We start from the raw sequence: 72,089 nt of genomic DNA, 5'->3' as shown, positions 1-72,089 counted from the left end.
TGTATATTACCCATTTTATTCAATTGATCAAAGACATAAATATATTTACATTATCTATGTTTTATACTTAATTTTCATACTTAATTTTAATAAATCACAATAGCATTAGGGTTAAGACATCAAACACATGTGAGCTGATTTAGGAATCTTGATTTTGGTTCTAGGGAGATAATTTGTACTGTCATACCTGCTTGAAGCAGAGCTGCCTGCAGCACTTGCCCATTTGTTTGAGTCTGTAGCTTTTACTGCTCTTTCCTTTAAACAATTTGCAGCTGCTCAGCACAAAGCATTGTGCTCTAATATGAACAAGAGGCTCTTCCAGCCTTTCTTAACCTCTTCTTGGATGCACACTGCCAACAAGGATAAAATTTTCACTGAAGATGATTGAAGAAAAACTTAATAATCACTGTAGGTTTTAAAATACTCAATAGTCACTTCATTCTCATGCAACAACACAGCTACTGGTAAAAATCCAATAAAAAGCTACTCAATAGAAATGTAGAAAATTAAATCCAAAGACACCAATTTACTGTCTAATTCCCAAGTCACTCACAAGCAGTTTTTAAAAACTGCTAGTTAAAAACATAAAATGATGGAATTTTGCCTTTTCTCCATTTTTCTCTCTCCCTGGTCACAGCCAGCTGATGGTCACACAAGACATCCTGTGAGCTTGTCCTGACCATGTATCAGATGGCCTCAGCTGAAGGTAGGGTGAAGTGGTGGAGAGTCTCCAGCACACTTGGCAGCCCAGCTTGGAGATTGCTGTTTGCAAGAGGAGTTAATGTGCCAGCTTTTGCAGATCTGTACTTGCAGGATAAGACCTAGACCTGTGAGGAAGCACCCTACCATCCGGCTCCTGGCTGGCACCCAGACACTGAGTAATCCTCCAGTGGGGGAGGCATTCCAGCTGAAGGGAGCCATCTCTCATTCCTCAAGCCCCCAGCAAAAACCCCAAATGAGCCTCTGTTTCTATAGGAAGAATTAGGGGCTCACCAGGCACATGGCGCTCCCAAGATCTGTTCTTCGGAGGATTTTGAGGAGCACTAGTATCACATATGCTTAGGTAGAATGGGAGAAGTTCCTCTCATGTGAAAGAGCTAGGATTGCAGATTTCCTGGCTACTCTCAGCTTTTTGGACCCTTAGCTGATTTCCAGCCCTAGCTGGATGTAAAAGGCATGTACCCATTCCTCCTTGGCACCAGGGTGACAGGACAGAAGTGTAGACAGCTATGCTAAGTTCAAGAAGCTGGGAAACCCAGGTTTCTGGTGCTCACCAGCAATGTCATCTTGGTGATCTGTGGGCAAGGATCTGGGCAGGCTCAGCAGTGGTCATGGTGCCAGGTCACACATAGCCAAGCCCAACACCCACAAGGCACATGGGGCAAACCTTAGGGCTCTGAGCTCCAAAGATGAGCAAGCAGTTCGGCCGTGCCAGCACTCATCCTTATGCCTGCAAGCAAAACTCTTTTCTGACATATTCTTTATTCCACTGCCAGTCCTTTGAATCACCATGTCCTTTCTCTGCTTCCCCCTCACTTGTACTCACATCTAGCTTGGTTATGTATTTTAAAGGTTGAAAAAAGCACAAAGTTTTCTGCCTACTGATGTTTTGGGACACTTCTGCCTTTGCCATCTTCATTGGACAAGGCACACAGTGCAGCAGGAATAAAAATGTGATTTTTTTCCTTGATCTTTATGCTAATAATTTCATACTAAACAGGAGAAATAATTTCAACATACCAGGAAAGCAATTAAAAGAAAAGAGCAAACTTGACATGTAATAAATAATTTAACAACTCACCCTAGCACAGCTTGTAGTGTGTTTGAGTCACGTTATGGATGTACACTCATCAGTTTTTGTGGTGCTTTGCATAAATTTCATTAGTATGAACAAAGTGATATTAAAACACACACATAGACACAATTTTCTGGCTTTTCAGTTCATTATGAAATACTTTACCTCTGGGCAGATGACTAATATGCTATTAAATCTCTATATCCTTGAGTTGTGTCATAGCCAAAAGAGGGTGCAGTCACTCATAATCTTTACTAAATGAGCTGAATACACCCACTCAGGGAAAATGCTGTTGTATGACTTTAACGTTTCCTGCAGCAGCATTAACATGCTTTTAGGTCATTCAGCTCCATGTTGTGGAGCTACAATAATAAATCCACGGTGAAAACTGGGGGAAATTCTCTACCTGTTCAGAGTAGTTTGGAAGGCATTACCCAGAAGGTTTAAATTCCTGCTTAGCAGAAGGAAAACTTTGCCCCATGTTGTATTGCGAAACTATAGAGTTTATGTATCTGAGGATACAGTGAACTCTAGCAAACTATTTGAGTGGGGCAATATAATTCTGAAGAAAGTTTTTGTTTCACCTGTTTTGTGAAACAGGTTCATTTAAAATTGTAATCTTCTTATGGATTAATCTTTAGCAGAATAGACATTAAATTTGAATTGTTTCTTATTGACTTTATTATTGATTCTGTCTAGAACTAGACATGAATTCCTGTTTTTTGCTTTTACACTGAGGAAGGAAAACACACAACCACTATAAATCATAAATAGGAAATCCAAACGGCTTATATATAAAAAAAAAATATGTCACAAAACCTCTTGTGAATATAATTTAGGACAGAACCAGCCTGTTTTCAAGGTGGAATAGAAAACACTTTACCAGCCATTAAAATGTCTCTATAAATATTAGCTGAATTAAGCTAGTAATTTCAACTGGAAAGGAGTTTCCTCTGGTAACTTGCAATGAAGAAATTTCCTTGTCACTGTAACTTTTTAGAAGTTACCCTTAGTCTACCCTTGGAGCTAGCCCTATTGAATGTTGCCTGAATGATTCAAAGGCATTTAGAAGAACAACACAAATCTATTTGCTCATAAGGAGATTTGGGATATGTTCTGGTAGTAGCTGGCAGTGACCATACTGGAAATTAATTCACCTTATGAACAAACCTGATTCAGTGTCTCGTTATGAATAAAGAATCATCTGGTTTGCTTGTATTTAGGGATATATTTTTGCTTGAGTAAGAAAATTATTTTTAAGGTAAAAAAGAGGTATTCAGAAAGCTATTTGTAATCTCTGTCATTTTTTTCTTTCCAAGCTTGCACTTTTTAAAATTAATTTGGAATATTTTAGACTTTTTATTTTGTAATTAAAACATTAATTGTTCTCTCATGGGGTCATATTCTAGAGATAATGTTGTAAATTCTAGGAATTCTATTAAATCCTATTTATACTAGGAACTCCAGTAATATAATATGCAAACTCTAGTGATTCTAAGAAATATCTATTGCAGCAAAAGAACAATATGAATGTTAAATTTTAACTCTTTTCAAGAAAGAAAAAGCAAAATTATTTTAATAACTTCATCAGTAAAAACTCTTTCCTTTACCCCTACTTATTAGTACATTGGATTACAGTAGAAGGACCTGAAATGATGAAATAAAGGAACATGAACATGAACAGCATCAACAAAGGAACAAATATCAGGACGATAATGAATCAAGGACCTTGTTAAAAATTGCTCTTCAAGATGCACATTTATGGTGAATGCCTTTATGACTTTTATCCTTAGACTTACGGTGATATGTAATAAAGCCTTAATTTTCTGTGCAGCAACATTTCTCATCTCATTTCTTGGACAAAAATTGCCTCAGGTTGATCTTTAAAGAACTTTTTAAAGTGTCTAAATGCTTAATGGGGAAGATAAAGAAATATGACTGTGACTAGAATTCTGAGAAAAAGATTAGATTGCTAAAACTATTCTACTAATGAAACGCAAAACCACCATCTTTGTCTCATTATGATTGTCACAACAGTAAAAGTTAATACCACGTAACTATTTTAGTTTATTCTTCTGTTTTTCTAGAACTTGCAACTTCATTCAAAACAGATGCAATCAAAAACAAAACAAAAGCAAAGCAAACAAAAAAAACTCAAAACAAAACAAAACCCCCTAAAAAATCACCCCAAACACTATGTGAATCAAAATGAAGTAAATATTACAAACCCTTTTTTGTGAAAATCACTTGGTCTTAAGGGTTGTTAGTAAATGTAAATGATTAAAAATTAGAGTCATATGAGTAACTGTTATTTCATAATGCCAGGTTAAAGACAAAGACAAGAGAGCAATTGTACAGTTGTACAGTTCTTATTAAAGTAGCAAACCAGCAACTCATAAGCACATTAGAAAAAAATATGAATAATTTAGATGTCAAGCTGACACATACTGGACTAGCATCCCTACCTCTTCAAATTCATAAGTCTATACAGGTCTTACAGTATGATTCAGATCTCATAATTTAATGAAACAAACTTAATCAGAGGCATTCATTAAATAACAATTCTGATAAAGAGATAATTAAGAATGACGAATTGAAGACTTACTTTCATTTTCTCTATCATTCTATGAAAAGTTCTACAAAGGTGTAATTTGCTAATTAAATTGTGTGATCCAAATCAATGTTTCAGGCACGTAATTGCATGGTGTTTTGCTCTTCTTGAAGAAATCATGGAAATTTCCATGAGGATTGAGGATGTATCTCCTTTTTATTACTTTTTTCAAACTATCTTCTCATTTAAGAGGTTGATAGCGTCTTTTACTGTAGTGTCTTAAAAAGGAATGAACTAAAAGCAGGAAAGACTTAGAATTTGGAGTATATAGAGATTGGATGTGCTTAAAATTGTCTATTTGCGAGATCCTTTCAGGAGTAAGCTGGTCTTTAGTTTAAGTACCGCAAAGTACTTAACTGCACTCTCATTTTTGTCCCTGTTCATGGAAGGACAAAAACACATATTCCACATGAAGGGTGTATTTCTGCAATTTTGCACAACTACTTAAATTTTAGTTTCTTTTCCTTTCCTCCTTTCTTTTATGTGCCAAATAATGTCTTTAAAATTAGTGAAGACTCCATTTAGGTGTTTTTGCTGCTTCTTCCTGATGCAGATAATATCTGCAACTATGTAAAGAATGAAATATTATTTTGTATTACATGCTGCTGTGAATGGAAGTGACTACTGTCTATCTTTGAGAAGCTCTATCATCAAAAGGTTAGATGATAACTTGATTTGTTAAAAAATAAATAATGTATTTAAAATCTTTTCATAGATGGATAGAATTTATCCTTCAAAACTGCAAATAAGGCTGACTGTAGTGCATCATTCTTAATGATAAGGGAAATTACAAACTAGAAGTCATCCATTCTGGTAAAAAATCCCACCATCCTATTTTTATAATATTTTAAGGGTATACTTAAAATTTCTGCTTTATTCAAGAAGGTTTTCTAGTTTACTCAACAACAGACCTAGATTTCTTGCTTGAAGTATATAAGTTTCCTGTGGTCAATTCACTGCTTTTTTTGTTTGTCTGTTTTGCTTTGGGTTTTTCCATGTTTCTAGCACTACTGTTATTACAGAAATCTGACAGGTCTGATGTGACATGTCTTTATGACGCCACTGAGAAACTAATAAGAAGAGGGGGGAAAAATCAATTGGACTCTCATTTAACTAAAGTTGTATCATTATTACAGATTTTTTTTACTAATTTCCCAAAACCATTTTTCTAGCTTCTGGTTCCTACCATCCTGTTTCCCCGTTGACAAATGGAAAATCTAAGAACAAGTGGCACAGAGACTGCAGTTTCTGTACTTTCCCAGAAACTTTCTCTTTGTTTTAGTGCCTTGTATTAATACTTACTTCTTCTGATTTGTGATTGACTACTTGCACACTCTATTATTTTGAGAAATTGCTTAGGTAGCCGCAGTTTGAGATTAGCACATCCTTAGAAATGTGACTAGCAATTCAGTTGTAGTTATTTAGCTTCCAGTTGGTAGCAGTGTGTTAACCGTTTCCTAGCAGCGGGACTTCAATTCCATGTGAGGAGGGTCCTATGGATTTTCCAGTTTTCAGAAAAGTTTTCCAGAGACAATACTCTCATGGGCTGCAGATACTCAACGTGGACAGATATTCAGCCTTGCAGCAGTTTGGGTGCCAGGCTGATTTTCACATGCTGCCCCATAACTCAGAGACGTTTAGCACCTACACATCATAACTTTGCTCAGCCCGTGTTATTGGAGAGTAGTTAAAACCACCATTTTCATACCTGTGTTTTTGTGTACTGTGGCTACTCTTCTCTGACTGCTCTAACATGTCTTGGTGGCATCAGTAACCCCCTGAAAGCTGGGAATAATGGGATAACGATGCCTGGATATGCCTCTCCTCCATGCCTACTCTACTGGCAGTCTACACAAGTGGTTGTCAAGCTGAATTAAGCATACCCATAGACTAGAAACCCATGAAACTGGAATATCTTCCAGCTGACATTCTGACTGCTTTACAGCTTTGCATTCTCTTTATGCTTCTTAGCTAGATGTAAAGACATAGACAAAAACTCACTGACTTCATATCTCAATGTCTCCATTACTTTTACGAAGGTGACACGAAGACACAAAAACATATTACCATAATGGAAAATACCAAGAACTTTGAGTCATGACAGAATGGTAAGTATACATGGCCTCTGCATGGGATAAACCACTTAAGTATCCATTTGTAAAATTTTCTTATCTAAAACTGTTTAAGCATGGTCCTATGCCATGAAAAAAATCTATCCCAACTACCTCTGAAATTTCTGGGGTTAATATGAGAGTAGCAAGATTTACAATATCAAACCATCTGCTGTTTTGTACGAACAGTGATAAACTCCTAAGTACTACTGGAGCACAACCTTTTTTAGACATGACCTGACCAGGCTTGTTCTTCTATTGTAGCTCAAGATTAAAGCATTTGTTGCAACATTTTTTAAAGTAATCCTCTCTCTGGCTGACTCATAACAGCTGTTAAATAACTAGATATTAGCTTAAGATGAACTGAACCTATAAATTTAAAAGTTAAATGCACAGCATATGCACTTTATGCATAGCAAAATGCTTCTGTCATCATTTGAATGCTTCATGCTGATGTCACTATCTCCATTTGATTGAACTGATCTAACACTATAGTTGACAAAAGATTATACCAGTGGTGATTATGTATTTCTGATGCATTATGGAGGAGGAAAGACACCACATAGGAGCGAGAGGCACCATGTGGTGGGAGATGGAAAAGTTAACATGTTTTTGAAATGTCCAAAAGATTGTTCAGAGTTTGTTGCTTAGTGTTTCATGGCAACACATGCAAAAAGTACACATGCATTGTTTTTCCATATTTTCTTTACTCCCTTTGCCAGTTATCTGGTAGTCTCTCTTTTCCCCCACAGGGCTGTCCATGAAATCATAGCTTTGTTATGAATAAAATGGCGGTATATCCACCTTTTGTTTTCCCTGCCCTCTTAGGGGTTGGGATTTGTCAGAAACTTCTTAACAGTAATACTGCCTGGTGCGCCTGCAGCAGCTCACTCTTTCTCGACCATAATGCCTTGGAAGTGTTGACTTTTTCTGACACGTAGAGAAGTAAAATGACTCATATAGGGCAGATTCAGTCTTTTTATTCATAGCCCCCTCCTAACTTACATCACAAGGAAACCTCATACTTTTTTTTCATCAATGAAGAGAGAACATGCATATAGAGGCTCTTATTAAAACAAAATGATGTAAAAATTCAACCAGATGAGAAAAAAGCTTTTATTTTGTCTTGTTGACAAAAGTAACTTGCTTCCTTTTCACATATTCTCTTGGTTTAATTTGCACTGGTCCTAAGGTCTCCTTTAACCTTTGCAGTAATATTTTAAAAGACAATCTAGCGTTGGAATTAAATTTAGGAGGTGAGAGGAGTTTTTTCTATGTGCACAGGTTTCATGAAGACTGAAGTAAAATGACAATTTTAAAGATCACAGGCACATTCCTGAAACCTTTTAAAAAGACACTCAACTTTAAGCCCGCGTAAAGTGCCTTAGGACTTGAAGGTTAATGATTTGAGTAATGTGTTGTCTCAGTGCAGACCTGAATTCATGAGATAATAATTTATACCCAGAAGACAAAATACTCAGTTTTGTTCTTCCCACAGTAAACAAGAGAGCACCAGTATTTGTGGGCATCAGTGCCTTCAGGACCTGTAATTTCCTTCTCTTTTGTGCTACATTTGTATTGTTGGGAAGTCTAAGAGTGCTTAATTACACTGTACTCTGTGCAAACATGGAGTAAAATAACAGTTTTTTGAGACCTGATAGACCACAATAAGGCAGTGACACAGATGTCATGACACCAACGTGAGCCAGCTGATAGTAAATCTCACTTGTAATTTGTTGTTCTCCTCAGAGTGTAAGGGACAACCAGAGAGAAATTCCAAAGATGTTCACCTGAAAATGAGGTAGACGAAATTCTGGCACTGTGAATGACTCTGCAGTATTAATTACCTTATCGATAAGAGAGAAGTAGAGACTGGTATGTGAAAAACCTTGACAGTGACAAGAAGTCACCTATATTTGGTAAGAAAGACAGGGAAAGAAAGAAGTGGTGTGGTATTACAAAGACTGAAGTCATCTAAGCTGAAATATGAGAACATATTATTTTGCAGCACCAAAGCAGGAATGGAAAGGGCTGGTCTAAACTCCTGCTTGCAAGTCATAGATAATAATGTTGTGATGAATGTGGGGGATTTTAAGAGTTGAAGAAATCAAATGTGTTGTTTGGAATAGCCACATCCCTGAGAAAGAGAAAACAGACAATGAGACAATCAATTCAATATTACAGATCGAGTGTCTGTGGGGCAGGTAAGCATAAAGAAAGGAAAGTAGGGAAAGTCTGACAAAACAGAGGCTCAAAATCTCCTGAAGAGATGTGAGAGAGACAGGACAAGACTTTTTTTTTGCAAAAAAAATTGGCCTAGAATAGTCTGTGGTTGCCTTGTTACTCTCGTGTAGCCATATCTTTTTGTAACCTTGAGGATTAAATAGAAGTATCTCATATAACATTAAAAAAATTTACAAACTTCTATCAGGTCAAGTGAATTTATAATCCTCTATCAGCTAATCAGACATAGTAAGTTTTTTACTCATTTGAAGAGTGTATGAAGTAACCCAATACAAGAACCCGGTGATGACACGTGTCAAGTGCTCAGTGATATTTTAGCCAGGGGAAAATTAACCTGAATGTTACTGGAAGCAAAACCACTTAACAGAAGACATGGTCAAAATGGTAGTGCGGGTGGAGAATTACATTCTCTCTAGGTCACAGGAGACCATGCCTCCACAGCAATGGATAGCCTCACAGGGGCATGGCAGTTCTCTGACCTCTCCTTCCACAGCCTCTCATTTTAGCATGCAGGCGCTGCTTCTGTATACATAGCCTGGTTTCCCTTGGGAAACTGAACTGAAACCATACTGTTTCAACTGTAACAATGGTGGTAGTTCCTCTCTTTTCCCATTCCTTAATAACCTATTATGAAATCTGAGTCAATGCAGCAAAGTTCAGAGATGTGTTTCACACAGGCAGAGGAAGGAGGCTGACATTGAGGCTGTAGAGAGGGGCACCAGCTATCACTCATAATTGTGAACAAAATGCTCAAGAGACCTCCTGGCCATGCACTGTCCTCTGCCCAAGATGAGAGCAGGGCTTCCATCAGAACTGGGGGTTTCCCCTCCTGGAAGAGGATGTGATGTGATGGGAAGGGGCAAAGGGAGTGTAGCACATTGCACGACATAAAACTGGCTTTTATTAGCTATGCTGCTCACAGGGCAACTGCTCCACAGCTGCAGTTTTATAGCTCAGGGTGAGGATCTCCAGGGGCTCTGCTTCAGGGCTATGAACAGCTCAGTGTCCATCTGAGGGGTCTTCAGTTAGCTGTCAGAAAAAAATAAATAACCACACAGTATCCAGCACTCCTGGAAGAGGAAGAACAGTTTTCTTACAGATTTAAGTCTTCCCATCTTTCACCCTCTCCCTTTGCACACCTTTATGTTCTGTCAAGTGTTCCCTCTTAAACAGATATACATCTTTGTCCCAGACTTAATTCCTGTCATCAGCTTTGCTTTCTCTGCAATCATCAAGCTGTTGAATTCACTAGTAAAATATATAAAAAAATTTTGCAGTCATACACGCACCAGCTTGGCTTACAAACAATGGTTGGAAAGTGGAAATTTTCAGCTCATTAGTGCCTCCCATTTTTGCTCTATGTAGCAGCTGTGCTCATGTCATGGTCGCTTGTGGCTTTGGAAGATAGAGTATTTTTAGATTATTGGCACCAGAAACACAGGAGAGACTGGCTCAGAAGTCTTAGCCAAGCTCCATGCTGATTACAACTCCTTTGGTTCAGAAAGTGGTGTTTGCTTCTGGCTCCTGCTCTCTCCTCCACCCTCCAGCAGGAGAATTCAGCTTTTTACCTCAGACAAAAAGCCATGGGGAAACTGATACAACTTTTTTTTTTTTTCATTTAAACATAATTATTGATCAAATTCACACATATTTTCAAGGTCAGCCCTGTGTCAATTGTCCCTCCTCAGAGCCATGCCCCCTTCACACTCACTAAACTGCATCTTGTACCTGTTTTTTAATAGACACAAACCAATACACAGCTGGGGGTGAGAAAGGCAAACAAAGAGAGGCAGAAGCAATGTGAGTCCACTCATGAACTTGTAGTAGTTGTTCTTCAGAACGGAAAATCTAATACTTCTCTTTCTTCTTCAAGAAGAACTTTCTCTCAAGAGAGCCCGTAAACACTGGCAGGCAAAAAGGCAGGGAAGGAGTAAGTCACAAGCTGGAGAAGTCAGATGATATCAGTAGAGATTTTAGAAGACAGTAAAACACAGCACACACTGCACACCTGTAGCATGTGCAGTTTCCAGAAGGGCGTCTAGCCCTTTCTCTCAGATAAAATAGTGTTAAGAAGGTTCAGCATTAGAGGACAAGAAAAGGAAAGCAATACACTTCGATTCCTGGCTCATGCCCCAGGCTATGCCATAGGTGAGGCATGGGTTACTGGGGAACACGTGGTTTACAGGAAAAAATACCTGAAGGCGTGTGTTGTGGTTTAATAGTGGCCAAACACCAGGTACCCATGAAAGCCATTTACTCACCCTCTTCTGCTACAGTTGTACAGAGGAAGGGGGGAAAAATAACAAAGGGCTCATGAATTGCAATAAGTACTGTGAGAAAAACACTCATAAGGGCAAAAAAAAGGTTTAAATTTAAAGGTATAAGGTAAATATATTATTAACAGAGTCAGATGAGAATAATAAGGAGTAAAAGAGGCCTTTAAAACACCTTTTTTCCCCCCCAGCCCCTCCTTCCTTCCCACCAACAGTGCAGGAAGACAGGGCATGGGGGGTTTGGTCAGTTCATTATTCAAAATCTTTTTCCTTTGCTCAGGGAGAGGAGTCTTTCATCTGCTATGCCGTGGGGTCCCTCCCACAGGGTTGGGACCAAACAGTATTGCCAAAACTGTTGTGCCATGAGTCACTTGTCCACCAGATTCAGTCTTTTAAGGATACGCTTCTCTAGTTTGGAAGCAAGGGCCCTGTCTCTATCTCTGGAAGCAGGGGTCCTTCTCTCTCTATTCTGGTCTCCCACTAGATCACAGCTTTCTTGAGCATCCACATGCTCCAGCATGAGAACTTTTCCCATGGGCTGCGAATGGATCTCCACATGAACTTCATGTATTCATGTATTACAGCACCTTCTCCCCCTCTTTTTTTTTTTTTTTCCACTGACCTTGGTGCCACCATGTTTTCTCTCACATGTCTTAACTTCCTTCTCTTCTCTGACCAGAAGAAAAACTGCTGCTCGTAGGTACCATTGCCAACAAGTTTCACCAATTCAAAGATTCCTGCAGAATCCCACAGAGCCAAGAGGTCCATCTCGTCTAGGCTCCACCCTGGGGAGTTGCCTGCCACCTCTGCACTATCGGCCACGTGTCCCTGCTACCTGCGTGCAGTGGCAGCCACAGCGGCACTGGCACTATGTAACGCCTCTCTTCATGCAGGGTGCCAGGAAGGAGAAGCCACCACCACTACCCCTGCCCTTCTGCCTGTGGCACGGTTGGCCAGGAGCAGCTAGGCAGGCCAGGCCTGCCATGGGCTGTGCCAAGATGATGGCAGCCACCGTGGCGCATCGCCACAGGCTGTGCCAGGATGGTGCTGGCAGCAGCACCTTGCCATCCCTGTAAAAAACTACCCTTGCACTGCTTTGATTTTCTTCTTAAATATGTCAAAACAGAGGCATTACCAACCTCTCTAATTGGGTCAGAAGTGCGTCCATCTTCAGAGCCATCAGACATTGGCTCTGTCGGACATGGTGGAAGCTTCCAGCAGCTTCTCACTTCTGTGGCCCTCCCTGGCTACTAAAAAACCAGGCTGTGCCAAGTCAAGACAATGTGACATGTATGATATTGCAAACCAACAGATCATGACATGATGTTTGAACACATGTGTACAAAGATAATCCCCCAGTTGCAGATGATTATTTTGGTCTGTATGCATTGACACAAACACATGCGCTGATGCATGCTTACATGTGGCCATCAGGTACTCTTACAAGGGCCATGGGGCAAACTTCCCAAGCAAACCAAGGTGTATATTTTGGGGTCTGCTGCAGTTATACCTACTCTACTTATATATAGTCATCATGCTATTAATTCGCTCCAACACAGCCCAAATGCTCCCTCTGAAATGGAAACACAGGTATCTCCAGGGTTAGTAGGGTAGAGAATTTTGGTTTATTCCACTTACTACATCTGATCTAGCTGATAATCTCTACTAGTGGTGCTTTTAATTTATGATATACAATTGTGTTAATGGCTACAAAAATAAAGATCACAAGAATTCAGATATAAATTGAACAAAACACTTGGCAAATGTGAAGTCATTTTATGTGATGTATGTTTTGTGAAGAGTAGACTGTCTAATAGCTTGAACGCTGAAGAGAGAAACTCAGTATCAACAACTCATGTTCTCTGACACTATGGAGAGGCTACTTAACTGTTAATAGCACAACTTATATATCCAGGAGAATTGCAAATGAACATTTTCTAGGTCAAGGCTTTTACATATTTGTCATGACATGAACTTTCACACACACTCAAAACTGTCAGGAAATTTTGTTCCCCATTTTTTGTCATTGAAGAGGAGAGAGCATCCCCAAGCACTAACTTGTTTCTTGTCTGTGAAAGGCAGAGAATGTGGGGTTTGTCATATTTTCAGCACTTTACTGCTCCGTTATTATGATTAAGCCAAAATTTCATGCCAAGGGTCAGAGATTTGGTTGTGGAACAACTCAAACTTTGGCCTTACCCCATGAAACAATCTGTGGTTAGCTTTCCTCATCCCTTCTCTCTGATCTGTGACAGTACTAAAATAGAAATTTCATCCACATGTCTTTGGGTTTTATTGTCTCTCAGACAACAGGAAACTCATTGAAGACCACCTTGTTCCTAGACTCAGAACTGTACATTTGTATAAAAAAGTATCAGTTTGCTATGCAGTGAACTGTGCTACAAGACAAATGTATTTGCCTCCAAACTGCTATGCCAGAAAATAGCTGGGCTAAGAGTCATTTAGTCAAACTGCTGGGACTGTTGAAAGTTCTGCTTGACAAGGAGAAAATTTTCCATGTTATTGTAAATATTTATTGTCTTTGTTCATCAAGTCCTTCTTTATAGACTACAGAAAATAACACACCAGTCCAGAGAAGAAGCATTTGAATATTGTGTTCATATGAGTATTTTAAATTCCTCCATCAGAACAGGTTACTTTAGTTACTTACAATTAGTTGCTAAATTTAGCATGCCACAAAACAGAACAGTAGAACCATCACTAGTAATCACAGCACACCTTCAATTTTTTTTTTTTTTGCTTCATAATTAATTTTTTTAAATTTAATTTGATTAGTTTACATCTCCATTTTTAGACCATCTGGAGCATTTTAGAGATGTGGACCTCACTACAAACTGTTTGCCTATTCTAGCATGTTGAATGTCAATCTATGTGCTGGCACAGTATTAGAGGTATAATTGACAGGTGCCTCTAGGGGTGGGTGGTGGGAGCACAGGCAGAAATTTTTACAGAACTCATGCAGAGGTAGCAAGATGAGCTCTGGAGGTGGGGAGGCATGAACACGCAGAGGTATTGCCCAGAAAAGGAAAAAAGAGTTATTAATATGCCAGGTCTAGATAATGATGTTTAATAGCATGTGCAATGTAATAGTTTATGCAACTGTAATATATGAATATAATGCAAGCATGACAACAGTGTCTATAGTTATGGTGTAGCACTGTTCTATTCTAAGATAACTAAGAGATTACTTTGATGATGGCAGTGGGTATCTACAACAGCCTTTGCAGAATGCAGTCATGGAAGATTTAGCAGCACCCCGCTATACTTATGATTGCTGTACCCAAATCCCTGGATTTTTTGATGCTAAAAGGTCTGCAAGGTCCTGTTTTTGTTTCTGAGCATCCCTGTTGATGGCTTAAGGCCTCAGGATGTTGCATATTGCCAGGATAATCTGCTAAAGTGCACAGCCACCACAGCAGCTGATGCTCACGACGTGGTGGTAACAATGCTGGCCCTCTTCTGCTGACCCCACCCTTATCATCCTTGGTTTTTCTATTTAACTGCTTAGACAACATGACCTATGGCTCTCTGGCCTTCATTTACTCCATTTTCTGGATGGATTCAACATTACTGAGTCACTTGCTGAGCTGATCCAAAAGTGACAAATCATAACATCTTCCTATTACCATATCTTCATCCTGCAGCTCTTCCCCAGGGGAGACCATTCCCTGAAACCACTCAGAGGTCAGAGGTAATCTCTGCTTTCTTAGCTCTACACAGCCTAACCATGCCATTTTTACACTTTTTGTCCTAAGTTCTACAAATCATGTTAAATAAGCAAGAGAATAAATTTCTTCATGACAATATCAGCAGTTTGATCGTTGTCTTACAAATACATTGGTAAGGACAGTAGAACATAAAAAAAATTACTGTGATAAAGACAGAACAAAATATCACAGCTTTGGAGAAACAAAGCATGTAATTTAAGCAAACAGAAGTCATGCAAAACACAACAGGATGCCAGCTTAGCTTTGCAAGGCTGACAAAGCTGAAGTTATGCAAAGCAACGATATTGCACTTACTCAAAATGAGAGTTGAGGAACAGCCACCTAAAAATGACACTGAACATTGAAGACAATCCCCAAGTAACCAAATAAGGATTTCCAATAAGGGGTGCAACTATGTAAAACAAAGTAACACACATACATCAAGTAAGCAGGGATAGCCAACGAGTATGTCATCAATGTGTATGATAAAAAACACAGTTTTGAGCATTTACCCAATGCTCAGGGCACTCAGTTAGAGGAAGGATTCTCTGAGTGACCAGCACACTGCAATAAAGAATGCTGCTTTCTAATCCTCAAAACTGTGTTAGAAAGTTTTTATCTGGCCGATTTCTGAATCTATGTTGAGGGTTTATGGTTAGGCTGGGACAATGATACATTAGTATATTAGTTTTTCACCACGGACAATTCTAAACCTGTTTCTTATGTTAACATAAGTGAAGTTACATTAAGTTTTTATTGTATGTCAGTTGTACTCTCCCCTGCTATGAACACAGACCCCTGTAGACATTGTGTTTTCTCTTCCATATTTATATAAAGATTTTTGCTTTCTTTGATTCTTCCTGATATCATTTGCAATTTACAAAGTATGTCACCTTATGAGGTATGTGACATAGCATGGACCATTTAAAGTGGGCCAAGTTTTTGGGGTTTTTTTGACCAAATATTGATAGCAAATCTGATCCTATCTAAGTGTTGCAGAGTTGGGGCTGAGCAGGGCAAAATACCTACAACAGAGTGTAAAACTCATCAGGCTGGTTTTGCTAGGAGAGGAGATGGTTATTATTGAAGGTTCTGAGAAGGAGGACTCAGGATGCAGGACCCCCATCCCCATCACTCCTTAGGGCACAACTGATTGAGTTCACTGGTGCTTTTCATGTCACCCAACCAGAACCCAATGAGGCCAAGAGCACTTCAGGCCTGATTTCACCTGCTTTTAGGTTGTGTTTTGAAAGCACATAATGATCTTTTCTAACAAAAAAACCCCACTCTTATTTGAATGGAAAATATCTTCCATATGATCTCACTAGGAGACAATACTTCAGCAATGGTTTCCCTGTATATGACCTTTCAGCACTCACATATTCATTTTCTTGTTCTTCCAAGGCTCTGGGAATGAGTAACATTCCAACCTGTAATCAGTAATGATCCCTCTGTGAAGCTAAATACAATTTCTAGAAGAGCAGCTGCATATCTACTGCCTAGTAAAATATATGCCATATATTATATCTAATACATTACATTATATAATACAATCTAATGTATTACATTGTATCATACAATATATTGTACTTATTACAATATGTTGTATCATATATTGTATTGTACAATATATTGCACTTAATAGAATACATTGTATCTTTTTCCAGGTGTGTTTATAAAAACATTTGGAGTTTTTCTTGCTAGTGTTTCTAACAAAATTGTAAAACAAAGAACAGTACATTTTCCCCAAACCCTTTTTTTCCCCATCCCATTTCTGCAGAAATTGAATGTTTGGTCCAGGTAGAACCTGTAATTTAGCTGTTCCATGGCTCCCATCAACTTTGAGTCACATTCCCAGAGGGCACTACAGCTTTCATGATTGACTCCCGCTACTGCCTAGCTGTCTTTTGAGAAATGTTATGTCTCCTAGCCCATATCACAAAAAAACTCTTTTTTCCCTGGGAAGGTGACTCTAAAACATAAAATTGGTGAAAAAGGTAAGGTATCTTAACATGCAGCAGAGTGGAAAGTTAGGCCCATCCCAAAATATATCCTTGATTAGATTTTAAACTACACATATGCTTCAAACATTTGTTAGCTTAATAAGGTACATTTGATAGAAGTAGCCATTTTTTCAGTATGACAATTTTGAGCTTTTTTTTCTGCTTCTCAGTTACAGAGTATTGTGGCCTTAATGTGTTTTAATTACACTTGTGTAGAAATATCTCCCTACAATGATAATTTCTTCTTCGGAACGCTGGTATTTGCATATTGTTGAGTACATTCATTAATGTATGTATGTGCCCAATTTTCAGAGAAGACATTAGCAGATCATTAATCATTTGCTGCATTTACTGCTAGTTTGGTTGAATTTATGCCAGCCTTACCAGAATGAGCTGTCACACAGCATTAGTCACTTTTTTTGCATTATGTTGGTAACAGAGGAAGTAGAACTTCTGGGAACTATCCAAAGCTCTACTAGTAGTGGTGGTAGGCTTACCTATCTTTCAAACACCTCCAGGGATGGTGACTCAACCACTTTCTCTGTTCTAGCGTGTTCAAGTGCCTGACCACCCCTAAGCAGAGAGATTTTTCCTAATATCTGATCTAAACATCCCCAGGTAAAACCTGAGGCCATTTCTTCTCATCCTGTCACTTGTTACTTGGGAGAAGAGACCAACCCTCATCTCCCTACAGCCTCCTTTCATGTAGTTGTAGAGAGATATAAACTGTCCCCTGAGCCTCTTTTTCTCCAGGCTAAACAACTTCAGTTTCCTCGGCTGTTCCTTATAACCCTTGAGCTCTAGACCCTTCAGTGCACTGGCTCTTAAATCTGAATTTACTAGGTTTTTTTTTTTTTAATTATATCCAGTACTTTATAATTTACAAGACTCAATAACCTAAATAACTAAGCTGTCAATAAACTGGATAAAGTCAGCATTATCCAACTACTGATCCTCTTTTACCAGTTTGTAAATAGGTCTCCACCAAGAATTTCAACCCTTAATCATTGAAGTCTTGCTAACAAATCTTGGTAGTAATGACCATATATCCGTGTCATGTAGGAAGACTTCCAGATCCTCCACATTTTCTTCAGCTTTATGCATTAATATGGAGGTAGCACGTATTAATTGAACATTTTGCTTGTAATAGCCTTACCATTCAATTATGATGATATTCTTCCTTCACAGTTCTCAAGTCCCATCAATGAGATGAAATATTTTCTGCCTGGAAAAGTCATTCCAGATTTGTATACAAAAGTAATCAGAGTATCAACTGGTAATTATGAAGTGAATGTTTTAAGTAAATTTATTGTGTTTGCAATGTCTGGTTTTGGTAGTGGGGGGGCTACAGAGATATTTCCTATGAGAAGCTGCTGGAAGTTTCTTCCATGTGCCTGGAAAATCCCTGGTGGCTCCAAAGATGGACATGCTGCTGGCCAAGGCTGGGCCAATTAGAAATTATGGTAACGCCTCTGTGATAACACACTTAAGAAGAATTGAAAACCAAAAGGGGGTGCAGAGTTGGAATTTTGACTAGAGAAGAGCAGAGAGAGAGCATGTGAGAAGAACAACTCTGCAGCCACCAAGGTCAGTGAAGAAGAAGGGGTAGGAGGGGCTCCAGGCACTGCAGCCGAGATTCCCCTGCAGCCTGTGGTGCAGCCCATGGTGAAGCAGCTGTGCCCCTGCAGCCCATGGGGATTCACAGGGATGCAGAGATCCACCTGCACTCCATGGAGGTGCCCATGCTGGAGCAGGTGGATGCCTGGAGGAGGCTGTGACCCTGTGGGAGACCTGTGGAGAGAGGGACCCTGTCCCCAGTCTGGAGCAGCCTGTCTTTGGAGGACTGCACCCCGTGGAAGAGTGACCCACACCACAGCAGTTTGAGGGGGACTGGTGCCCCTAGGATGGACTCATGTTACAGCAGTTCACAGGGAGTTGTTGTTCCTGAGATTGAGCCATGTTGGAGAAGCTGATGGAAAACTGTCTCCTATGGGAGAGTCCCCACTGTGCAGCAGGGGAACAACTCCTCTTCCTGAGCAGTGGGAGAAGTTTCAGATGATGAACCAACCAAAATCAAAATATTTGAGTCAATTTCCTTTTATGGAACAATTTTCCTTAAAAATTTTCCTTAAATAGTTTTCCTTAAGAATTGTTTTTCTTCTCATGCACAAAGTGACATTACACACATTTATGAATAATAATAACATCTTACATTTTACAATCTTTTATCAGGAAATACTAATTAATCAACCAAACAGCAACTACTCATTCTGTTTTGCATTATTATGATATTGGCATGCAGCTAACAGCTAATTGGAGAGATGGGCAGAATATTTAAATATCAAATACATTTCTTCAGCCTAGTCAGAAAAGTTGCTCTGCAACAGAAAACATTTTCCAGGCTGAAATTATTGCCAGGTAAATTTGTTGAAAATTTGTCAGGCAGCAAGCAGTTTATTTGGAATCGGTATGATCAAATACCTACACAATGTTAACACAGAATCATGAAGTCACAGAAACTATACAAATTAAAATTTATTCCAGTGCATAATTTCTTGGAAAAAGCTTGTTGTACAAATGTATTTGCCACAATACTGGAAATAGAGTAAGGCATTGTGCATCAAATCGTTATCAGAAAATCTGGGGTTTTTCCTATTTTCTTTGGAGTTTACTTTATTGTTGTTGTTATTGTTGCTGTTTTTTTCTAGAAATCTCAAAATAAATGTGGAAGAATTCATGAGGCAAACTGGAAATATAAATTGAGATGAGCAAAACAGAAGACTAAAATAAAGGAAAATGGGAAGGATGGTTTAATTGTGGCAATGTTTGATAGTCATCATAGCATGGTGATGCTATGTTGATGGTTGGACTTAATGATCTCAAAGATCTTTTTGAATCCTAATGATTATATGATTCTGTATGATAGGAATATATGATCTGAGCTTTACAATGAAAGTGAAGGGGAAAAGTACAAAAAGTAATGAAATGTGCTAATAGAAAATAAAAAAGTAGTGGGGTAAATCTGTACTCCTACTGCCCAAGGATACATTTTTCCTCCTTTTAGCTTGTGGGTTAAATCAATAAGAAAATGTTTTCAAGACTTTCCATTTTATTTTATGTTGTCCAGTCATTACATCCTGGAGACATGAAAAATATTATCACTGTTCAGAAAGGGTACCAGTTGCTCCTTTGGCCAGAATATAACCAACTAAAAGAAACCTGAAGAGGGGTTTTCAGTAATTTTTTTTCTTTAACAATAACATGACAGTGCTTTAGCCTTCTCCTTTGGAAGAAGATGTTGGAAAGAATTGTTTATTAACTGTCTCTCCCTATTCTACCCAGCCACATGTTTTCATAGATCTCAGAGGAACCAGTATCTTTGAGACTTCTGTTCCTCTTGGATTGTAATGGCATTGGACAGTAATGTAAAAAGTCAATAGAAGGAGGTGAGAAAGATGAGTGCAGATAAACAGAGAGGCATAATGGTCAAATATGTCCAGTTGTCTCCAGGAAAATCCCCTAAAATAACTATGTGGAGCAATACATTTTTTTTCTATCCCCATATGCCTCTTTGCTCTACTTTGTAGAGAAATGTAGAGGCCAAAAACTATTGAATAGCTACATTTGTCTGTAAGGATCACAAGACTCCTCTCTCTGTACAAAGTGCAAAGATCCTTTCACATTAATGAGCACATGCTCTGTTTCCGTATGTCTTGTCATCTTCCTTTATGGTCCAGGACATCAGAGCACATGCTATGCAGAGCATGAACTCATAGCAAGAATACTTTGCTTCCTTTTCAATTTCTTAATGGCTTAGAGAGATAACTAAACAGAAGTTTCCCCTAACAAACATATCAGCTGAAAAATAAATCAGATAATTAGCTCAAAGTAGGTCATCATATTTGCTGTGTATTCTAGTTTGTTACTTGTTTTGCTTCCCTTCCATAGCCAATACCTTTTGTCTCATAAAACAAACTATTCTTATTTGGCTAACGTCACTCAAAAGTCTGACTCAGCTATTAATAATACTAAAGATAAAAGAGCACTTACTGCTGGCTTTCAGATGGGTTTTAAGTTATTCTGCTCCCACTGAGTCAGGAGCTCTTTGCCAAGAGCTTTTGAAATCTTCCACTTCTGCCATTTGAACTTGTGCCTTTTTCACAATAGTAAGGAGCACATTCAGACCCTCAGTATGTACACCCACACACCATGTCCTGCCTGCTCACACATCAATTTACATTTACTTTGTTATTCTGCCAACCTTTCTTAATTCTACCAGTCATCCTTCCTTTCTGCAATTCAAATGAGTCATGGAATCCTTAGACCTGTTGTAGTATAAGAAGTTTTCCTACATTCTTGTTGAAAATGGCTTCCTGAGAGCCTCACTACAAGCAGTGACTTTAAGTACTTTCTAAATAAGGTCTTGAGAATTATTTCTGTAAATGTGTCTTCATTTAGCAGCTGAAGTACCCTAGCTCCATATCATGCATCCCCAAACAGTATTTTTGTGTTTTAGCTCCTCCCTTAATTGATAAAATGTGGTGTATCCTGTTTCAGGCCTGGGAGAAATGCTCTTCAACGACGTGGTCTCTTAGACTGTAAAGCTCTGTATTTGGTCAGGCTGAGATAGAGTTAATTTTGCCACAGCAGTCCTCCCAGTGCTGTGCTTTGCGTTAGTAGCTGGAAAGGTGTTGATAACACAGCAGTGCCTTGGCTGCTGCTGAGCAGTGCTGGCGCAGCACCAGACTCCCTTTTTACCATTACGCTGGGATGAGCAAGACCTTGGGAGGGGACAGAGCCAGGATGGCTGACCCAAACTAGCCGAAAGAATATATCATATCATATTATGTCTGGTCAGGAATACAGCAATACATGCTAAAGGAAAGGTGGAAGAAATGGTGGCAGGGGGGAGATGTCATTTTTTGTTACGGTGTTTATCTTCCAGAGCAATTTCACATAGAGAAGCCTCACTTCCCAAGAGGTGGCTAGACATTACCCACTGATGGGAAGTAGAGAATAAATCTATTATTTTCCTCTGCTTCCACATGTAGCCATTGTTTTTACTTTATTAAACTGCCTTATTCTTGACCCATGTGATTTTTCCATCTTACTTTTTCCCCTTCTTCAGTCCTCCTGAGGAAGGAAGTAACAAAGTAGCTGGTAAGCGCCTAGCATCCAGCCAGAGTCAACCCACTGCAAACTCTTAATTTTGTACAAATTCTAATCACAGGCCTTCTGTAAGCATACCTAAAGGGGTCTGCAACATGTTTCTGCATTGTTTGCTTCTAGACCTCTGCTTTTTCCTCATGACAGAACTAAACACACAAATCTTCTTTACAGCTGCCGAGCTGTACACAGGTAACAGCTTTTCAGTTTGCCAAAGCTTGTTAAACTCAAAATGCTCATTCATTACAGTAACAAGACACATCAATCACTACAGCATAACTCTGCCCCTCTACACCTAAAGATTTCTATTAATTGCTTAGAAAGGCAAGTAGATCTTGTTAAATAAATCTACTCCTATTAAATGAGAAAATAGGAAAAATAAGACATTTTTAGAAGCATGGTGGTGATTCCACAGAGCTCAGAAACCTGTTAAACAATTTATCATGGGTGTTTTTAGGCTCCTGTTTCATTCAAGCAGATCAGCTCTGGAGATAATCAGTCTTCTGCTGTTTCCCTTCTGCTTTCCAGAGTTGTTTGAGAATTCTCTGAAGTAATTGAAATTTAAATCTGTCTTATGCATTGTCCCAGGGACAGTTAGAGAAGGTTTGGCAAAGCTCTCTTAAGAAGGGAGGGGTGTAGATGGTTGAGCTGACTGGGGAGGGGAGGGCAGGGAGTGTAATGAGTGCACAGCAGCATCAGGGTGTATCCTTAATTTAAAATTAGTTCAAAACTAGGATTTGGATGACTACTACTTGTCATTGCTTAAGGAAGCTTGTAGTCTGTAACTTTGGCTCAGTGGAAGAAGTATGGGATTAGGAAAGATGAGACATGGGATTCTGTTTCCACATTTTCATTGCTCAAGTATCTTCAATTCCTCCTGTCTCTCCTCCCTGCCTATTTGGATCACCATAAACAGTAAACTCTTTGAAGCAGAGACCATCTCAACACATTCTGTGCAATTACAAATCACTTAACACTTTTGCTCATCTACACAAAAGACTTTTCCTTTCAAAGATATACTGTGGCTACAGCACAGCATTCTTTCAGAAGAGAAGCCTCCTGCACATCAATATTCTTGTCAATCCTGTTCATCTTATTTAACAGCTTAAAAAAAACAGAAAAGGATGTTGATCCCAAGAACGCTGATTTTTACCTTTATAGTTCCCCTAGTACCTCTAGTACCTATAGACAAAATTTCAGCTGCTGAAAACTACTTCTGTCACATGAGCATCTCATAGATGTTAAATGCACTCAGTGCAGGCAGCTGAGTGCGCAAGCTGCAGTTCAGGCTGCAGACTGAGCTCTGCCAGGACACGAGCCTCAGCCCAAGCACAATGCAAAAGGCTGTGAACTGCTGACCCTTTGCACATCAGAGAGCACGGGGACCTGTGGCCTGGCCGAATGACGGGACACTGAGACACAGCAGAGCCGAGGGCTCCAGATGAAAAGGGAGTCTTTAGCATGCTTAGACTGTGAAGGTATAAAAGCCCAGGAGTTCCTTTGTTCAGGGTCCCTCCTCAGAGGCACCAGCTCGAGTTGTCATCTTGTTATTTAGTTATCGCACTGAGATTAAACTATTTGAAGGATCTTGACGTGTGAGACTTTTTTATAGGAAACTTGGGGTTGAACTGGTGAGGAATCCTGGTCTGAGTGTGAGTGGGGTGCTCTAGCTGCAAAGGGGCTTCAGTCCCAGCTCAGGTGGTGCAAATGTTAACTGACAGAGTGGCTCCTGGGTGGTTAGACAGGGAAGCTTCCTTAACATGGAGATTCCCTGTTACAATCAAAGAGTTTTCTCCTTGTGCCCTGAAACTGGATGAAACTCAGATGCCTGGGCAGTGATATCTCAGGATGCACCTTGATGATTGACTGAGAACCAGAGAATTCTCCTGAAAACTGATCTTGGGAAATTCTTTCCCTTCTCTTCGCAGATGTGCAGACCATGGCAGAACTACTTGGTGTGATACTACAGCTCTCCTGCTCAGGTTTGCCAAATGACTCACACTGTAACAGGGACAGCATGAAAGCTACTCCTGCAGCTCTCTCCATTAACTGATCACCTATTTAGAGACATGAGCACCAGCTGAGATCTTCAGTATTTTGACACACTGACTTCTTTTTTTTATCAACCCTTTAGTCCAAAGTTAATTCATAAGTAGTTTTACCATCTAATTTGGGTGTTGTTAGGAGATATGTTTTTAAAATATTGTATATTTCTAAACTACAATAAGATGAATGCCATAGACAATAGATACCAGCAGACATCAACTCATTACTCAAAGCATTACCCCTTTACTCAGCTAGAAAGTATATGTTCTCTGTTCAGGGGGTTTATGTTACTCCTCTTATGGCACTATATCAACTTAGATCAACTAAAATATTAGGTATAAAATTTTAAATACCTCTTTAGCTTCCCTCCAAATATTTTACAATAGTTAGTGAATTAAATTGTATTTTAAGCTGACACCTTCTTATCTCAAGCTTCCTTTATTATTTTGGAAGATGGCAATATAAAGGTGTTAAAAAAGCCTTTTTTTTTCCATTTAACATGCACAGAACTAATATTTAACTGCTATTTAAAGCTGAATGATGAGCTAGAAGGTGGCATACACCACAGTTTAGCCAACATTGGTACACAGGCTACTTTAGCAAAGAAGCCACCCACACAATGAAAAGGAACTATTCTGCTCCTACAGGTAAATCACGTTGCTGAAGGACAATCTGCACCTGCAATGGACGCACATGTAAGAGTGTTGTGGGGTTTATTTGGTACAGAACTACCACATGTTGACTAGAAGCACTGGCAAACCTCAGAACAAAGTGTTAAATGCGCAGAACATACCTCCACAAAGGACCTGCTGGACTCTAACCACAGGGAAATGGTACTGCAAGCCCACTAAATGGAAGCAGGCAGAGGCATGAAAAAGATGAAGATCTGGTCCCATCCAGAGCACAGCTGTGTGGGATGGTCATGTAATAACTGAAGGATACATTAGGTCAGCAGTGAGTACCTGCATGCCCATGGCCAGGAGGAGGCAAGGAAGCAGCCACTGAGTCACTGTGCCTCCTGGGCCAGTCCCAAGGGAAGCAGTTTACAATTTCCAGGACCTAACTTTTAGTCATCAAGACCATTCAGAAGTGATGCCTGAGCAGAATCAAGGAAGGCACTTGAAGTCAAGATGTAGTCAAAGAGGGCTTATGGGAAAACAAAATCCAGATGGGGTTTGAATAACCATACTTCAGCATAAACCAATGAAATACTTAGGCCACTCTTTTTCACTCTTCTCCTTTTAATACCTGTGTGGTGGGAGCTAAACTGATATGTATGTTAGAAAAAATGCTGGAAGTAGAAGCATCTGGTAGAGGAGCAAGTTCCAGCCGAGCCACATGGGAAGGCAGCTTTTACTGTAGCTACCTACATTTGTTTTATAAGCACTTCTATGGACAGGTGATATGGTTGCACTCATGTACTTCATGAACAAAAACTAATTAACTGGTATGTGGACCAAAACAGAGACACTCATTCACATCTTAACACCAGCAGACCAATGCAGCTATTAATTAAAATAATGCTCATATTCTGTAACCATTTCCCACATGATCTGAGATTCCCTTTTCTCTGTAGCATCACTGAAGATAATGAGACTTTGAGTCCTTACATTACAATCAGGAAGAAAAGTATGACCGCATAATTGCAGTTTGGGTTTTATTTTCTGAACTAGCTTATGTCAGTAATGTCAAAAGTCATGTTTCTGACTCCACTATCTTATCTTGCAGATTTGACATACCTGAGCTCACAGTGTGTGTTTCTTTGCATGGACGCTTTCAGAATTATTATATCAGTAAATGACCTGTAAGATGAAAAATTCTCTTTTGTAAATGCCAGAGTTGCTCTGTCTGTGGACTTTGCAATCTTCATTGAATTAAGGTTATTCAGTGCACAAGAAGCATATCTCAGCTTTGAAGATGATGAGGTCATCTTCTTCATGGTTCCTCCTTGTGAAAAAAATCATGCTAGAGAAGGAATTTTCTGATGTTTGTTTTGCTAAAATGGTCCCTTCAAGATACTTCCACTTGTTTCAAATTAGGGAGAACCCAACTGCTTCTTTTACAAATGGATGGACCAACGTAAAGTGTTACAATCTCACAGCAGAGTCAGTGTAAAGACAGATGTTTTCAGCTCCTGCTAAAGGTCTTTTGAACTTCCTCAGTTAGCCTTTTGCTGGCATGCTTTTGAGGGTTCACAGAACCCTCTGCTCCACAAGACATCTGTAGAAACAATAAACTAGCAGTTTAGGTAGTGGATCACAATAAAGTGTTGGAAACTTTTTTCCTGAACCTGACTCAGATGCTTACATACAGTAGTCCTTAAGCTTATTTATGCTTTAAAAGTTATTTTTCCTAACACCAAACACAGAATTTTTTTTAAGTCAGTTGAAATAATAAATCATTATTCTGGGGACAAGGGCCAGAAAATTGTTTCCAGTATACCAGAGCAAAGATGAAAGCAACATGGAATGTGAAAGAGAAAGACAGTTTCACAGTAAGAGCAAGTGGGAAATATGGGCTTCCTTTTTGGGTCAAATTTTGTCTGACAAAGAATATTCTTCTTTTAATGCATGCAGTATTCCATGACTACTGAAAACATTCTGTGAACTTTTAGGGCAGAAACCACTAAGTCTACAAGCAGTACAGCATAGTGGGAACTCTTGACAGTGAGATTGGCATGAATGAATGGAGAAGGTAAACTGGACTTGACTGAAGCTTGATTTTCCCTTCTCTCATGCAAATACTGTTTCTTTGAAGTAACATTAGCAAAAGCAATTCAAAGCTCAGCTATGTGTACACAGCACTGTTATTTCTTTACAGACACTTTTGTTGTAATAAAAAAAGTAAGACCTTTTACCATGATACAGAGCTTTTGGTCTTCAGAGCATTCTCACAGATACATTCTAGCTAATCTGAGCACCCCTTAACACAGTTAAGGTTGATTACCATCAGGATTCTGACTTCAGGAGGGACAGGGTTTAAATTACCTATTTTCATCTAAAGGTTCTTTTGTATTTTTTGAATGGTGTAATGTGTAAATTATTTTTACACATTATTTTAACTTCAGCTAAGGAAACACTGCCCATGAGACAAAGCCAACAGAAATACTGAGAAATAAAAGCAGAGAGATTCCAAGTAATTGTGCATTTATTTTATTTTTGAAAAAATGAAACATCATTTAACTGTTCCTTTTCATTCAGATAAATGGATTTACAGTTCATCATTTAGAATATGAAGTACAAAGTGGAATCTCTGGGAAAATACAAAGCTATCACTTTATTTTAAGTTTTTTTTTCTGTAATACCACAAATGGAATTGTGAACTGAAATTGCAACCTTTCTAGTAATCCTGTAACAAGTGTCTTTTTAATAGTTTATGTTCATTGTTTTCCTGAACATTTTGGTTTCGTTGGGATGGTGTTCAGTTACCCGCTTCCAGTTTCAAATGGCTGCTGCAGAAAGCTGACTACTCACAATGATAAGGGTAGTGTTAAAGATTTCTAGATTAGGGTTTCCTGATGAACAGTCACTGAACTGGATTCCACCTCTCAATCCTATAACAGTATTCTAATTTTAAGCTATTCAAAACTGAGATATCAAAAGCATATGGTGTACAGAAATGAAAGCATTTAAAATGTTCATTTCACAAAGCACTGTTTCTTACCTGTGACTGATCAGTTAAATAATTTTGAAGGCTTAAATACATGTATGTCTTAATCTAGGTTATAAGATAAGTAATGGGAACTCACTAATTGTTGATAAACACCTCACTTGAAGAAGTGCAAAATTTCATATTGATACAGGTTTTCCTTCTAGTGAATTGCTAAACTGGAATTCACATGGTATTAAATGTGAAAAGGTACTTCAGGAGTGCAGTGTTTTAGCTCCTTTTCTAACTCTGATTCCAAGCTGTCCATCCATTGTCTGGACTGTGCCAAAACAGTTGCTCAGACCAGCCATCTTCAGAAACTCCATCTAATGAAGCTTCTTTTGAGCTTCCAGCTCAACATTTCTCCAAATACCTTTGTCATTAACAATCCATCATGAGCAGCCTTTTCGTCTTGCTGCTCAGTGTTCAGATTTAATGTGGATATATGGAGACCATTATGCAGAGCAATACTCCTACAAAAGACACAAAGCATCAGAGAATCCACAGGTATGAAGTTGAGCATTTTAAAGAGGAGTAAGAACCAACTTTAAACTTCCAGTCCCTGAGAATGCAAATAGTGAATACTTTCATACTATTTAAGCAACACAAACTCTCATACGCAAATAGCAAATATATTGCACATAATTTTGGTCAAAAATGAATACTGCAACACAACTGACACAGCTTTTTATAAGCAATTCAGCAGCAGAGAATTGTAGGATTAAACAGAAAGAATTGCAAGAACAATTAGTTAAAAGATTCTGTACACTAAAAGCAGAATATGTGCCTTCAACAGAACAAGAAACACGTGGTAATTTTCACTCATATTGTGGTATTATGGTTACACACTGAAGACATAAAAGAAGTTAGCTACAACTTCACCTGAAAATTGTAACTTCAACTGAAGAAGTTAACATGTAGCATCACTCATGTCCTTTTTCTCTCTTTATATCACGATTTTCCAAAGTAAATTTGTTATCAGTATGCTCTACATTTTGACCTGCAGTAAGAAAGTTTCAGTCTTTGTAACAAACATCCCATCAGCGCACAAAGATCCCTGGCACTCAGGGAACAAAAAACAAAGTGTTTAAAAGTGTTTAAAGCTGCACAGAGAGCACATTCCAGCTGAAGCATGAGTTCAGCTCTGCTACTGCCTTAAATTATTGGGAATATCTGTTTCTTTCGTTCTACAAGGAACTCCCTCAAGATCTTAGCAGTTAAAATGTAGGACATATGTCTGGTGACAAATCTGAGCCTGCATTTTCTAACAGATGTGTGACAGTTTTGTAACGGGCAGGTAGCACTAAATGGCATGTGAGAATAGCATGCCTGGATGGATAAGGTGTCTCCAGTCAATAAAGTTGCTTTAAAGAAAACATATCAAACACTTTTATGAGCAAGTACTTCCAATTAACAAGATAGTGGCTGTTTTTGAAAGCTATACATTTTATAAAAATATATAGATTTGTAATACCTATAGAAATAAAATGCATAAATATATGAAAACTATTGATGTGTCTCAAAATATAGGATTATGGTACAGTAAAACAAATGTTCCTCCTAAATGTACAGACTGGCGGCAACAAGAAAAATACCACAGCTAGGAAATTTTTAATTATTAATACACAATAAAAGTGCTTATCTTTTTCTATCACTTGAAGCTCTATTTAGCTTGAAGAACTAAACGTGTGTAAACTTTCTATGTATGTGTACACTTTCTATGTATGTGTACTTCAAAAATAACTTTTTTTTTTCAAAATGTGCTCTAGTTTGTTCTCAGACATCTTTTCAGATATTGAAAAGACAATATCCAAATTCCTTGTTAAGAAATCCTTGAGAAGACAATATCCAATATCCTCAATTCAGAGCACATTAAAACTCTAAATCAATTAGATTTTTTAATTTAAAACAAACCTAATTTACTTAGTCAAAAATATTCTAAATTAGGAATTTTCATGTTGGTTAGAGCTAGAATTTAGGTCTCATTTTGCCATTTCTGGCAGTCCAAGGCTAATTGGCACTTTTTGGCTTCATGTTAAGTTTTTTAGGATGCTTCAGGGATTTTGTGGTGCAGTTTAGCTCCACCTCTGCTGACAAATTCAAGGATTTGAACTGTGGAGGGGGGAAGTCAAATAAACCGCTGTGTTTCCAGGAATATTGAAAGGTGGTCTGACTGAAATACAGACCCCCCGACAACTATGTTTTCAGAGACGCCGAGGCAGGGCTCGGCAATCTGAGCACACTAAGTAAGCACTTTTAAGTCAACAAACTATTTTCATCACATCACCCGCAGCACCACCCCGGCTCCACGCAGCAGAGGCTCCCATAGCCGCCGCGGGGCGTGCAGGTCGGAAGGACTAAGAAGCCAGCAAGACGGGCCCGCGGCCCGCGGCCCGCCAGGGCTCCCGCTGCCCTCACGGCGCGGCGCTCCCCGCTCCGCGCCGCCCGCGGGCCGCGGCGCGGGCGGCTGCTGCCCCCTGGCGGCCGGAGCGCCCTCCCTCGGCGGGCCGAGCGCGGCCCCCGCGGCACCGCCCCGCCCTCCCGCCAGCATGGCCGCCGCCGCCGCCGCCTCGGTGCCTGTGAAGGTAAGCGCGCTTCCGCCAGTGGCGCCTCAGGCGGGCGGTGGTGGCGTCCGCCGCCGCCCGCGAACCCTCCCTGCCGCCGTCTCGCGGCGGCTGCGGGAGCGGGATGGCGGGGGCCGTGCCGCTGCCCTCTCGGCGCTGCCTTCTTTGCTTGCTTGCTTCCTTCCTACCTCCTTCCCTCCCTCCTGCCCGCTGCGTCTTTCCCCGCTTCCTGCCGCCTTCCCACCCTCCTGCTTGCGCCGCCTGTCGGGAGCGGGCTCGGGAGCGCGGCGGTACCGCTGCTGGGGGCGGCGCCCGCCCGAGCGCTCCCGAGCCCAGGCCCGTGCAGGGGCGACCGCGGCCGACACGGAAGAGACAACGTTTAATTTTTTTTTTTTTTTTTTTTTTTCCCCCCGGGAGAAATCTCCTTTTTCCGAGTATCTGACCGTGTGCGCTGTGTTGGATTTGTCAGTGAGAGGGATCGTGGCGGGTCTGTAGCTGTGGGCTCTGTTTTTAAACGTGCATGGAACTCTAAGCTTTGGCAGAAGTAAGGAGTGCAACACTTCCTCTCTTTAGACTCATTTCCTGCGTGTTTGAAGAGCTGCTTAGAGCGCTGATAGCACCAGGGGCGAACAGGCTCAGGCTGAAATTTGAGTTTTCACAAACTGTGCATTATTTTTCTGCCATGAAGTAGAAAAATCCCAGTCCTTTTGGGTGTAGAAAATAGTTAGAACCTGTCTTCAGTGGACAGGTTTATTCTCTTAAGTGTAACTTATACGCAGCTCGAAGTTTATCTCCTTTTAAGCAAAATTATTCATAATGCCATCCTCATCCTTTTCTCAGTATCCCCAAAACAGAAGAGAGGAATACAGAACGGTTTGTTGGTGGTTCGTTGTCAAAAGGCCCACAGGTGATCGTGCCATGTACTAGTAATTAAGACTTGTTCATGATGAACAAATGTAGGCTGTTACTGCACTGATACCTCTATGCCTTTGGTTTAAACCTTGGAGAAGTTCACCAAACACCACATGAAGGCATACACTTCAGTGTGATTTTTACTTGGACTTTGACAGGGAAATGAGTTTTATTTTTGTAGTTACTGGTGTGATAACTTTTTGTTAGGTTTCACTTCTGTTGCTCTTCATCCCACTGAGATTCACTCTTTTGTAATGCCGTTTTACTTGAGATTTAATTCCAGATAACCTTTGATGCAGGCTCCGCTAAATTTTGCAAGTTATATCCTTTGTGTCCCTTTGTAGGATGCAAAGTCTGGAATGGAGAATACAGTCTTACATATTTCCATTCTTGAAGTCATTCCTAGGTGTGAGGTCAGTTCTCTGGCTTTTGAGGAAAGGCGAAACTTGTTCTTCCTTGGTCACATCCTCTCTGCCTTCCCATATGTTCAGCTCCTGGGCTGGTAGCTGGGAATAGAAGTCAGTGCCCCTGACGGGGGTGTTGTGGTTTAGACATGATGCTCTCCCATTTACTGTTCCCACTGAAACCATTCCAAACCACACATCTCCCCATCCCCTGCAGCAGAATGAGAGGAGAGTTGGAGGCACAAAAGGTGAAGATCATGGGTTGAGATAAGAACAATTTACTGGAAACAACAATGAGATAAGAAAACAAACAGTAAAAACAACTATGTAAACGAAAGAGATGAGCAGTTTATATGCAACTGCTCACCACTGTGCAGAGCCTAAAAATACCCAATTGTCATGCTACCCTGACCTGGGGCCCCTTCCCCTGTTTTTGGAAAATGATACAGAGTCATGTAAAATAACCTCCAGGTTCTAGTCAAGGCCCTCCCAGACTACTGCAAAAATGAATCCTGTCCTGGCCAGAGCCAGGACATAGGGTATGCCTCCCACTGAGCCTAGAGCATTTGCATTCATTTTGATAATTCACTAGAAGGTTTGGAAAGCAGAATTTAGTATAGAATCAGATTTTTCTGTCTAGTTCCCAAATACAAATAGTATTTCTGGAGATCATGTAAACTGGAGGAAAAATAATTGTCAAGTAGAATTAATTTTAGGATTAGAGCTGCCAGCTCCAAAATGACCTTACATGATTAGAGAAGCAGTTACTTCAAAAATCTCTGCTGCCTAACTTTCCTTCCACTGACGTAGCTCTCCGGTGAATTATAAGTGAGCCCAGTATTTCTCTAGCCAGAGTTGCCTCAGGTGGCCTGAGGGTTGTCCAGACTGCCACTGTGGTAAGCTTGCAGTGGGTAAGAAAGCAGAACAAACTCAACATAGTCTAGGTCTTCTGTGCTTTGGGTTCTGCACCATGGGAGCTGTGAATATTTTGCAGGCTCATTGCAGTCTGCAGTTTCTGACAGCATGGCTAGTGGTGTAAAAGCTTATTCAGGAACTGAACAGTGCAGACAAAGTACATATTGATGCTTCTGCAGCCCCTGGGTTGTGGAGCCTGAGAACAAATTTGAGAGCAACCACACCAGGCTTATGCTGCCACAGGCCAGGCATGCTGCTTTCTGTACAGGAACAGTCTGTTACTGTGATGGATCTCTGTGTTTATAATAACCTTAAAGCACTGCAGTTCTAAAGTAACTTTTATGTTGTGCATCTGTAGCTGCTCTCTCCAGCATTGCATATTTTTCCTCACTCCCAGCAACTTTCACTTTGCTAGATGTAAAAGTTCAGTTCCCTTTTGAATACTGAGTCATAGGACACTAGTAAAACAAGTGTTATACCCAGCTAAAACCAATAAAGTGGCTGAAGGAACCTTTTTTTTCCCCCTAGATTGAAAAAAATTAAAAAGGCACCATTTTGGTCCTGTCCTCTGGCAATGTAGCAATCATCAGTGTTTACTGAATATATTCATGAACAGTGTTAAAGATAGTCTTTTCTTGGTTTTGAGTTTTGTGGTTGTTTCTGTTGCATACCTTTCACAATTCTTAAGGCAATTTGTTATTCATCCTAAAATGTGTAGTAGCTTCCAGGATTTTCATGAGCAATCCAAGTTAGAACCTTTGTGATAGCTAAGCAACACGAGTAACGCGGGAGCAGACCCATCAATATTACTGCAAACAATGGTCTAGGTCTTCCCTAAAGCTTGTGTGTGTATCCAGGGTCGGAGCATGTGGGTTAGCACTGCTGTTTTCCTTTGCACTTCTTCTCGTGCTCCACAGGGGGGTAGCAGAAGGAAGTAGGAGGCCGGTTAAAACCATCTCATGTATCAGCGTTTATACCACAGGCTGTGGAAAGCTTTGTCAGAGAGGTGTTTATATGTAACCAAGACCACGGAGCCTCTGCTTGTTGAAAAGTGCTTAATGAGCCAGTTAATACAGTGGTTGAACGGATGGGGTCTCTAGGAATGTGAAAATAAGAAAAAGCTGGAGTAAGAGGCAGCTCTCTGTGTGTTGTGGAAGGAGGGTGTGGTATGTTCAAGTCTGGAGGTTTTACTTGAGAAGTTTTCAGTCTTTGTGGTAATAAGTTACGTCAGAAAGGTAAATCAAGGCAAATCAGTCATGATATGTATTCAACTTGAAAGTGATACGAACTTTGCAACAACTGATCACATTGAAGACAAAAAAGAAGCACTCATTTTCTCTATGTGTGATAAATGGTGACACCACTTTTAAGTACCATTACTGAGCTTTCAGTTGTGAAAAGCTTGACAATAACAATTCCATCTGAAGAGTTACAAGTGTTCTGAACTCAAGAAAAATCTTGACTTGATTAAAAATCTAATTATCCCTACAGAGACAAAAACCAAGTTACTTTTCAATGGTGAACTAGAAACAAGAAAAATCAGATGCATTTTTCTTAGCTGGAATATGCAATCATAGGCAAATCAAAACACAACAGGGATTTTAGTTGGGAAACCTCTTAGATTTTGTTGCATCAGCACAAAAGACTAAATTTTTCCCACAAACTTTTCTTTCTTTTGGAGGTATAATACCTTATAGAAATGCCTGTGTCATGGTTACAGCTATAGTAAAGTTAATTTCCCCTCAATAGCTGTTCCAGTGGTGTGTTTTGGATTCAGAATGAGAATGGTGTTGATAACACACTGATGTTTTGGGTTTTGCTGAGTCATATTTATCCTAAATCAAGGACTTCTTTTTTCCCTGTCTCATGCTATGCCAGGGAGGGAGTGGGGGGGATATGCAAAACTGGGAGGGAGCATAGCTGGGACAGGTGACCTAAACTGTTTGAAAGGATATTCCACACCATGGAATGTCATGCCCATTATATAAACAGAGGGAGTTACCCAGAGAGTGGCCATTCTGCATTTGGGAATGGGGTCTGGCATTAGTCAGTGGGTGCACAAGAATTGTATTGGGCATCACTAGTTTTTCCCTTTTTTATTATTATTACTATAATTTACCCTTATTATAATGTTTTACTTTATTTTCAGTTATTAAGCTTTTCTTATACCAACATACAAGTTTTACTTGGATTCCACTCCCCATTCCACCAGAATGTAGGAGGAAAGCAGTGGAGTTTGAGCAAGTGGCTTAACTTCCAGCTGGGCTTAAAACCATGGCAGCCTGATATTCAGTATGGTGGTTATATGTGAGACTTTTTGTCTATATAAACAAAAAGCCTTTGTTTTAATGGGCTTTCTACATCTATTTCTCACTCATTGCAGGCATTCCCAAATAGTCTTAACTTTTATACTGGATATAAATATTTACTGGCACATCTTTTTTTTTTTTTTATTTGGTATCTTAAAGAGGAGAATCATGGGGTAAGAAATTGGCAAGCTAAATGCAGTTGTTTAAAATCAGGTATTTGAAGTTTGCATTCTGGAAGAGTGTGGTGGGCATATTATGCTTTGTTGATCTGTTGTCTACTCTCATCTTGAGAAGAAGATACATTTTGTAGCTGCCTGGTTAGTTTTTTAAGCATGCTGTTAAATGTGAATTGCAAGAAGACTAATATGTACTTTCTGTATAAGATTGGAATTATAGGTGGAACTGGCCTGGATGATCCGGATATCTTAGAAGGAAGAACAGAAAAGTATGTTGACACTCCTTATGGCAAGGTCTGTATAACCTTTTTATTTATTACTGAAAGTTTTTTCCAATTCTCAAGATGTTTGTATGCTTTAAGAATTTTCAGACTGGTAAATGAATGTATAAAGCAGGTGCTGGCACAACTGTTTTTAGTTGCTATGTATTGTGGGATTCTTACGTTGTAAAAACAAAGTATTACTGCAAAGATGATGTGCAAAGGAGACTATACCTTTACTCATTTGTAGATTGGATGAATTTAGAAACTCACTGCTGAATTTACAATCAAGGGATAAACCCTCTCTTTCAAATTTGTACTGGTGCGTGAACTGTATTATCTGTCACCTTTCTGAATTGCAGAAAACTCTCCTTTGAGGTATATGAGAAACCATTTTCTCTGTAACTAATGAATTGTGTTTTACATGACAATGTAAGATCATGCTTATAGCCATAATTTGAAAATTATTTTAAAATTAAGCTCTGAAACTGTGTTTGTGAGACTGGTACACCTGAACAATTCTCCTTTACATTGCTTCTATCCTTTTCCTTAGTAGAAGGGAGTGCTGGCTAGGGGTGTTGCTCTATACACAGCACTGGGTGCGTTTTGAAGGATAATTCCTAGCACAAAGCGTTTATAGTACAAACAGACAAGACAAAGGATGAAGGAGGTTTATAGGCAGGAAGTCAAGGGGGAGTGATGTTCTAGTTGTCACACGAAACTCATAAAAGGATTGGTTCTTAGGTAATCATGTCGTAGGACATGGGGAGTCTAGATGCTTTATAATTTCCATTGAAATTATATTTTACGCAGTCTACCAGTGTATGCTGGTGTGCATACAAAAAAATCTGGTAACAAGTGCTATTTTGTGGCTGGAAGCTTGCCAGAAAACCCAGTGGTATGGTGTGTGATTGAAATGGTTTAAAATGGAGTGTAAAGAGCAAGAAGAGGTTGTATCCACACCATTAGGAAGGGGAAGTATATTAAAGGAAGTGAAAACATAATCAGAAGAATGCATTTGACTTTGCCATCCTCTTTCAGAATTAGTTAACAAATTGTAATAGAATGAAGGGAACTTACCTCCTCTGTTTTCTATACTCTGGTTTCCAAAAGCAGCAATCTTTGGTCTGAAGGAGAATCCACTGGCTAAACCAAACCAGTCGCCATTGCATTCCCTGTTTCTTGGGAATCACGGATATTCATCACAGCATGGATGTGTTTGGAGACTGCTGACAAAGCAGAAGTAATACTATGCTTGTTGCAGATATCAACTGAAGCTTTCCTGTCTAGGACAGATGGAACACTTCTCCCTCACAGGGTTCTGTTCAGATCAGAGTTAAGGGCACAGTGGCAGCACAGCATTTGAAGGTCTGTTCTGTTACAGCATTGAGGTGCCACAGGATGTGGGGAATGCAAATTCTGCAGTGCAGTAAGTGGCCTACATTAGGGTCCAGTATTCCTGGGAAGAGTAGGAATATTTTAGGATGGCTCCTGCACAAAGGAGTGGAATAATCTTCATCAGCCATGCACCTTTGGTCAGAATAGAAGGCTTTTTTACTATTTTTTTAACTAGTAAGTAGCTTATCTAGTGGGGTTTTTATTCTGTTTTCTTTACAGAATGCACATATATAGCAGAAAATTAATATTGGTGCCTATTGTGGATAGTGACAGACCTTGATCAATGGACTGCCTGTGTCTGAGCCTGCATGTTACACATTTAGCATAGACTGAACTTAAAAAAAAAGAGCTCATGAATATTTTTTCTTTGTGTGAGGGGGATGACAATAGAACTGAGATACCATGGTATGAATCCAAGCCTGAATTAGAGATAATGACCTGAGTTCAACTGGGACTGTTAAGCTGACCTTAATGGAGTCAGTCAGTCAAAGAGGACAGCACAGCCAAACAGGAAGCTTTTATCCTTTTACCTGTAATGGCCTGTCTTCCTTCTTTCTCTCTGCAGATCTGAACTTCTGATAATCAGGCCATGGACCTGATGGTTGTTTTATGTAGATTACCTCCTCTATAGAATCACATTAACTTCAGCGACTGAATGCAGTTTCCAGTTCAGCAGCTGATGGATTAGCCTTAGTGTAAGATGTGCAGAGCTTAGTCCACAAGTTGCAGTTGCATAAAGTACTATGGATTTTGATTGAAGCAGAAAAAAGACTCAAGTTCAATTAGTATTATTAGGTGGATCAATATTCACTTACTTTGCTGCTGAGACTGTTTAGTATTCAGGAAGGAGGTGTTACACAACCTACCACTCATTTTAGAGCTACATAGTTGAGAGGAACAGCTATTGCTGAATGCAGGAGGGCAGTTCTATTTTTATTTAAGTGTGCCTGGAAAAGTTTAGAAGTTTATGGTTTTTTACTATTTTTTCCTAAAGGTATGTTTTGTTCTTGATTGTTACTGGAAAAAACCAAAATGGGACTTTTCTGCCATAAAGATACTTTTTCATAGAGCTGTGAAATCAGTAAAGAGATAATCTGCCTGAAATGTTAAGAAGTGAAGGGCTTAATTTAAATAAATTTTGGAACTTTGTGGTCTTTGATTTCCTGAGAGAAACAGAGATTAAACATCAACCTATTTAGTTCAAGCTAAACTAGGAAGAATGAGAATGAAGGAATGAAGGAAGGAAAATTGCAAGGCATAGTTACTAGAATGATGTCCATTTGCTTCTGTCAGGTAAAAATGCGAAGCATACAATTCCACTTCGCTTAAATCTTTAATTCTTAAGTTTCTAGGCAAGGAGACTTCTGCCAAAAGGTGTTTGAAAAGCTTTCTGGAGTAGATGTTCCTTGGGACCATTGACACTTGACAGCAGCAAAATAAATTTTTCTCTAATGAAAAATGCTTTTTCTTTTCTTTTAAAAGATGAATAATAGCTTTCATTTTCTTCATACGGAGTCCTTTAATTGCCTTCTGCTTTGGCATTGTTGAATAGTAAGAATCATTTAACTACAAAATTTTGCATAGGGAATGTGGGAAAAATGAAAAGTTTGAAGGAAACTATTACGACAGTTTTTTGCTGTTCTCTATGTTGGCATTGGTCCTCTATGATCTATCAAGTTATATTAGTAATAGTGAAAATGCAGAACAATAGTTTTTTAAAAAAACTGAGTAAGCTTACAGCTCTTAATATTCCAGCTGTCTTTTCTCCTTGTCTTCCACCATTTTCAGTACATCAAAAATTTGGTATTCTATGGGAAATGCCCCAAAACCTTGGGGCAGATATGGAAAATATTAGTCTCCTACAGGATAATAGATGCTGTTCCAAGCAATTTTATCTTCATCGTTGAATTTTGAAGCTCCTAAAAAGCTTTGTTCAGAATATATTTTCAGTTAGATTCTCTTCCTTTCTGTATGATGGATCTTGATTCTGAATCACCTTCCTAGGTGGGCAAGAGATCTTCCCACTTTAGAAAATTATTCTAGGGGCTCCGTGTTTTTTTCAGGTCATAAATATATCAGGCAAACAAAGCAGGGGGCAATTCCACCTTTCATTTGGGCGTATTTTGATTGCATCAGGAAAACCTGACCGCGTAACATAATACTTAAGCTCATCTTCTACCTCCCCAAAACAATGTACATTGTTTGGTTCCTAAACTAGCTCACAGGTTGAATGGAGGCTTGCAGAATCTCTGAAGTACTTTTGCATCATGAGTGTTCTGTATTCTTTCTGTTTTCTGTTCCAACTAGCCTCTGAGGTGAGATCAAGGGAAAAATGAATTCTGTAGACAACACATGAACGGTACTTTATGCATATTTACATTATAGACAAAGGGGATTTATTCCAATTTTTTGTTATTGTAATAATTTGGGATTAATTGCCCGAGGTTCTATTCTTTCTTTTCTGTTTTGCAACAATGAGTAATATATATCTGACTTGTATTTTGTGAAGAGTGAAGTAGTTAAAGACATTTATGAAATTTTAATGTTTGAGATTTTTATTGGACCTTTTTATTAAATTATCCTTTTAAAATACAGTACTAGAGCTTTGACTTCAAATTGTTCCATTGAAAGTTTTTATTATTTTATCATCACTCCTGGCTGTGACTGAGATAATAGTAGAGAGGTACAGCACTTGGAAAGAAGTAGTGGGAGAAAGAAAGCAGAATGGAAGTATACATTAGCTATGTTACCTGGTTAACACGTAGTTTGAAATGTCTGTTTCTATAACTTTATGCACATATCAGTAGTTGGTCCAGCTATTCAATCTCTTTATGAGCAACCTGGATGAAGGGATAGAATGAACCTTGAGCCAGTTTGCAGATGTCACAAAACTGGGGGGAGTGGTTGACACACTTAGAGGCTTTTCTGCCACTCAGAGGGACCTTAGTCTGGAGAACTGGGCATAGAGAAACCTAATGGGATTTAACAAGGACAAGTTAAGAATCCTACACCTGGGGTTGAATTCCCATCTGGGGTGGGAATAACCCCAAGTACCAGCACAGATGGGGGCTGACCTGCTGGAAAGCAGCTTTGTGGAGAAGAACCTGCGGTGGTGGATGACAAGTTCACCCTTGCAGTTAGGGTGAACCCAATGCTGTCATGGGGTTCAGCAGCTAGAGTGTGGCCAGCAGGTCAAGGGCTGTGATTCCCCCTCTCCCTAGCCCTGGTGAGGCTACATCTGGAGTGCTGTGTTGAGTTCTGGGCTCCTCAGTACAAGAAAGACAAGGAGCTACTGGAAAGGGTCTGGCAGAGCCATAGAGGTGATTCAGGGTCTGGATTCAGGGTCTGGAGCGTCTCTCTTACAAGGAGAGACTGCAGAAGCTGGGCCTTCTTAGTCCAGAAAAGAGAAGACTGAGACGGGATCTTGTCAGTACATATAAATATTTTAATGGTGGGTGCCCAGCAGATGGTACCAGACTGTTTTCAGTGGTGCTCAGTGACAGGATAAGCAGTAATGGCTGTAAATTAAAACACAATATGAGGAAGAATTTCTTTACATTGAGGGTGGCAGGGCACTGAAACAGGCTGCTCAATGAGGTTATGGAGCCTCCCTTGCTGGAGACACTCAAACCCCCACCAGGATGTGTGCCTGTGTAACCTGCTCTAGGCGAGCCTGCCTTGGCAGGAAGGCTGGACTAACAGATCCCTACAGGTCTTTTCCAACCCTAATAATTCTGTGATTGTGTGATATTTATTTAATGTCTTTTAATGAAGCATGATGCAGTATCTACAGTTAATTTCTTAAACTGTCCACTCATCATTTAGCAGCGGTCTCTTTGTTCCAAGTATTTCTTTTTCTCTTCCATTTTTCTAGAAATCATGTGCCAAAAAGATTCAGTATATCACGTGGAAATGTGCAGAATGCATTTTGTGGAAATCAGTGCAAAGGTGTCAGCCAGACTCTTACACAACCATCCTAAGCCTTTTGAAGTGCTGGGATATGAGCAGATAGGGAAGGAAACCCTGGCTGCAGCAACTAGATTTTGAAGCCTGTGAATTTCAAAGCTATTATGTTCTTTCTGCATCGTCAATGAATGCCAGAATTCAGTGGCGTTCTGTGATGGAAATGAATATCAAACTACCCCAAGTCTTTTGAAAATGGGTATAAACTTAAATCTACCTCTTGGAATAAACTTGAATCTGTAACTTACAAAGCAAAGAGCTCAGTCTTTAATTTGCTGACCTTTTTGATATGAGGCAAGAACTTTTACTGGAAATCCTCTTTAGTTTTTAAGAGTATTTTTGTAGTCTTTTGGGGACTTAAGTCCCCAATTTTAATAAATGCTTATTACTTAACACAGCAAATGTGTGTAAACAAAACAAAATCCCAAATGTTAATTTTTGTGAACCTTCCTTGTTATGGAATATTGCAATGGTGAGTTGCTGTGGCCGCTAGGCAGCAAGGCTTTTGCCCTATGTGAAATTTCACTCTTAAAGCCATGTTTGTTTGAGAAGAGTGTATGTAATGTAACGATTAAATGCTTAAATATCAATAGTTTAATATTAAATTGATACTTGAAAAAAAAAGAAAAAAAGAAGGCAGAATAACTACTTTTTTAAACGTAAATGTTCTGGTATGTTCCATTTTTTTAAAAAATAAGTAGTAGGTGTCTGCCAGAATTTCAGCCTTGGTGATTGAGTAAGTTATGGTGCTTTAGAGAGCTTTCAAATGACTAATTACCAAAAAGAGCAGTGCAACAGGAAGTAGAAGGTGATTTTTTTTTTTTAGAAATGGGTATCTTTAACATGGGGCTCCCATATCACTTCATTGTCAACCTCTGCAAATTTTCAAGTGTATAATAAAATCAACAGCTGTAAAATAAATGCTAATTGAAATCTTGCATCTACCATTATAATTTTGTTTCTTTTCTGTCAAGTAGCTGCCTGCAGAACATTTCTAAGTGCAAATGTGTGAGTCAAGACACTTGCAAACTTGTGATCAGCAAATAAACCTTTGTGTTGTTAGTAGCTGTTTTAACAAAAAGGAAAGCTATAGCATAGTATATTTCAGATCCCTGAAGGCCAGGAGCAGAACACAGCCCACAGAGCAGTTAATTTATTGTAGTGGCGGTTGATGACTTGGAGGCTGCCTGTCATGGGCAGGATGACGCGTCTCCGTGGCAAGGTACACATTTCAGCTGGACAGCTAAAATCAAAATGCTCTGTTGTCCTGGCTGGTTGGTAGTCAGGAAGATTGTATTTTCTTGTGGCGTAGCTGTAAGAGAAGTCCCTGGGCTGAGCAGGTACAACACTGCTTCTGCCACTTATGTACCAGAATTTCTCTGTTATATCACATTTCATTTCCCAAAAGCAGGACTCCCAGCAGCAGGGAAGAGAGAGTTTTTCAGGAAGCTAGAGTTGAGTGAGGGATGGGTTGGAGGAATCTAGAACTCTTCACACCCTACTGCGAGCCCCAGTTAGAAAGGGGACAGAGAAGAGAATGTCGAGTGTTATGGAAAAGCACAGATTAAATGGGTTTTATGTTGGAAGAGGGCTTTAGTAGAGAATGGCAGCTATTTAGCAAAAAGAATCTGAAGTTTACAGGAAAGAGTGAGTCATGCTAACCAATTTGATGGTAACATGTGCATGCTACTATTTTTGTGTTTGAAATACTCTTTTGATATATTAGAAAGTATTACAGTTTCAAACCCCAAAGTAAAGAGTTACAATGTTAATTTTTGTATGAACACAAAAAATTTGTGGTAATCCTCCCTGTTTCAAGTTTCATCTTCCTGTCCCAGGCTGTTTTACTAACCTGTTATTTCAAATTACACAGCTGAGCTCAAGAAAATGTGAGTACAATTGTAACCAGTATTTTCTTCTGTAACTGTTGCAGTTATTTTTAGGTAGTAAAGGTTTATAATGTGATTGTCAAACGGTAACTCATTCTTACATGCTTGTGTTGCAGCCATCGGATGCTCTGATTTTGGGAAAGATCAAAAATGTGGACTGTGTGCTCTTGGCAAGGTAAATGAGCATTTTAAGGGGGTTTGTATTATATGTCTTAAAGTCTTCTCGGAATTTTTTCATTCGGTGAGCTGAATTTCTGCTCTGACATCATCTTGCTCTCTGTAGTTGCTAGCAAAGTCCCGCACACTTCTGGGTTTTTTCATAAGCAAGTTTGATGCTGCAAGGACTGAGAGTATTAAAAATGCTGTCTAGGTTAGGTAAAAAAAATCTAGTGGGAGGTATTGCCCTAGTGAGAATGGCAGCCTGCAGGGCGACCTCCTCTGATGGTGGGTAGGTGATGCTGATAACCTTACTAATTAATTCATCTGCTCACTATGTTTGCAAATTTCTTTTGTGAAATAGAAAAAATGTCTGCTTCCAGATGAACTATGTCTCTGGTACCACTATAAACTCCTCCAAATAATTCCCTTAAATTACTGAGTCCTCTTGCTGTTACAATTATTGCTTAGGAGGCTGCATCCCCTGCAGTTCTCCCTCCCTGTATAATTTTTATTCAGATATTTTTACTATTCTTGAAGATACTCTGGAAGCAGGATCTGCAGATGAATGTGTGGAAATTTTACACTGGTGTAACCATGGACGTCTAGGACCAGCATGCTACTGGATTAAATGTAAGAATATTAACACAGTTTGTGGCACCTGGGCAGAATGGACAGAGCAGGTGCTGATGACAGGGCCTCTCAGCAGGCCAAGTCAAGGTAATTAGTCAAGCACAGGATCCATCCTGGGAATCCAGGCAGAAACCTTAGGAGGTGAGATACGAGGCTGTAGCAGGTGTCTAAAGCCCATCTCGCTCTGGAGACAAACTACAGCATACGTCTGAAGGCTGTGGGGGAGACCAGGCTGGGGACTGGCACACTGTGACATAGCTCAGGCCAGGGGTGAACACTGGGGCCTGAGCTTGGAGGCAGGAGCACCCAGACTCACAGGCATCAGGAGTTTCTGTGGAGGCGCAGGCTGAGACTGGCCAGGGCACTTAGGACCCAGTGCTGGACTCAGGGACCTGATTCTTTTTATTCCATTGTTTTTCCATTAAAGCTGCTGACTGCTAACCATCTCTGCAACTACACTTTTGTCTGTGGTTTTACTTTTCTTATCTTTCACGGACTTTGCTCATGTATTTTATTACACCTGGATAACATTTTTCTCATTTTCTCAAATGAACTGCTATGTTGAGTTCTCATAGCTGTACTGTTTAAAATTAGTCTTTGGACCAAAGATGTCTGAGTAACTTGGCTGTGGTTTATCTTCTCCCTGGCATTTATGACCATTTATATAGAAATCTCACAAGTTTACTTTTAGGGGTAAGGTACCTGCAAATTTTTCTTTGGGTTTTGGCTTCTGAATCAGATTGGAAAAGAAGAGGCATGTATATTCTGTAAGAAGATTATGACAGCAATGCAATAAAGCAATAGATCTGTGTGCCTAGTAGCTTGTCAGAAATGCAAATGACAACATGGGAATCCTGACTGACAGTGCTTGATCATGTTGTGTGCAGTTCCTGAATGATCAAATTCTTAGGGCTTTGTGGCCTCTGAAAAAAATCAGTTGAGAAATTTAAGTTCCTTCTTTTCTCTTACATGGTTGAAAATCATTTTCTAATGTGTTTAAGCATGTAAGTGATGTGCTTCTGTAGCACAACAGAGATAGCACAAAAGCATATGCTTATAAGACCAAGTATTTCCTGTCTTGGTGAAAAAGAATACTGCAGCAGTATGAAGTCATACTTTTAATTTATGAAAGCTGTCAGATCACTTAAAGATCAAAGAGAAAAATGTGATGATTCTACTGTTTTCTTTGGAAAGATGACAGAACACAATGTTCTGTGATGTGCCACTCTTTGTGTAGGAGAATACAAGCAATGTTTCTGGGCAGAAAATTTCTGGAGGTGTATATAAATCTTTCCTGTAATGTTTGGAAAGGGGTTTCAGAATCTATGGAACTGACTTAGAAGATTCAGAGAAAAATGCTTATTTTAATCTGGAGGCTGCTGATGTATATTTGATTGTATTTTTAAGATTATTTTCATTACAGTCTTGAACTTAAAATTTTGCATTTGAAAAGAAAATTATACCACTGCTTCTTAAATTGAATTTCAGGAGAAGCTCAATACATTTAGGAAAACAAAATATACCAGAAGTAGCTGAAATGGTCAGTTTCACTTCCAATTTTGTTAGGAGAAATACGTTTCCTGAAATTCTCCTTACTTGGAAGAAGGAAGGCAATTTCAGTCAGATTTATTTTACTCTCTTGCTTCATGTATCTTTGCAGACATGGAAGGCATCATACAATTATGCCATCAAACGTCAATTACCGTGCCAATATCTGGGCATTAAAAGAAGAAAATTGTTCCCATGTATTAGTGACTACTGCCTGTGGTTCATTACGAGAGGAAATACAACCTGGTGATCTTGTCATAATTGACCAGTTCATTGACAGGTGAGTAAGAAGGAGGAAAAAGAGGAGAAACAGGGTTAAACCATATAATAACATGTTAATGTTAAATTAAGTTTTTGTAAAATAAGATGATCGCCTCGGTTCTTCTGTCAAAAAGTAAGATTCATACAAGAAAATATGATAGGAAATGGGAATGTGATTATAAGAAGCTCCATTCTAACGGACACAGAAGTACTGAGCTTTGAAGAATGGCCATAAATGAGCCAAAGTGTAGCTCTGTGGGAAGACGAATAAAAGCACAGGCCATTCCAAGCTTTATGAAGAATCTGAAATTAGATAGAGTGGTACAAGAAAGCACAGTAGGAGTCAGCTAGGTAAATATATGTCATAATAATGAGGTCCTGCAGAAGAGAGATAAATGCAGCACAGTAGCAAAAGAGAGGAGGTTGTTTTAAAACAAGAATAGATGCTTACATATCTTATTTGTTAAGAATCATAAGGAAGTAAATTAGTTTCCAAAGTCTCTACACCAGCTGGTCTTTACCTCCTTGATCATCTGACTAGAAAAATTCAAGCAAATCTGGGGGCAAAATAAAGCTACAGTTAAAGATCACCAGCAACACCAATAATTCAAAGATCTGGCTGCACATTTTAAAGGTAAAATTGCTTTCAATATTTGGAGGAGTATTATATCTTGAAGTCTTATTTCAATATTCCACATAGTTTGAAGTATTTAAAATGGCTTATGCAGGTTCTTTGGGCATTTGTGGTGCTGCTGGTAGTATTTCGTTGCCAACTGAACATGTAAACCTAGATTTGTTCCCCACACTGCAGTGCTATTCAAATTTTGACTTATTAACTTTTTTTTTGCATGTGTAACTGAAATGTTTTTTTCTTGTAAGAGTAGGTTTTAGGTACAGTGTATCTAAATTACTAAGTACCCTGCAGGGTCAAGCCCCATATAAAATGCTTCCTGTATGGGTGAATGTGAGCTATATTGCTGACAATACTCTTTTTTTTTTTTTTTTTTTTTTTTTTTTTTTTTAGTATTGATACTGATTTATGTAGGAAAGATATTAAACAGACTTGGGGACATGGTTCGGATGATTGTGAGTCAAGCAGCAGTTATTTTGACTGCATTATCACCTGACAGACTCCTGGGTAAGTGACAGGAGCCTCTGTTTGCCATTGGTGAACCACACCTGGAATACTGTATCCAGTTCTGGGCTCTACAATGCAATTTGGACATGGACATTCTAAAGAGAGTCCAGCAGCAGACTATGAGGATGCTAAAGGACTGGAGCATCTCTCCTAGGAGAAGAGGCTGAGGCAGTGGAACTGTTCAGCCTGCAGAAGACTAGACTCAAGGGGAATATCACTGATGTGTAGAAATACCTGAGGGAAGGGTGCATAGAAGAAGCCAAGCTCTGTCCAGCAGCGCCCAGGATCAGAGGCATTAGGAATAGACTGAAACACAGGAGGTTCTCTCTCAGCATCAATGAAAACTTTTTACTGAAGGTGACTGAGTACTGGCACAGGCTGCCCAGAGGGGCGGCAGATTCTCCATCCTTGGAGGTACTCAAAGCCATCTGGGTATGGATCAGGACAGCCCATTCGAAGTGGACCTCCAGAGGCCACTTCTACCCTCAACTGTTCTGTGATCTCTGTTTTCATTTAGAGTTTATTCAGGTGGTCACCAGTAGTAAGGTGTAGCCTATTTATGAGCAGTATTTTGTTTGGGCAAGTAAGTTTCTGTTTTGATACAGGCAAGTGGAAACTTGTTGTGACTTGTTTAATGGCATCAGGAAACCAAAAAGCTTCTCAGAAAAGCATGTGAAAATGTTTCAGTGTGGAAAATACAAGTAATATTAATTTTTAAATCACCCCCAAGTGCAGTTTAATTCAGAAAACTGATACATTATAATAGTCTGTCTCTTTTGACAGCTGAATTTCTGTGTCAAATCTTTCTCTCATAATGTTCTATTCTAGGGAGTGTTAAACTGCCAGGTCTTTGAAAATATGGTCTACATTTAGCCCTTCACAGAAGTCTAAGAGGGATTGCTTTATATAAGTCACTATGTCAGCAGTGCTACTGATGGGAAGATATTTTCATGGGACAGAATATTTTAGTTGTCCACCAAAGTCTGAAAAGATGGAATTTTTCTGAAAGACCTTCTAATGGATGGTCTGGGTCATGCAAACAATGTTAATAGTCTTGGAAAGATGGTACTGGTTGAATTTGCAAAAACATTCAGTTATTTTTCTTCAAAGCTATTCTGCCTTCTATATAGTGGTTAACCTATGGCAGGCAGTACATAGGAAAGAAGTTGTGGTCTAGGTGGCAAGGCTTTACTCAGGCCACCATTAAAATCAGTGCCTTCTGGTGTCCAGGTACCTTTTATTATCTGGGCTCTCTCTATATATATTCTCAATAGGGAGAATTCCTATTCTCAATTCTCCTTTTAGGTGTGAAGCAAAAAGAAGAAATAGTGAATAGGAATTGGAGAAGAGCTAGAACTGAGCAGAAAACTGTAGGCAGCTACTGTAATTTGCTCTACTTGGGCATGCACACCATGAAATTAATGACAGGATTGCAGTATAAGGAGTTGTGTAGGACTTCTTCCTAGCATAGGTTTGACTTACAGTGTGAAACACTGAATAGGTGTAATTAGAACTGTATAAGATTTCCAAACTTTTGAGAGGCTAATTCTGCAGGTCATTACCACACCTAGTGTTTGATTCCATATATATTCTCTGCTTTCTTTATGCTTATTATTTTGTGTATTTAAACAATAAAACATACATGTTATTAAATAAATATAAAAATACATACATTGTGTTCTCCTTGCTTCCAAATCCAAAAATAACCACTTGCTACTGTAGGCTGCAAAAGTTGTTCTCTTCTTTAAAAAGGTTCTTTAAAAATCTAGGATTTTTTTTTTCTGCCTTTGACTCCTGTTAGTAAATTGCAGTACTCTTAGTCAGTTGACTATATGAGACTAATTGAGGGCTTTAGAATACTTTCTGTTTGGTTTGCTGCTGCTATTTGCTAGGAAGAGAAGAGCAAGATAGTAACTACTCACTTGAATGACTCTGCTCAGTTGGGTAGATGCAGAAATTAGCTTCTGTAACACCTGCCAGTTTTATTGTTTCAGTTCTCTGTGTCACAAAACCAACTACAATTACTGCAATATTGTCAAACTTCATAATTTTTTGGGTAGAATTTTCTTTCTGTGTCCCTGAAGTTGCAGAGCATACTGAGCCTGCTTTTATACTCATATGCCTGTCTGAATTTACATTTTGTTTTTTAATTACCAGTAGTTTGATAATTCAACACCTCTGGAAGAAGGGTGAAGGTGATGATGGAAATGGTAGAAGGCTGTTTGACACAGATGGAAATGACTGGTTTGTTCATTTGTTTGAGTTGTATTTTGCTTCCTAGAATCAGTCACAGTCAGAATTGCTAGAAAATCTTGTGATACTGTGATAAAACCAAAAAGAAGGAGCAAAAGCCACCTTATTGTCAAATTGAAAGTGTTAACTGTTGTTGTAGGTACAGTGGCTTAATGGGGTTTAATTTCCAGGTGAGTTTAAACTACAACAGATGGAGAAGAGAAATTACCTTAAGTGTGAATACATGTGGTCTATTGCTCAAAGCATTTATGGGTCTTACTGTTGTTACTTAGTCCCATGCAGTTTGTATGAATGATGCTAAACATAGTGGGATTTCTTTATGAGGCCATGTAATGATGTAGCCATTCTCTTCAAAGAACACAGAGTGTCTGAATGTCAGATATTAATATTTATGCATATGAGATCTTTCCTTGGGCTTTTCTGATTGAAAGTGCCTGGCAACAGTATCTGAATACCTTAATGCAGGAAATGGATCGTGGCTTTTACCATTTCCTCCAACTCTAAATAATTCATTAGCAGACAAAATAGAAAAGTGTGAAAAATTGGATATATTCTATTTTCAGCTTTTCAGTATCCCATAAAGGAAGAATTAATTTTAGTGTTTCTACTGATTTCAACAGTTGTATCCCATTTTCCAGATGATTTTAATTTGTCCATCCTTTCCTGTTTTATAATCTCATTCTTAAGAATTGGTGATTGGCAGTACTTCACATTCTTAAGGCATCCTATTGATGCTTTTTTGATACATTTTTTGTTCAAACCTACTCTAACATATAAATTGTATTTTAAACCTTCTTTTAAATATTTTCTAGTGACTTTACTGGGGAACTGTTATAAAAAGCATTACCAGCAGATACTTTGTCTTTCAACTGGGGATTGAATTGGCTACTGTCTTTATTTTCCCCTGTAAAGCACAATATGTGACACACTGCAGGGAAGAAGGGAGTGTCTGAGAACATTATTCCAGATGGTTTGCACCATCCAATTGGGTGGATGCACCAGTGCCATTGGGTGGATTAGCTTGAAGCAGTGCTTTTGAGGGTGAGGTGATAGTGGGTTCCATGTGTTCCAAAATGGCATGCTGAATGGTGATTTCAACATGGTTTGACCATTCCCATCCACTGAAAGAAGAGAGAAAAAGGATTCTTTTACTTGGAAGCTGGCACTGCATGTGTGTGTGTGATCTTTCTGAGAAAATGAAGTTCTCAGAACATCCTGTTCCAAGGTTTTTTCTAGTTGAATTCACACTTCCTTCGTGCTGATAGCTGTTTCTGTAAATTCCTATCCTTTGGGATGTAGGAATGCAGTGATACAAACAATTCTATTTTGAATAGTCTTGTGGTAGTTGAGATTTTATTCCTTCCCTTTTTTAAAGCTTACTTACATGTTTTTCTAGAGGTTACATGCCTGACTATTGGATTAGCTGGCTGTTTTGCAGTAGAATCACATCACAAAAGGGCTGTTTGTGTCATTTAGGAACAAATCAGCTGTCAAATTCACTGTCTTGGTTAACAAAAGATTGTCATAATGAATTGACAATGGACTAATGAAGTATCAGTTCTATAGTCTCCAGCTCAATTCTCAAAGGTTTGTACAGAGGCAGAACAGGATTACAGGTGGTCACTAATATCATCCTGATATTTTCTTCTGCCCCCAGGGATGCTGTGTTTTTGTATTTGTACCAATTTGTTGCTTTCTCTTTCTGTTCTATCTAAGCAAGTTTTCTGCTTTTCTAGGACAACTAAAAGACATTGTACTTTATATGATGGACAGCATTCCACTCTCTCAGGAGTATGTCATATTCCAATGGCTGAGCCTTTCTGCACCAAAACCAGAGAGGTTAGTGAATTCTGTAATAGTATTAAGAAATGTTGTTTTTATGGCACTTATTTGTGATATATTAGTCTAATTGTGCATTCTTAGAATATAGAGGCAATATGCAAATTTTTATCCTTTTTCTCAGATACATCATGGTATTAAGGACGAATAGCATTTAGAAAGTATGGGAAGTAAAAGAACTTGTGTCTGTCTTCCTAAGTCAGTTGGCAACATATTTTCCCAGAGTCTTAATAACAGGACAAAAGATCTTTGTTTTAATCAGGTAACCAGCCAAGAAAGCAATGAAGTGAATAAAGCAGATAGGATTAGAAATTAGTTCAATTTTTTCTGAATAAAGCTGCACCTATGGTAAAGGCACTCTACATACTCAAATATTTAAACAAGTAGTGTTTAAAGTAGTGTTTCACAAGAATTGCAGTATTGCATTTGTGCTTTTGTGTATTGTAGAGGTGGGTGGTGGTGGAGAGTCAAGGCTTAGGATGTTAAGCATGGAAACAAGCCAAATTGTATTTGCCATTTATTCTTAGTTGTTGCTCTTAGTTGCGTCACTTCAAGATTTTCAGGCTTCTCAGACTACAGAGTATGGAACACTTCTCTATTTTTCAGCACCTTTATAAGCTTCTGGGAGGAGTGCATCTGATTAAATATATCACCTTAGTGTATTCCTACAGTTGAAGAAAAAGGAAGGTGAAGATTAAACTGCATGTTTTGTGGTGTTGTGGAATGCTGTGATCAGTAGCTGCAAGGAGGTACATTTTTCAGGGGAACAGGAGTACTTACAGAATCAGTCATATTCATCTAAGAGACCTGCTCTCTACAATCAAGGCAAAGTTGAATTGTGAAGCAGGTGGCACAAATAACCAGACCATTTACAGACATTTGGACTACTGAGCTATTCTGCTTTGGTCGCCAATTTGCTTCAGTGTCATTATGTGCTATTTTTGTTAATTGGCCACACTGGTTTAGAGATATTCGCACTGGGAATCAAGGTGTTTTACAATGAGCTAAAGATATTTTAGGTCTCATGAAGAAACAAACCACTGCATATTATACATGTGCATGCTTTTGCCCTTTTTTCAATGAGCAGTAAATTATGCAAAATACTTTGCATTTTTCTTATTTTTCTTGCAAAAAGAGCCTAGCTACATGCTCTTACCAAATATTAGTTGATATTTCGTTACTTTCTACTGTGAACATGATGTCATGTCGCAGCAGATGCAAGGAGTTTATTAAGAAATTGATTAAAAAGTGTTATTACTTTGGTGATTGGCAGCATTTCACGTTGTCTTTTTTTTTTAAAGTAATACTCATACATAAGACATTTCCTGAGACTGCAGGAAACAGTTTTTTTCGGTTGGTAACAAGCTAGAGATGTTATTTGGGTTTTACATTTTTTGAAAAGCCAGCAGAGAAATGTGCCTTTTCAAACAGAGAAAAAACATTTAGGTACTTCCCTGTCTCACATGTGATCATTATATCATTAGCTTGTGCATTCTGATCAGCCTGAGAGATATTTTAAAGAACATGTGGGTTTTGAGCTCTTTGTGAGACAGAGAAGGAGAAATTTCACTTCATTTGAAAATATCAGATAAAAGTGATTTAATTTTTTTCCTGAAACTGTGTCTGAAAATTGTTCAGCCCAGTTTATCCCAGTTCAGAGGAATTTAATAGACAAGTGCTATAATAATAATAATTTTTTTAAAAATTGTGAATGTAATATATTTAAGGAATTTTGCAACAAAACATCTGAAACCTTCATATTATATTGCATATGTGCAAATACATTAAATTTAGTAGTTTAGTTGGTTTATGCACTGTAAGTTAAATGAGAATCAAAATGGAGTTTGTCTTTTTCTCTAAAAGTTTTGAATAATATAGGGTATCTTGGGTATTGCTGCTTTTAGAAATTGAGGCTCAACAGCATCTTATAGGCAGTAAAGCTGGAACTTCGTAAAGAGTTTCATAAAGATACTGCTCGTGTGTGGTTATGTCATGTCAGTTGGTCTGTTGATTTATTAACAATGTAATTAACTGGCATTCCTCTAAACATATATTCAGAATTAATAGCATCAATAAACCAAAATATCAGGTGTGATTAATACTAGATAATCTTACAGCACAGAACAATTCACAGAATATTAAGGGGTTATAAAGGACCTTGAAGATTATCTAGCCCCAACTGCCACTGCCATGTGCAGGGATACCTTCCACTAGATCAAGTTGCTCAAGGCCTTATCCAACCATGCCTTAAACCCTTACAGTGTTGCAACACATGGGCAGCCTGTTCCAGTGTCTAACCACTCTCACATTAAAAAATTTATTCCTAATATCTAACCTTAATTTCCCCTTTTTCAATTTGTGGCTGTTACTCCTTGTCTTATCACTACAGTTCCTGACAAGGAGTCCCTCTCCTCCTTCCCTGTAGAACCCTTCAGATATGTGAAAGTTGCTATGAGGCTTCCCCACAGCCTTCTCTTCTCCAGGCTGAACAGCCCCAACTTTCTCAGCCTGTCTTCATAGGGGAGGTGCTCCACTGCTTTTATCAATTTCTTGGCCCTTTTCTGGACTTGTTCCAACAGTTCCATGCCTTTCTTACAGTAAAGACCCCAGAGCTGGATGCAGTATTCCAGTAGGGCCTCACCAGATCAGAGCAGAGGGACAGAATCCCCTCCCTTGCCCTGCTGCCCACGCTGCTCTGGATTCAGCCCAGGATCCCATTGCCTCTCTGGTCTTGGAGTGCTCATGGCTGGGTCATAATGAGTTTTTCATCAACCATCACACCCAAGTCCTTCTCGGCAGGGCTGCACTCAATCACTTCTTCCAACCTGTAGGTGTGTCAGGTGTTGCCACAACCCAGGTACAGTGCAGACTTACCCGTTTACATGCATCTGCAGTGGCAGATGTGGGTGCTCCAGCTTTATGTTGTTGTGCTGCTCCACAAAATCCACTGCTCCACACTACCCACTGATCTGCATGCCAGGGAGAAGGCACCCCACACTTGAGCTGTTGCTGCTTGTTGCATCTGTTTGTTTTGAGTGTAGGCTTCTCACAGTGTTTTGCAGGGAAACTGCTCCACAGAGCATAAATCATGATGCTAAGAAATTGCTTCTAGTGGTGTCAGACTAGGTTTTTCACTGCTGCTGTGTTATGAAGGTCCCTCCTGGCCTACCACAATTTTTGGAAGAGCTTTTGCTTTCTTTTCTATCTTTTATTTTTTTGCTGATGGCCATTTAAAATAGATGTCATTGTAGTTCCTTCCACTTTCCTACTCAGGACAGTGATGGGCATCCTAGTCCCATTTATCTAGGCTGGTATCCTCTTATTCCAAGTGTATCAACTGGCATTATCCAGGCCAATTACCAAGAGAGAAAGTCAGGATTATTCTACCATGTACGAGGTTCTCATTGAAACTAAAAAAAAACTGATGGGAAGTTGTCTTGGTCTGAAAGACAGGTGTCTACTAGGGAAGGCAGGAGCTTCCCTTGGAATGGAGAATGTAAACTCCTTCCCTATGAATTATTGTAATTTTGAAATTAAGGGGCTCTTAGGCAAAAGGATATGAGAATAGGAGTAACAGTTCATTACTAGTGAGTGTAATAAAGCAAACAAAACTAACATTGGCATTAACACCAAACAGCCAGGAACTTGCTCCCAGCCTTCTCAGCCATGGCACTTTCCCCTCTGGTGCAGTTCCGGGCACAGCCAGCAGGGGCGCTGCCGCTCCCGGTGGGCGGGGCCGGTGCGGTGACTCCCCCACGGCTGCAGGGGGATCCTGGGATCCTGCTCAGCTTCATCCTGGTGCTGAGCAGGACTCTGAGGAGCATCGAGCCCACAGCAGAATAAGCGGGACCGAGCTGGGCTCTGGCGGCAGCAGCAAATTTCCTTTCCAAAGCAGCAGTTCGGACCATCCTCCTCCAAAGTCGCAGAGCAAGAAAGCTAGCAGCTGCCCCAACCCTCCTTTACCTGTCCCACTCCCCTGAGCCTGGCCAATTCTTTTGTTTTTCTTCAGTACCCTGTTTTTCCTTAAGTACTCAGTTATTAAAGTTTCCTAGCAACTTATGGGAAAAATTCTGTAAGTAAAAAGGAGCAAAAGGAAGGAAACCTAACTCCCAACAGACTACATGCTATATGTCCAGTATACAGCTCAGCCACTGGCATGGGAAAATGTGGTAATAATTTCTGCACAGATTCCCAGGGTACTCTTTGAAGTATGTGCTTGTAAAGTATTAGTTTCAAAATAGAAATTTCTTACTACTGTTTTCACTGACTCAACTCCACCATGTGATAATGTAGTGCTCAATGGAATGCATTTACCTGCAGTTCTGCCTGCAATGTAGGCACAGTCTAAATGTACAAAAAAATCTGCTTCCCAGTTTTCTTGGTCTGCATTGAAAGCAGTAATCCAACTGATACTAACAAAATCAGATGAGTTCAAGTTCATCCCTGTTGGTAGGACTATTAATTTTTCATGTTGGGTGAGGAAAATAAAACTCATCTTTGGTTTTGGACAGCTGTAGTCATATGAAATGTGACTACTCTGTATAAAGCTAACTTCTTTTGTGTGCAAGTTTTTGATGGAATGCAAAGGCAGTGCACGAAGGGAATTATTTCCTTTCTTCAACATTGGCATGTTTTGCAGGTTCTTATTGAGACTGCCAAAAAGCTGGGGCTCCAGTGTCACTCCAAGGGGACAATGATTACAATTGAAGGCCCACGTTTCAGCTCTCGAGCAGAAAGCTGTATGTTTCGCAGTTGGGGAGCTGATGTTATCAACATGACTACAGTGCCTGAAGTGATTCTTGCAAAGGAAGCTGGAATGAGTTATGCTAGTATTGCCATGGCAACAGATTATGACTGCTGGAAGGAACATGAAGAAGCTGTGAGTGAAACTTTTTTCCTCTGTTGTTGCCCTGAGAATTTGGATGAGAATGTGTAGGTTTTGATCAGAGATGGCATACTGTACTAAATGTATTCTTAATGACGTTAGAATCCCTGAGTTATTCTTGAAGAATTATTGTGAAAGTAAAAATAGAGTCAATTGTTGTTATTACATTCATTTTCATGAACCTGCCTCACTACTAGTAAATCTTTTGTTTCCTGTTGTCTGAATCAGGGGGTCTGTGGATATGAAGCTCATGAATTCTGTGTGACTTGTCTTGTGACTCGATTGGTCTGGTGATTTTTCCTTTTGCAAAATAATGTATATGTTTTAGTTCTCCTATTTGTTTGCAATAAACAAATATAAACCATACACACATAGAGGAAAAAACATCTGTACTATCTAAAAAGACTGATATTCTAAGGCTTCACTTTTAGACTTCTGACTTAAATTTATTTGGGTGTTTAAAATGTGTGCCATCAAAATGGAGAGATACCACTCATTTGTATTGTATTTCTAGGTTTCAGTGGATAAAGTTTTAAAGACGCTGAAAGGGAATGCAAATAAGGCTACAAGCATACTTCTTACTGCCATACCTCAGATAGGCTCCATGGAATGGACCAGCACCCTGCACACTCTGAAAGTAAGTACGCGAATGAGGCAGGGACAGTGTATGTGTGTGCATACGCAACACAGGTGTATGTTACAGGATGTTTTTGCTTAAATCAAAATGTTTCAGAGTAAACGCTTCAAGAAACCAAATTCATTCAAGAAGGGCAGACAGATTCTACACGATTCTTGCAAGTTTTGTTGCCAAGATCTAATTTCAGTTTTACAAGAAGTTTTGGAAAATGTTAAAAAAACTGGATAGCTATATATGGTTGATGAAGTGAGACATCAGCCATAAGATGTTCATAAGCTACAAATAAATGAGATACAAAGTAAGATACAATTACATATGTGAGTATCCAAATGAAACCCTGATTTTGGATCTTAGCACTAAGAAGAATCAAGAACAAGAGACTGAACCAAACCAAAAACATTATGTTTACTTTAATATGTAGAACAGGAAGAGTCTTAAAATGTATGTGTAATAACCAATTTTAAATTATTAGAATAGTGTACTCCGTAGGTTTTAAGTCCAAGATGCATTAAAAAATAGGGAAAAGAAAACATTTCAAAATATATTGGCAAGGGAGTTCTTAAGCAGAATTTTTCTTAGACAAGGTTTACTTGTTTTTTTTATCGACAGTATCACAGTATCACAGTATCACAGGCATACTTGAGATTCTTTTATAGGTATAACAAAGAGGGGAAAAACAATGTTAAAACAGTTTGGATGTCTATCCAGCTTCTCAACAAACTTTTTTTGACTGGGTTGAGATAAGGACCAGGAGAGATCATTCATCAAATACTGTCACAAGCAAAACAGGCTCAGCTTAGAGATCTTAATTGAATTTATAACTAACAAAATCAGAGCAGGATAATTCCACTCCTGGCTTCTATGAATATTTAAGAATTATTATCAAAATTACACTCAGCATATAATCCTTAGTTAGAACAACAAAAAACTACTAAACTAAACAGAAGAGAAAATTCTCTACATTTAGTCTAAGGTACAGTCACTACACAGAACCAAAAAGACAAATTACACAAAAAATCCACCCCTAGATTTTCACTACAATTACAATACAAATTTCCCACTATCATTCTACTCAATTTTGTGATTTAATACTTATTTTGCTCATTATTTCTCCCAATTAATATCCTTATCTCAAAGTCCTCATGTTTGCCTGCATTATCTACCAAAAATGTTGCAATTTTGACACTGGCCAAATGTTAGTGTACCCATGAAAAATCATTCTTTTGTTCTTCTCTGCTATAGTTGAGGAGAGGAGGGGGAAAGAAAAAGAAATTAAAAGGCTCATGGGGTGAGATAAGGATCAGGACAAAACACTCTAAGGGCAAAACAGGCTCAAAACTTTAAAAGTTATAAAGAAAAACTTTATTAACAGAATTAAAAGAGGATAATGAGAACTAAAACCTTGAGAACACCTCTCCTCCCCTGCCCCAGCCCCTTCCTACTGACAGCAAAGAGAGATAAAGCATGGGGGTTTTAGTTTTAGAGTTTGTCACCTCTAAAAATCTTCAGTTTGCTTAGGGAGGGGAGTCTCTTTTGCAATGCCATGGGATCTTTCTCACAGGACACAGTTCTCTGTGAACTTCTCTAACATGGTTCTAATTTTCACAAGTAGCAGTCCTACCCAATCTGCTACAACCTGAGTCTCTCCCAAGAGCAGACAGTTTTCCCACAACTGTTTTTTGTGGGCCATTTTAGTTCATGGGGTATAGTCTTTTAAGGATGAGCTGTTCTAGTCTGGAAGCAAGGCTCCTCTTCCTCTACCTCTGGAAGCAAGAGTTCTCTCTCTGTTCAAGCCTCTGTTCAGATCACAGATCACAGCTTTTCAGCATCCACACAATCCAGCGTGAAGCACCTTTTTCTTACAAGCTGCAGGTGAATCGTGCATCCCCCATGCACTTCATGAATTACAGAGAAACAGTTTGTTGTATTATAATCCTCACCGTGGCTTGCAGAAGAATCTCAGCTCTGATGTTTGGAGCATCTCCTCTTCCCCCTCCCTCCTTTTCACTGACCTTAGTGTCACTGTCTTGTTCTCCTCACATGTCTTCACCTTTCCCTTTTCTCTGACTCGGGAGAGAATGGGTGTTCATAGGTTTGTTTGTTCTCAAGTTCTATCAGTTGAAAGGTTCTTAAAGAGTTGTGCTGAAAGATTTGATTTTGTCTGGGCTCTGCATCAGGGAATTGCTTGCCATGCCTCTCGTTGCTGATCATGTGGTCCCCACCGGCACTATGCCAGCCATGCTGACCACCACGGTGCCAGCTCCACTTAGTGCCTCCCTTTGTGCAGGGTGCCAAAAAGGAGAAGCTGCTGCTGCTGCTGCTTCTCCCCTTCTGTTTGTGGTGCGGCAGGCTAGAAGTGGCCAGGAAGGCAAAGTCCATTGCTGGCCGTGCCAAGATGGCAGTGGCCATGTGGCCACTCCTGGCCCCAGCCACTCTGGGTCTCATCTGCAGGATCGCTCCCAGTTCTGGCTGCAGGGCTGCTCTCTGCTCCAGGCATGGTCTAGTGGACCTGCCAGGAAGGGGACCGGTGGCCCCTGTCACCACCCCTCCAAGCAGAGGAAGAAAAGAGAGTTCCTAGGGTTTTGTCTTCCTTAAATATGTTACCATAGAGGTGTTACCAGATTTTCTAATGGGCTGCAGGGCCACAGCTGCTTCACAGTGGGCTGCACCACGGCCTGCAGGGGAATCTTGGCTCCAGTGCTTGAAGCACCACCTGCCCCTCCTTCTTCACTGACCTTAGTGTTTGCAGAGTTCTCACAGAGTTTTCTTGGTGTCTGCACATGTTCTCACTCCACTCTTCTCTGGCTTCAATTACAACTACACAACCCCTTTTAGTTTTGAATTGTGCTTTAGTATGTTATCACAGAGGCATTACCATCATTTGTAATTGGCCCAGCCATGGCCAGCAGCACATCCATCTTTGAAGCCACCAGAGATTGGCTGTGCTGGGCATGGAAGAAGCTTCCAGCAGCTTCTCACAGAAGTCACCTCTGTAACCCCCCCCAGCTACCAAAACCAGGCCACACAAAACCAATATGTCATATCAGTGATTCTCGTCTCTAGTTTAGTCAGTGTCATGAAGGGAAGACTTGTTCAGTAAAATGCACATCAGCCACTTCTTAAGCATAAATGGCCGTGTCTGGTTTGTAGAATTCTAACCCAAATTTTTGAAATTAGTCTTTTGCTAATTCTTTACTGAAAAACCTACTTTTCTTTAGGAGTGCCTGAATTATCTTTATGATTCCTCACCTGGTTATCTGAAACAGTTATTTTAATGTTCCCTCTGTACATATGAGAGGTAACTGACTTTTTCCTTTCCCTTTTGCATTTGTTAGGAAGTTGTATCATTGGATGGATAAGGGAGGCACCAGAATCACTGTTGCTTCTTCCCTCTAATCCATGGAAAACATTTTCAGAGAATGGGACTGCACATTTTAAAACAGGTGCCTAGCTATACAGCAGACTCAAAGTTTGAACAAACAATATAAAATGTGCTAGATATTCCTCAGGCATTTTTTTTCATACTGGCATGAAAGGAAATGGTTCCCAAGTATATTATGCTGCTTGAGTGCTGATGAATCTGCCTTGGTTTCTGGCAGGCATATTTCAGTGAGCAGTGTCCTCCTGTGTTCCTTTTCATGATTGTCTTGAATCTTCTTTGGGAGTGAAAGAGAGCTGGCACTACATTTGCAATATTCCCCTTTAATGAACAGCAGCTGTTTTTTCAGTTCATTGTCAAGTGCTTCTTCCAGCTTAGTCCCCTAATTACTGTTTGCTGAAAAGAAAATGTAATGCACCAGAGGAAGGGTGACTCCATCCTCATGTTGCTTCTTAATTCTTTTTCTCTTAAATATGTACTGCCTCATATAAATGATGAATAATGAAATAGTTTCACTTACAATTCTTAGGTGTTTATATTCGTTACATATAGGTTTGAGTGATAGTGTACTGAGAAAGAGAGTTGATCTGAAGGCACTGGAAGAGCTGGAAACAGGCAGTGGGGATTGAAATTTTATATCAAGAAAGTAGGAGCCAAAAATGTTAATGATTTGAAAGAACAAGAACTCTGGAATAGTGAGAAATTTTGAAGCTCCAGAGGCTTTGGAGGCTTCCTTTAATTTTACATAGGAACATCAAGAAAGGCTACAAATGTTCCTGTTTGGGGAATTCAATGGTGTTAAAGCAGATGAAGGATTGGTGTTAATGAATGAGAGAGGCAATTTTGCAGGGAAGTAAAGAGAAAAACACATGTATATGCCTCTGTACAGCTATGTAAGTGAACAATAAATTTTTTTTAAACTATTGTTTTGTAGTGTACTTCAGTATATTTTATAGTGTGAGTTTTGAAGGCCGGATGATGGAGTTTATTGAACTGTTTTGGAGCTTTTTTCCTAGAGCTTGAAGGCAGCACATCTTGCCTGCACTGTGGAAATGTGTTAAGGAACACAGACAAGGAGCAAGCTGAGTAAGAATGCAGCTGGTACACTACTATCAGTGACAGCATATATCCAAGCCATAGCTGTGCATATCAAACGGGCAAATGTCTGGTTTAGTGTTGGGGAAGCTTGTGAAACAGTAAAGCTCTGTATAGACACAGATTTTCTTCTCCAAGATCTGTAATCTGTCTGCTTTGACAGGAGAAACTTCACCTGGCAGGAGAAAATGTGCTGTCAGTCTCTGCCCACCTGTATTTCTCTGTCTCCTTGTGTGGAAGTATTAATCCCAGATCAACACACATGCCAGTGGTGTCACCTCTGAATCTTGCAGTAATTTTGAGGAAAGACTGTGGTGTTGAAACAACATGTCCAAGGCCTGTTTTTTTTTAATAAAGGATAGGCTGCTTGCCATTGCTTCTCTTTACTGTTGTCATTTAATTTTTGATATGTCAGTGAGTGTGAATGTACTTTGAAAGTTTCTATTTTTTTAACTGGCTAAGATGTCTGTAAGCCAGTATTTTGTGGCTTTCTTGCTGTAAAGAGATAATTTTCCAGTGTCCAGTTAAAGCCCTCACTCTTTCAGAACAGGGTATGACCACATGGTATTTATGTCATGTGTCAGGAAACACAGATGATGCTTTTGATCACAGTGGTCCAAGTGATTTCTGATTGGTGTCAAGGAAATTTCTGCATAGGCTGGTCAGTCATGGGTAACATACAGCTGGGTATGCTGTTTACTGAGAAGAGTTGTTTAGTGAGGTGAGAATTACTGACAGTTTTTGCTGTAATCCTCATGAAATTGTGGCATTCAACATCCTATGAACAGCAAGTAAGGCGATTAACAGTACAATTGCTGAAGTTCAGGTGAGCGTACTTGTTTTCAATCAATGAATTAGTATGTACAGTCTTGTAGGAGATAGGTCTGAAGAGTCAAGGAGCTCCAGAAAGTTGGCAGGTCTTTAAGGGCAGCGTTCTCCAAGCACAGTACCAGTCCACAGAACGATTTTGACTGAACAGGAAACAGCTCTAGTGCACAAATGCAGCATTTAAGGGTTGGAAGCAGAAACAAGTTGCAAAGAGAGAACCCAGATGGAAGTGCAGGTATGTTAGGGATGCTTTCAGGACAATGGGAGCTTGTCTATAGTTGACAATTGGAAGAGATATCAAAGACAGCAAGAACTGCAGCCAATGCATTGATAACAAAAACTCATCATGTAAAACATGGGCTCATTGCCCATAAGTAAATGAATTGGTGGCAGCAGACAATTTCATATGGAAACTGATAAAGTAGAATTTTTTTAATCTTTGCTAAGAAAAGTATGAGTTAGGAAAAAACTTTCCTGTTGAGAAGAATTCTAGCTCATCATAACTAGGAATTGAGCTCTCTACCTTTATTACAATAAGGCTCAGTCCCATCTGAGCCTAATCTGTACAATAATGGTAAAAGGAATGTCCTGTTAGAACTGATTTTTATTTTTTACAGTGTGGCTGTAAGATCAGCTTGTGGTAAGGTGTCAGAGCTTTTGTAAGTGTTTCCTAGGTAAATTTCTTGGCTCTGTGAGGAAACCTGCTGGTACTGCCTGCCTTTTTCTTGAACTTCTGTACTAGCCTGTGAGAAATGTATTTGTCAGATCTCTGATACAAGAAAAAAATGCTGTATTTTGAGAGTTGTGGTAAGTGAATACTCTAGGGTAGTTTAGACTGGGTAAGGTAACTGTAGATGTATTTCAATACACTTCATCAGGAAGTCACTTGGGCATTTATGTGATTTGACAGGTAACAAGTTGAAGGGCATCAAGCTTAGTATTTTTTCAGTCATTTCTTCTAGTCTATCTCAAACTGAAACTTACATTCCTAAGTTCTCTGTATAGAACTCTAATCTTGTAAATATCTTCGAGTAATTTTCTTCCTCAAAAAATATCTCATCAGTGATACTGGTCAGTGAATGTACATATATGATCACAGTATATTGTCTCAGGTGAGTAAAGTGGAGGAGGAAAATTCATCAAGGCTTCACTTCAACTGTAGTTCAATTGGTCTACATGCAGGGGTACTTGCAGGCCAAGGACTTCTCACAAAAGCCGAGATTAAAATGTTTCTCAGACCCTGCCCTTGAATGTGGCTAATGTCAAAATTGCCTGTCCCTACATAACTTGAGTATTTCATTCACTCAGTCAGTGCCATCTGGCTGGTTTCTGTTCTTGATAGCTGTACTTCAGAATTATGGAGAGTCATGTAGAGGTCACAGAAAGCATGCTGCACAGTTTTTCATTTGTCATCTGTAAGCCCAAAGTTCATAAATTAATGTTTTTGTAATATGTTTGTTCTTCTCCATACCAATAAGCCTATCACGTAGCTTTGCAAAAGTTGTAATGAAAACTCGTGTGTGTATGCCCTCCTTGTAATTATATTGACTTCTGTAGTGTTGGCAAAAATTGGAGATACTATGCATGTGGAAGGATTTACACGTTAGTACCCAAATGGAAGGTACATAATCTACCATTACATTGAAAAGTAATTCTCTCTGCATTAGCAAAAGAAGCATTTATCTCCTGTGACTTTGTATTTCAGACAACGGTGCAGTGTTCGGTCATCCTGCCAAAGCAGTAACAACCTGGATGAACCTTGAAGTTTCAGTGCTTTCAAGGAAGAGTGGATCACTTTCGAACTTTCAGAGGTCATAATATCTTCAACAATCATTACAAGCTTAAAAGAATGGACTAAACATTGACTGATGATCATGTGTAAGGCTGCTGTTAAAATCTTTGTTGGTTTGATCACATATAAGATGGTAAAAATCAGATTTTGAGTATGTTTTCAACTATAAATAGCCATACTGACAAACTGTATCTGACAGAGAAAAAAAAGTCAGTATCCTTTTTTCAGTGGTACCTTTTAATTGATGGTAGAAAGGAAAGTCTAAGTAATATTGTTGTTGCAGTTTCATAAAATAAGGTTTAAGAAAGCAGATTCACAGGCTATTTGTGTTGCTGTTTCTACCTCCCATCTTTTCCTTCAACAAGGCACATGGTTACAGTTCACTTCAGAAACACAACAGAAAAACTGAACAAACAATTTCAAATTAAAATTATACTATTTTTATACATTATCCATATTTTTTATTCCAGTGATTTTTTTAAAAGCAGCATATTTGTTTTGTGTGCTAGAAGACCTGGTGGTTCTGTCACAGCAGCAGTTTTGTAATGAGTTAGTGTTGGGGACTGAAGTAATGGCTAAACCAAATTCGTGCCTGAAGATATACTTAGGTAATTTCCAGAACTGTGCAAAAAAAGTACTTTGCTGACAGTGTCCCAAACATACCCCTTTTCTGCTTTATTGAACAGCTCCAATTTTAGTTCCTGTATTAAGTGCTGAATGTGCTCAAGTGGTTTGAATGTATGCATTTCAATTTTTTAATACAGTTTTATTTTAATAAAATAACCTGCTACTTCTTGTCTAGTAAATAAAACGAATGAAACGTATGCTTCTCCAAGATGTGTGGAAATCTGGGATGGGGGGAAGTTTATTTACTTCTAGTCATTATGTCTCACAATTATTTTTGCCATTGATGAAACAGATTGGTGATGATACCCTGTAAACAGCACTTTCAGAAAGACACTTTTTAGAAAATACTGTGTTGCTCAGAACTTTAGGTTCTAAGTCCCTGAACAGCAGGGATTGCTGAGGCAGAGGTGGATCAGAATGCAGAATGCAGAAATATGAACAGTAAGGATCCTCATAATACTGTAAAAAAAATACTAATCCAAAGGGAAACAGAAGAAAGCAGGTACACAAGCATTTTAGCTTCCTAGGGTTTTTCTGTTAAGACACCCAGTCTCCTACTGTGAAAGTCTTTAGATCTGGATGTATTCTTCCTAGCAAAGCCAGTAGAGGTGCTGGGGTACTGGGGAAAATAGCTTAACCAGTTTTCTATATTTCCTGGTCTTTTTTTAAGAATTTGGATTGCAGGAGCCAGAGCTTAAACATACCTTTCATTACCTTCCACTAAGCCAAATCATATATCTTGCCTTAAGAATGGTTTCCATTTTTATCTTTCTTCCATAGGCAGTTTTGGTGAAATGGATCAGAGCAAGGAAATTCATATCTGAGTGTTCTCAGAGGAAGGTTTTTCTGGGTGTCCATTTTCAATCCCCTTGGGTTTCTGTTTTTGTATTTGGTAGTGACATATAATGGTAATTGTTATGCTTTTTTTTTGGCTTATATATTGGGTACTTAGTGTCACAGGAGAGTGACACAGAGGAGGTCCATAGGTAGTGGGTTCTGTTATACATTTCTGTTACAAATTCTTCATATGCAAGACTAGGTGAGAACACTAGATAAGAATGGCTGCATCCAAAGAGTTACAGCTCAGTGTCCAAGTGGAAACCAGGAGCAGATGGTTTCCGTCAGAAGTCTGGGACCAGTACTGTGTAGTATTTTCATCAGTTAAGTAAGATATTGGGATTGAGTTTGTGGAAGGCAAAAGCACCAAGCTGAGTGGTGAGTGAGGGAAGGGATGCCATCCAGAGGGACTTTGACAGGCCCAAGGAGTGGGGCCCAAGTTCAACAAGGCCAAGCAGAAGGTGCTGCATTTGAGTTGATGTGAAAGTGGTGGAGAACAGCCTTGTGGAGATGAACTTTGGTGTGCTAGTGGATGAAAAATTGAACATGTGCTGGCAATGTGCACTCGCAGCTCAGAATTCCAGCTGCATCCTGGGCTGCATCAAAAGCAGATTGAGGGAGATGATTTTGCCCCTCTGCTCTCATGAGACCCTACCTGGAATATTGCATCCAGCTTTGGGGTCCTCTGTAAAAAAGATATATTGGAGCAAGTCCAGCAGAGTGCTGCAAAGATGATCAGAGGGATGAAGCACCTCTCCAAAGAGGACAGGCTGAGAGAGTTGGGATTGTTCAGACTGGAGAGGAAAAGGGTCTAGGGAGACCTTAGAGTGGCCTTTCAGAACATAGAGGGGGATTATGAGGAAGAGGGAGAGAGGTATTTCACCACAGCCTGTAGTGACAGGACAAAGGGCAACAGTTTTAAAGTGGGAATATTTAGATTGGATGTAAAAATTGTTTTTATGATGGGGATGCTGAGACAGTGAAACATGTTGCTCAGAGAAGCTGTGGATATCTTTGGAAGTATTCAGAATCACATAGACAGCGTTCTGATCAGCCAAGACTAGTGGAAGGTGTCCGTGCCTATGGTGAGAGGATTGGGCTATATGTCATTGATGGTTTGGGCTGGAAGAGACCTTTCCATCATATTTACTTGCTCTGTCAACACAGGCTTGGTATATAATGGTATCTCATGCAGAATTTATATATAAAGTCCATGAAACTCTGGTAGTGTATAGTGTGGTGGGTTTTTTTTCACAAAGTTCAGCGTACATTTTATAGTCTGAAATGTGTTGCAAGTAATTTATCTATAGGACTACAGAGATGGTAATTGGCAGGAAAAGCATAGGATAATGTTTAATTACGTAAAGATAGGACCAAATATAAGCGATTTTAATGGTCTTCCAAACAGTCTTAAGGAATGTATTTATTGTAGGTAGAACTGCATGTGTAATAGGACGAAGATACAAATTGTATGTATTGCATTACTAAAACCAAGTAAACAATCTAACAAAGAATTATGGCCCTTTCTTGGACTCAGAATGTGTCTGGTTTCACAAGAATGAGACAGTGATGGGCAGAGGACTTCACTGATGAAAGTTGCTGCACTTCAGTTTGAGTGTCTCTCCATTACTTTTTTTTTTTTTTTTTTTTTGCAACTGTTTTTCAGTCCATTTGCTGTGAAGGATTTGGAGTACTGCCTTCTGGTGCAGAGTGTTGATATTGCTCCTATATCATAACATCAGAATCAGTGTTAGCAAGTACCATTTTGAGGCTCTTAGAAAATTGCATCTTGGTCTGGTAAATAGCTTATCAGCATATAGGATGGTAAATTGTGGCTGTTGCCTAGGTTCCAAAGTGTGGCCTCCAAGCTTGACTGGTACCATTGTGTTGTGGACAGGCTTAGAAAGAAAACTTTAAAATAACAAAAAGGAGGCTGGTTGATCAAAACAAGTAAGCCTGTTTATTGCAGAACAAACAACTGGGAGCTAAGCCTCCGGCTAGTCCAGAGACTGTTCCAACAACTTACTAACTAAATAATTGTAATCTAGAGATGTTTCCAGGGAAGCCGGCTCAGAGGTAAGACCCAGGTGTCAGACACCCCAAGCCTTTTAAAGTCTGTCTTTAATCAGCTGATTGGAGCACTCAGGATCCACACTGTGATAGGTTCATTTTCTAGTCTCTGACTGGCTTATAACTTGGGCCATCCTGGACCGATAATTTTGCCATTCTTGTTGTTCATTGGCTAGTCTCTCCTCCAGTCTTGGCTCGAGTTGTGGCCGTGCCTCATGATGTAATGTATTCTGGAACTTTCTCTGTCATTTTATGAAGCTTATCGCCCATCTCCTCCCTGGTTCCACCCCCCCTTACGCATGTACAACCACACTTGGCTGTTAATATAACTATTCCCACATTTGTTACATGTATCTACAGCATTCATCCTAATTGTAACTTGTTACTTTTACATACTACACACAACCTTAATCGCAATTTTGTTACTTGTATTAACAGCACTCAACTTTAATCACAGTTCATTACTTGTATTAACAACATTTAACCTTGCATACATTGTTAACTACCTTCCCCAAAAGTTTAAATTTTATTCATAACAACTGCTCATCTTAGAGACTTCATGGGTTTGGGTTGTTAAGTGAGACATGTTATACACTTCTGATTTTACACTAACATGTCTTACACCAAATGCTGTCTCCTAGAAAAATTAACAAAGCTTTCAGCAGGAAATCTGTCTCCTTTCTATGTGAATGTTTCACAGACCACTTCAAAGCCCCTTCTAAACATCATTCACTTCAAGACCAGTACATAAATAGTGAGCACTGAAGTAAATGAAGTAGCTTCTCTGTGCATAAATTACAGGCATTAGAACAATGGAAAGCTTTTCTGTGCATAAATTACAGGGATTAGAACCATTAGTAAAGTATTAGCTAGTGGAATTTTACTTTAAGTTTTCCAGGTCTGCTTCTTGTTCTCCAGCGGAATTGTCCTAAACTTACTGATTTGTACAACCTGAATGTTGTCTTGACTTTGGGTTGAAGAGAACACCCCCAGAGCTTGCAGGAACTGCTGAAGAGCAGATCAGTCTCTGCTTCTCTGCAGGATATGCCTTGGGGTAATAGAGAAATGCAGCTGGGAAACAGTGGGTATGTTAGAAATAAATGCTCAAAGCCTAATTTTCTTTCCCACATACACAGAGGGGAGACTGAGTGGAACTGAGTGCTTGCAAATATCACAGATACACAAAGCAAGAGGCATGCCAGTATTAGGCAAGGACCAGGAAACACAGTAAATAGCCAACTGATTTCTTACTCGATTTTCAGCTGATGTCCAAAGGCAGAGATTGGAACTTCATTAAACATCAGATCTACACAGACCACAGCCAGAAATGTCACAGCAGGGTAAGTTCAGCACGCAAATGACATACAAGAGAAGATATACACCCACTGACAGGAGCTTTTGTCCAATTGTCTCTTCAGAGACGTTCATTAGGAGTTCTGTTTCACCTTGGCACAGGTGTCCCAGGCAAGAGAACTTCTTCTGCTTAGAGTGAAGATACTTCTCTAATTGGACTCAGTAGGATTCAGCTCCCTTGTCTATATTCCAAGCCCACAGTTAATTGTATCATGAGCACTTCCTCTCTGAGTGTGGACTTGTCATTATCTCCTACCCCACTCTTCACTAATTGTTTGTTGTATTTTGCTTAGCCCAGCTATCCATGGCTTTTGAAGTCCTTTTATCTTCAATAAGATCTCCCTTTATTTTGCTCAGAGCATCCTCCAGTGTGCATATTAGCAGTATAATGTACTGATGGCCATGCAATACTGTGGGTTCAAAACTAGACCAGGAAGCAGGCCATTAGATTTACTAATTTTCTTCTTTTTTTGTTTTCTCTAAAGCCTTCTTTGGGGCCTACCATTGATATATCTTGCTAACATGAGATTGCCTACTCATATCTCATTTTCACTTATCTAAGACTTAACACTCTTTCATGCTAATATCCAAAGCATATCTGAGAATTTGCATATGTGGCATATGACATCAGAATTGAGTTTTTGTATTAGTATTCAAAACAGATCTGAGAGCAGTTGGTGTTCCCAGAACAAACCAGCAAGAGACTATTTTGTCTATTGAAACCAGCTGAGTATCAGTAAGAGGAGAAATTAATTCAGGAGGAGCTCAGCACTGGGTGGGATCAGCCTTCTAAGATGGAAATTCTGGCTTAGCTGTTTTAACAGCTGCTTCTTCTCCTCATTGTCATTGCAGTGTTGGCTGAAGCAGGACAGTGCAAAGTAATTGAAATTAACATTTGATCACACTTTTGCAGAAATTTGCCATTGTTTATTTAGATGATTGTCAATTTCTCCACCACCTTTCATATGAATTGGCTCAGGCAATTTGTGGTGCTAAGACCTGTATGATTAAGCATACATGAATGTATGTTTTCAATCTGAACATTGGGGTGGGTCTCACAGATGAGACCCAGCTGGAACTAAGAATAGTGCCTGTTGTAAGTGAAACATATTCTAGAGGACACATGAATTCTGTCCAGTTGTTTGGTTTCCTACAGTATGGTTCCTCTAGCACAAGAAGGAAGACATTTCATTTGAAATCTTTTAATTTGACCTTAGAATCGTAATAGCTAGTGCTTTATAGGAAGCAACTTTTGTATGGGCTTTTATCAACTGTATAAGAAGGTTCTGAAATACATTTTTTGTGTTTTCATAGCATAGTCAAACATTAAAATAATTATTTTGCATCTGCCTCAAAGTAAACCAGCAAGATAAGCTAGTAGGAGGATGGTGGTGGTAGGAGTTTCTTTCCCCTTAACTGCACGTGAGGACAGTGGAATAATTTCTGTCCTTGGATCTGTTCAGTACAAATTCTCCACTCCATGGTGTTACAGATACCTTGGGTTGACTCTCATTTTCTTCTCTGGCCCTTAGGCAAAACAAAAAAACAAAGCCAGCAATGTTCAAGTCCTTGTTCTGTATGCAAGGAATGCCCTCTCACCCGCTCCACCAAGCAGGGTCTGCTGTCTGATTTTAAGTGCCACTGCTTGTCAGCCACTTGCATGGAATTTCTGCAACTATGAGTGTTAAGAAGCCAATCAAAACCATTGCCCCAGGCTGGCATGGAGTGGGGTAGGGATATGTGTCCCTGGTGCATCCTTTCAGGCACAGGCAGCCGCGTTTTTCTCTGCTTTCCCCAGGCACCTCTTTCTTGAGCTGGACCTGTGTCTTTTCTCCCCTGTTCTGGATACCCTCCTCCCAGGTCTCAGCATGCCTGTTTTCTTACCTGTAAACAATGAGCACCATGGAGAGTAAAAGGTGCTGATGCTGGCACTTTCCCCACCTGGGAGGTCAAACTCTCATATTCTAGATTGCCACGCAGCTCCTCAAGTAAGAATGCTTCTGTTTAGAAATCGTGAAGGAAGCTGCTTCCTGAAAGGAGCGACTGGTTCTTGTTAGCCACCCAGGCGCAGGGCGGGGTTTTCCTCCGGCGAGCGGCAGGGTGATTAAAGGAGGGCTGTAAGGAGGCGGCGACCCTCCTTACAGGGAGCGGGCAATCGGGCGTGGCATGGTAGTTCGTACGGCAGTTCGCGCAGGCAGGGTAAGCAAGCAGGGTTGCTGCCTCCTGCTAGTGAGGGTTTTCGTTTGTTGTTTGTGGTGGTTGGTTGGTTTTTGCTCTTTTTGTCGGTGGTGGTTTTGGAGGGGTTTTTTGTCTGTTTGTTTGGTTTGGTTTTGTTGTTACATCAATGGCAGCAAAAGCTACCTATTTCAGTTGCAGGAAGTAGGATATGTCTAATATCATTACCTCTGCTGATGGTCTAGCTAAACGTAGATGTTTTGTCCCCTTGGTCCTTATTTGCCCGAAGCTGTAGGTGTAAACAGGACTTCTCACACCCCATTGTCAATCCTGAACTAACACTCAAGAACAGTGCCAGATCCAGTGGCAGTCATCTGTGTATCTCTCTGGGAGGCAGCCTGACGCCTTTAGTTACAAGATTCTTGGTTTTCAACTCCTAAGGACCACCTGTCCCTTCACTACGCCTTCTTGGACTTTCTCCAGCACAGAAACACTTTGCAAGTGTTTCTACCAAAAGCAGAAGCTTACCAATAGCTTACAAATATGTAATAAGAGACGGGAATGTGGAGATATCAGTCCTCTGGGGACCTTTTTTCCCACAAAGAAAATGAGTGTGAAGAAATATTTAATTACTTCAGTGAGTGTCGGTTTAGGATTGGTTGAAATCTGATTTTTAAAAATAATTAAAATAAAACGACTAGGTATATCATCTCTTCCCTGGGAGTGATTGCCCCACCGGGGCACTTAATAGACACAAATGTCTTCAGAGGTTCCTTCTCCAGCACTTGGTACTTTGGCTTGCCTTTTCTATCTTCAAATCCTCACTTTCTTCTGTAAGGGCTCTGAGCATTTCCATTTTCTTCCTGAGATTTAAAGTACATGAGGCTTATTTTCTGTGTAAGTAGGCAATGAAGTTAAAGTTATTTCCACACCTTTGTTCCAGGCTAGGTGGGATGATAACTTCATTTTCCAAAATAGTTTTTATTTTTCCTTTTTTCCCTGAAGCTTTCAAAGACTTTGAACACAGGACTTAAAGCCTGTAGACCCTTAGACACAATAAATCTTGGTGAATTTGGAGGGGATGTTGCCTGTTTTAAAGCTTGGGAGTCATAGTCTAGAAGAGTAATTTTTTGTAGTGTGTAATAGCAAACTCTGCTTTTCTAAGTGCCATTATGCCCGAAGGTATTTTATTAAAGTTAGACAGAGGACTGGTGAAATTATTCAGATGCTGGCATTCACATGCAGTTGAGGTGTTTTTTGTAGCTCACAGCACTGCTGGCTCCTTGTCCAAAGAATGAACTAGATTTTCACCACCTCTGAAATCACCATATATAACTCTATGCCTAGAACATTCCATCCCCTTCAGGCAACTTCCCAAGGAAGTTCTGGGAAGTTTACACTCTTTTGGCACTCTAACAGCTTTGCCGAGTGCAGAGGCTGGTGAAAACCCCGTGGGCATCCCGGTGTGAATGTCACTCCCCCTGCCATGTTTCAGAGGGGACTTCCCGGAGCTCTGGCCCTCCTTCCCACGGGATGGGAAACCTGCAGGCAGGAGGGCCGGCGGCAGGGACCGGGACAGCGAGCCCAGAGGCTGGGATGGATGTGTGAAAGGATGCGCTGCCGCCGCGCCAGCCGAGTTCTGCCAAACACCTGTCTCAGGCTCCAGCTCGACAGGCTGAACTCGGCTCCCGCCCGCCTGGAGGGTCGGGAGAGAAAACGATAAACTCCTTCTCAGAATTACAGACTATTCTGAGTTGGAAAGGGAGCCACCAGCATCATGGGGTCTGACTTGTCCCACCCACCCTGCCCCAGATGAGTTTGCTCCCAGACGCCCAAACATCCAACATCCTCTGTGATGGGGCTCGCTCTCCGTATGTCCCTCAAAGAGCTAAGAAACAACGTTGTTGTTTGGGATTGGTTGTTTGTTTGTTTGTTTTTTGAGAGAGGAATGATTCCCCATCCCTGTTACGCTCCCACTTCTAAAAATAGATCATAAATTATGCAAAGGAGATACAAACTACAGATGAGCTTTCTTTTTGTACTTTAAGTGTTGTTTTCAAGAAGGAAATAAACGAGTTGGCTATTTTTAACTCTGTGTGTGTGTGCTTAAATAATGCATATCTGGAAAAAGTCCTGGTATCTGACCTGCATGACTGTGCTGTGCGTAT

At 39.6% G+C, this 72,089-nt stretch overlaps 1 protein-coding gene across 1 annotated transcript; it reads left to right on the top strand.

Moving 5' to 3' along the window:
* Positions 1 to 30,149: 30,149 nt before the first annotated feature.
* On the top strand, positions 30,150 to 63,683 carry MTAP (methylthioadenosine phosphorylase). Its single transcript, XM_068177552.1, has 8 exons — positions 30,150 to 30,210; positions 35,113 to 35,199; positions 42,532 to 42,590; positions 44,865 to 45,032; positions 50,141 to 50,243; positions 54,883 to 55,122; positions 55,643 to 55,765; positions 62,773 to 63,683. The coding sequence occupies exons 1-8, from the start codon at positions 30,175 to 30,177 to the stop codon at positions 62,809 to 62,811; spliced, it is 855 nt and encodes a 284-aa protein (XP_068033653.1). The 5' UTR covers positions 30,150 to 30,174; the 3' UTR covers positions 62,812 to 63,683.
* Positions 63,684 to 72,089: the final 8,406 nt, after the last annotated feature.

The sequence above is a fragment of the Anomalospiza imberbis genome, chromosome Z (genome assembly GCF_031753505.1).
Source record: "Anomalospiza imberbis isolate Cuckoo-Finch-1a 21T00152 chromosome Z, ASM3175350v1, whole genome shotgun sequence".
NCBI lineage: Eukaryota > Metazoa > Chordata > Aves > Passeriformes > Viduidae > Anomalospiza > Anomalospiza imberbis.
Note: the sequence above shows the minus strand (reverse complement) of the source record. Positions and strands in the feature narration are given on the sequence as shown.

Bases quoted from the DNA above. Each gene is read 5' to 3' on its own strand.
- MTAP (XM_068177552.1), top strand. From the start codon at position 30,175: ATGGCCGCCGCCGCCGCCGCCTCGGTGCCTGTGAAG. The intron at 35,200-42,531 runs GTCTGTATAACC...CTTGTGTTGCAG, and splicing joins TTGACACTCCTTATGGCAAG to CCATCGGATGCTCTGATTTT. The intron at 50,244-54,882 runs GTTAGTGAATTC...CATGTTTTGCAG, and splicing joins TCTGCACCAAAACCAGAGAG to GTTCTTATTGAGACTGCCAA.